This window comes from Scatophagus argus, chromosome 17 (genome assembly GCF_020382885.2).
Source record: "Scatophagus argus isolate fScaArg1 chromosome 17, fScaArg1.pri, whole genome shotgun sequence".
In the NCBI taxonomy this organism is placed as follows: Eukaryota; Metazoa; Chordata; class Actinopteri; family Scatophagidae; genus Scatophagus; species Scatophagus argus.
In genome coordinates, this window is record NC_058509.1 from 5,798,616 (window position 1) to 5,865,928 (window position 67,313).

The following is a 67,313-nucleotide window of genomic DNA, read 5'->3' on the forward strand; positions in this document are numbered from 1 at the left end:
ACTAACTCCAAAAACAGCACAGTAAAGTCTCGAATTGTGGCACGGTGATCTGGAAAGAGATGCTCATTGATTCTGAAAAAAAAGTCACTTTAACTGAAATATAGTTACATCCATATTTAGAGTACTGCTGTGGGTGGAGGGTTCAGAATAGACAGATGGGTGCAGAGAAAGAGGAAGCTGAGAAGAGAGGAAGGACAAATGGAGGTAGTGAGAAGAGGTACTGCTCTCACAATCAGTCAGCTTTTACCTTCTTTAAAAAAAAGAGATGCTGTCAAGTCACTTAACTTTGATGTAATGATCCTCCAGATTTATGGTACAGCCACCCCTTGCATTTATTTTCAGTTTGGTCAGTTTGGCATTGTGGACGGACCCGTGAACTTGAGCCACTGTTGCCATGAAGACGAAGCCAGCGGGACGCATGAATCAGAGCAGCAGTAGTGAATTCAAAACACCTTGTTGAATTCACAGTGCTGATGTTGAATTCATCCCGAATGGGCAAAGGGCATCCAAAGGTGACCAATTGTGCAGCTGGTTGTACTGGTATCATTATTCTCATCACTGTAATCTTTAGCTTCAGTGGCACAGTATTTTAAAAAAGGACATTGTGGTCTGGTGATCCCCTTTACCTACCGCTTTCTTTCAGAGAACCAGAGCTTTTCTAACATACTTGTTAATCTCTTGCATCGCCAAGTCAACCAGGAGAAATTCACACCACGGAAAAATGTATCTTTGTCTGTGGAGAAAATTAATGAGTCTCTTACTTCCTGTACCTGTCGAGCCTGAAACCACTGCTGCTGTGACAGCTACAGTATCCCTGCCCAGCTCTAAACCACTGTTACTGTCACAGTATCATCCAGTGTACTTTTAAACATTTTCCAGCCTTTTCTGCTCTTCGTCCATCATCCCTCTTGCTGTGTCTGTCTCTATGTTGTCTCTACATCGTTACCCCGTAACTCACCTCACATCTGTCCCTCCTCCCCTCCCTTCACTCTCTCACCGTCTTTAATCTGGGATTTTAATTTTCAGCCCCTGAAATCATCTGGGGGGCTCGGGCAGTCAGCCAGGAGAGTGAGCAGTGTTTAAATCTGTCTATTCTCTTCCTGAAGAAGCCGTCTACTGGATCTGCCCTGTAGGCTGATGGAAAGAGACAGAGGAAGAGCAATAAACAGTGCAGAGGGGGTGTGCGGGGGAATGATAAATGACAGTGAGTCAGGAAATGGATTTGAATACAGCCAGTATTATTCATAAAGTACTTGTATATTGTTTAGATCTTGAATATTCATATACCTGCAGCTAAATGTGCTGCTGGGGGGGGGGCTTTTAACAGGCACTGAACCTACGTAGGAGATGAAGCACTAGAGATGCCCTGGAATACACAAAGCATTACTGCATTCTCATGCAAGCATTACAGATAAACCACCACTTAGTTAAGGATGCATTAACAGCTATTTTTACTTAAAACATACTGGGACTAAAGAGAAACCTTTCCAATATGAATAAGCGTAGGGTTACAACCCAGACGGCAAAATAGAAAGGGCTAATAACTTTCCAGTCACAACTGTGCCTTTCCCAGAGGACTTTATAATACAGCGAGAGGGTTTCAGGCAGCCACGGAAAACCTAAACCGATCTATAAATTAGCTTGCAGGTCCTGTGGTCGGCTGAGTCGGGGGGCTGACGGCATTGATGTGTGCCCGTAAGTCTCAGGTCTGACAGGGTCTCTGCCGGTCCTCATGTCGTTTTTTTCACCACGTCGCTCTCTCATTTCCTTGTACTTTTTGTCATATTCCATTTAATATTGTAGCTCTTGGCTCTCTGCTATTATTGTGGTCCATGTTCGGCTCCTGCTGATATTTATCACTTGTGGTCTCTCTCTCTGTCTCTCTGTCTCTCTCTCTTCATCGCCTTGATGAATGAGTAGTACACCGTAACCCGATCCCGTCTCCTCCTTGCATACCTGAATAATAACATATATAAGGAGGAAATGTAGGGAGGTTAGTGGGGCTGTGACCCGTTGTCTGTCCGGGGTCATGACCTCTGGGTGACTTCAACTTAAGATCCAAACATAACTCGTGGTGGCGCCTTGGGAAAAAAAAAGAAAAAAAACAAACCCAGCGACATTACTGGATTTGCTGTGGCTCACCTTCAAACAGCGAGGCAGAGTGTCTGTAGTAGGTGGTATTTTTAACCATAACTCCCCAAAATAACTTACAAATCACTGCGAGGCGGAAGTTGGGCCAGACTACAAAAGCTGTTTGCGGCAAAATCATGAAACTTTTATGAGACAAAAAAAATGTTTCACTCTTTGAAGAAAGTAGCCTTAATGACTCATTTTATCGTTTATATTGTCAGTATACACTAGAAGAATTTGTATCACCGTGCGACTGATCTACCATCACATTAAATCATGTTTTAATACTGAAGCTTTTAACTAATTTACCCTCAAATAACCCCAACTTTAAAGACTGACTAATGACTCACTAATGTCCATTAGTTCTTCCTGTGCTGTGATGAATGACATCCCGGGCTACTTGGCTCCAGCCAGTTTGAACTCTGACCCTCTGGGACTTCATGGCTGACATCGTGTCAGTGACAGCTGTTGATATATACATTTATTACCTATCAAGTGCAACGATTGGTTCGACTTGATCATGACAGAGTGCAGAGAGAGTGTCATTTATTTGGATTCTCTGTGCTTTTGATCTGTTACTCAGCCTCCGCCTCATAATTCAAAACAGTATATGACAGGGATAGCTTTATGTATGTATGTGTAAGTGTGAAATGTTTAAAATGACCTGCTGTAAGGACGGATGCTCTCCTCCTCCCAGTAGCAAAGGCGGAAGTATCAAGACATAGCAGACAGACGTCGGAAAGGATGTGACTTCGACACTAGAGCCGCTATGTCCAGCAGCATCAACAGTCAGTCCTGCTTTCTTTTAAAAACGAAGGCAATCTTTCTTAACTCTTATCTTATCTTAAAGCAATATGACCTTGTTAGCAAATGGCCTATTCACACAGCCAGCCATCATTTGTAGTCATATTTCTGGCCAAATGGTAAACACAAGTCCAATATCACTCTTTCGTTAACCCAAATTTGATCTTTTTAGGAAAATAACAACGTATGTATGTCTGGGAAAAATTAGTCGTTCATTTTGTGTCTCGGCTGTTTGGTGCTGAGCAGGTCAGGGTTTTTAAGAGCTGCCAGCTGTGGCTAAAAATTATGCAACATGAGCTGCGCGAGTTAACCAAAACAGTAAAGCTGCGGTCCGCAAAACCAAGACAATGAGCTGGAAGATGCTAAAACATTCCTTAACGGAAAGAGGAACACCAGGGTCAGGCTCCAATTCTCCACTTTCACATACTTATTCATGCTATTGTTAGTATAAAGATATAGATTAGTGCAGCTTTAACTACTGCAAGAGATAATAAAACATTCAATTTGGAAAGGCACTGAAAGATGACCAGTTATGGTTGATGAAATCCAAGGGCTACTGTCAAAGGGAGAAGTAGAACAACGTCCTTGACTAAAAGAGTTTTCTTAAACTTATGTGTACACTCTCAGGTCTTGTCCTCTTTTTCATCACACAGTGAAAAAAACACCATCTACATTTTCCAGTTCAGAGTTGACAGTAAGATATAACACAAGTATCTTTTCATCTGTCCCTCGAACCACACAGCTCTGACTCCACATCCCATATCTTTCCATGAGCATTTTTACTGGAAGACTCACTGAGGTAATTGTCCACAACTGTCAAATGCAATTGATTCAATTTACAAGGACTTGAAGCACGTAATAAAAACAGTGAAAACTAACATCGGTACCAACTTTTGCTCAACGTTTATTCTTTCTTACCCAGCTATTTAACAATCATGACGGTTTTATTACCGTCCCTGCACTGTAATAGGCCTCTCATTGTTAAGAAGCCATGTGGCCTCGGGGTAGAGAAGATGGTGGGCTGGTTTAAAGATGGATCTAGTGGATGTGCACTGTTAATATAATCCTCTAATATGCGTCTGTGAAAATGTCACCATGGCCTGCAGCTGCACTGTGTGTTCTCAGTTTGTACCTACAGGTGGGAACTGACATCAGTAATTCAAAACCATATATTTTTCAAGGTATATATATTCATTTTGCCAGCCAAGGGCTGCAGTCTACAAGTAAAAAATTTAAAAGCGTCATCAAAAAAATAAGAGGTATGTGATTTATTAGCAAACGTGTCAAAGATTTTTATTTGCTTCTTTACCCTCTGCTGAAACACAACGGCTCTATCCATAAGTAACATTCTCATACAGCACTGTGCTTCGAGCAATTTGCTATCCTTCAAAGCACTCAGCAGAGAAAAACTGGGGTACATGCTAACTAAATGTGTTGTTGCCCTTGACAAACAGTGAGACATTTGGAGTAGCCTTAGAGAAAAAAGTATGATGACTCTTAATCGATCTGTGCTTCTTTCTGCTAACATGTGCAGCGAAGCAAATTCTCAGAATAGATCAGGTGACTCGTCCTGAATAAAATGCACTCACCAGTGTGTCCCAGCTGCAGCTTTGACCTGTCTTTGACCTGTCTCAGGGTTTCCACTGCCAAAAGTCAGTTAACTTAGATTTACGTTTTCTATTTCATTGTGCCTCCGATGTCTATGCTTTCTATATTGCTGAGTCTTATTTCTACAACATGAAACCCAACAGACAATAAAGAGTCCAAAACGTAAAACTGCATAGCATGGGCTCTTTGGCAGAAATACCACATGCAGCCAAGTGTGCAGTCAATGCCTCACGCAATGTCAAATGTTGGGATGTGCTGCTACTGTCCCATGAGACGCTGGGCAGTCAGCTCAGTACAGACCAACAGGTCAGAGTACATTTTGTATGTGTGTGTATGTGTGTGTGTGTGTGTGTGTGTGTGTGTGTGAGTGTGTGGGTGGATTCAAGTGTGCGTGTGTGTGTAGCTTGCATGAAAAATTAAAATAAAAAAAAAAAACATACAGAAGAAAAGTGAAAGGCATGGGGTAGAGTCTAAAGCAGAAAAGTTTATAATAGAATAAACCCGGTGACGGAGTTAAAATTCACCATAAAGGTAATGACAACATCAGTTTCATGATGCATACATAGGAAGTGATTGCTCACGTTTTCCTGTTTTATTTATCTAATTTTATTTTACTGAATCTTGTGCTAAGGCTGTTTCTCCACATTTGTTCAGAAATGTAACTGTAGCGACTTGTGTTACAACAGCAACAGCATCACACTACTAACAACTGACAGCTGATTTGCATTGCCGATATATGTTAAAATGAGCTCACTTATTTGTTTCTGCAGTCATCTTTAACTGTAACCGTAATGTGCAAAGATGGACAGTTAAACGTGGTGGTCCGACCCATCTGATGTTCCCTGTGTGCTTATTTTATGTGCTGTGTTGCTTTGCTACCATCTGTTGATTAACCAGAAGGCAGGATATTTCCCAAAATGTCTACTCCTTTAATGTCCAAGTCATACACGGTTGCTAATGAAGTATTATCCATTATCATCATAGTTCATGATGCTAAAAGCTTTAACATCGACCAATTAGATCACCTGAGTAACTGAGCTGAGAAAAAATCACAACGTGCATAAAAAGTAAATGACTGAAACGACATGAAGTGCTGGTTTGTTTTGTTTAACATCAAAACATGTTTCAATTTAAAGCAATCACAGAGTGTAGCACCAACAGGAATGTTAATGACATCTCATTTTAAATACACAGACAGCTTTGCAGCTATCGCAGCTTCCACTGTTCTGGGAAGGCTCTCCACAATATTTTGTTTCTGTGGGAATTTTTGCCCATTCATGCAGTAGAGCATTTGTGAGGTCAGACACTGATGTTGGACCAAAAGGTCTGGCTCACAATCTCTGTTCCAGTTCATCCCAAAGGTGTTGGATGGGGTTGAGGTCAGGACTCTGTGCAGACCAGTCAAGTTCTTCCACACCAAACTCATCCAACCATGTCTTTATGGAGCTTTGCTTTGTGCACTGGGGCACAGTCATGCTGGAATAGAAAAGGGCCTTCAACAAACTGTTGCCACAAAGTTGGAAGCATAGCATTGTCCAAAATGTCTTGGTATGCTGAAGCATCAAGATTTCCCTTCACTGGAAGTAAAGGGGCCGAGCCCAACACCTGAGAAACAACTACATACCACAGCTGAATTCAATAATAAAGAGATGTGCCCCAATACTTTTGTCTATATAGTGTGTGAGGCTTAAGTGTGAGCTTGTGAGAGTCAAGTACAATTTGTGGGTGGTTATTCCCAGTGTGATCATTGTTATTTCAGGGGCTGTCCTGATGTCAAACCGAATCACTGAGTCCTCTTTGATCTGGGTTCTCTGAAGCAGCCCATATGGCTTAGCATTCAGAGGGTATATTTACCTTTCCAAGTGAGGTGAAAAATGTCCTCATTAATAATGGTAGATTTGTTTTGTCTCTGCGCCGTCTGTCTGGCATTGCTGAAAAACAGAGCAGTGCATCCACCCAGAATAGGCCGTAACAGGCCAGTGGTAGCACATTTAGCAGCACTGCTAATCTGAATATCAGACACAAACATTCAGCTTGCATAAGTAGCAGCATGAAAGCTGCTTATATTTTGAGAGAGACGACATTTGCAGGATTAAAATGGAAAAGGTGCGTTTGTGCGTGAGCAGTCATGTACATACATGCTCACATACATGCATATTTGAATACATATCAGTATCCTTGTGCGGCTGAGGGTTTGAGGGGGGGGGGTCAAATTTCACCAGATGGAACTTTGCAGTCTAATAACGTTTCGGTGAGTGAGGTAAATCACACAGAGGGGTGACTGCTGTCAGGAAGGTGACACTTCGAACGGCACCAAGGGTCATGAAGGAGAGTGAAGAGGCCTGCCTGTAATGCTCTTTTTTGTTTTTTTTGTGGACTCAAAAATCATTGCTCTGTAACGTATGCTCTGTAATCCCCTCTGAAGCAGCACAGAACCTCCTGTCTAATCTCTCAGACCCATGACTCATCGACTTACTGCCTCACTACAAGACAGCATTTTATTATCAGGGTTTTTTTTTTTCCTTATCCATGTGTTCCAATGGGAAGCTTAATGCTTCTTATTTTGATTAAAGTGTATTTGTATTAGTGAAGCACTGAGAGAAAAGCAGATACTGAATCTATGAATTTCAATAGGGAGAGCCCCCACCTGATCTGCGTGTTGCAGCAACATGCCACATTGTGCGGGCTTAAGGCAGCAGGAGGGGTCGGCTTATGAGTTCACCACATGGAGGTATTGTCCTCAAGCCATACAACCGACTTTTGTGTTTTCATTACGCTCACATGAGGTGGTCATCGCAGGGTGTGTGCGTTTGTCCAGTGTGACTGTAGCACTGCTGTCATTTTAAAAGTGCTTTAAAGTGTGCTTTATATGATGAGTCTGTTTCATAACCCTTGATACCTCTAATTCCATTTGTGTATTGCAACACTGACTTTATTTTTCCCCACATAATTTCAATATATAACCACACACACAGCGTAATTGTGCTTTTCAAATATTCACTGCCTTTAGATTTGAAACAATTCTCCAAATTAAAAAGGAAAGTGCATGGTTTTGTAACTTACAGCCAGAACAACATATCTAAACACCACAATGGTCAATCTTTGGTTATATTTTGACACGGAAAGGGAGGTTATGGAACGTTCAGTATTCTACCTATTATAGTAGTCTATTTCTTCTATATTTTCTTTCTCTGTTTTAGCCGAAACAAGCTGTAACAACCACACTGACATCACCTTTTAAGTTCACATGATGAACTTGTTAGCCAACAGTTGCTTGTGTTGTATTTCTGGTCACCTGGCAAATCCAGCACTGAGTCTTCTTTTGGCTCTGGTTTTTGGTCTCCAACAACAACTGAGGAAAGCTTTTGGCAGTTTAGCAAACAGTCTACAGTGTTCACCATCTAATCAGTGTGTCTGCCTGCTGTTTTCCCTCTGAGCAGGTATTCTAAAGCGAGATATTTGGACTTTCGAACTGAAAGCAGCTGCCTGCTGTGGCCAAAAACCAAAGCTATGAGAGCCTTGAAGTGAATCAAAACAGTAAAGCTGCAGACCAAACAGTTAAACAGTGAGCTGAAAGATTCAATGAGCTAAGGGTCCATCACTATGAACGCCCCGTTTAGTTATGTGATCCACTTATGACAACATTTATTGATCACAGCTGCTTTAAAGCCCACAGGTGACAGTAAGATAATGTCTTATTGTGCACACTGTGCATGGGCTGCCAGTTTGGCTGAGGATTAAACTATTGTTCCAGTCAGTACTTTATCTCTGTGTGAGTGCACGTGTGTGAGCATGTGTGTGTTGTCACAGTACAGTGGCCCTGAAAAGGAGGATGTCTGTTATAGTGGACCTGTCATAAAAAAAGCAGAACTCCAGACACAAAATGTCTGCTTCATGCAGCCCTGTACGGCCCAGTGCACAGTGTATTGCAGGTGTATGTGTGGCAACCTGTCTGGGTCTGTACTGCCACTTTGAGTGTGTGTTTGTGTGTGGGTGCCTGAAATGAAACTTTTGCATCCCCTGGGTACCCACTGGGTTCCTTTTTCTGTAGCCTCAGACCCCATGGGAGCTCAGAGGCTTTAGAGTTTAACTTGACTGTTTCCTACACACACACACACACAGTCTATTATTGCTGTATAGATCTGCTGTAGGCCACTTCCTCTACTCGACACCACAAAAAATGGGGATCCCAGGGGGCTTGAGTCAGCCTCCCTATTTATTCATTCTGTCTGACACTGATAAAATGACCAGAGATGGCAGAACTATCCAGATCCAGTACTTATGTAAAAGTGCCAATACAGAATTAGCAAAAACTCCATTAAAAATCCCAATGAAGGCAGCGGATATAACGGTTTTTACTGAAAATTAACTAAGGAAACATAATACACTGCTTCTTGCATGACAGCAGACTCAAAAAGTTGGAACCTACCACTTTAATCTTTAACAACATGTTCTTACTGTACAAGCTTGATTGGCTGCCTGCGTTATCTCCTTCAAGTTTCTGAATGTTGAGAATGAAGGTAATGTTGAGGAAGTGGATGGAAAAGAGCGTTTCAGCGACACACATTTAATAAACCCACATCCACTGCAAACCTTCTGCTATTCTTATCGCAGTGAAGGAATAAACCTCAACATGCCAGTTACACAGTAGTAGTGTCAAGTTCGCTAATGAGACAAGGTGAAATTGGATGCTACATGGATGCAGTTCCCGTTATATAAGATCGACTGTAGCTGACCTTCACTCTGTATCACAGTGAGCAGTTACTGTCTGAAATAAATTCAAGTACAAAACAGCCGGATCATGTATGACACGTCCATCTGATGCTGCCGTGGCACTTTGCTTTCACCCGGTCACAGTGAACTGCCCACTCAGTGTTCAGTACAACAGTGATCTCTGATCTCATTTTACAAATAAAAGAGTTACAAGCCAGTGAGATATGCAGATTTTCAATATTTAGGAAAATGAGACCTGAATCAAAAGCCAGCGTCAGCAGATACTTTGATCTGAAGTATCAGATTGTGCGCATCAATAATGCAAGCTGGAAGACAAAGGAAGCTCTGAGTTTAACTGTGCAGGAAGTGGAAGGCACCTCAGACGCACCGGGAAACTCCAGAGAAGCAGAGGGATGTTTACTAAACATCTGGAGCTGAGGACTGATGGTGGCAGCAAGATTTAAAAGGTGATATAGAGATGCTCAACAACGTTGGTCAACTTCGATGCTGGGAAACAAAGAATCTGCTGGGCCCATTTCTGGCTGGAAGTTCACCCGATATTGGCCAAAAAGCAAGAATCAAAACAAGGCATGTGTTCTAGTTTACAGCGGATGACCAGTCTCAGCGTTTTTTTTATGTATCATATAACTGCGCACATTTTACATGAGCAACCACACAGAGTTGGTTTCGTATCTATAAAATTATAATGACAGAAATTCAAACGCTCGCACGACGGAGAGTTGAGACGCGGTCGTCTCGCATTTTCCACGCTGAGCTGACAGGGTGTGTTTATTAGTTTTAGCAGCTTTTTTCTTCTGTTTGATCAAAAGCCACTGGTGAGAACAGATGGAAAGGAAGAGGAGGGAAGGAGGCAACAAGAGGGGAGAGAGAGAAATAATGCAGTAATATTTTGAGAGCCACAGTGATTTAATACATGGTGAAAAGGTGCAATAAATCAGCATAAACAGAGTGCAATTTGTTGGGATTCGCACAGGTAAACAGTGAGAGGCTCAGCTGCTGCTGGTCCAAGCAGGGCTTCATACTGAGGACTGAGCTCAGACTGGCAGGTGCACTGAAGACGCAGACAGAGAGCTAAATAATGGTGAAAAGTGTTTCTCTCTCTCTTTTTTTTTTTTGAGGGCGCAGCTAAATTCATAACAGGAATCTTATTATGTTATCAGCGTTGTATAACGTCCACGTCGGCACTGCTGTGACAGGTGGGTAATCTCACAAAAAGTGTTTTGACAGTCCATCAAGCCACAAACACCGGCTGGAGTCTGATCCTTTCAGCTTCATTTTCAATGCCTTTCTGTTTTGATTTTAATCTGTAATATGAAAGCACCTCACCACCACCACTACCAACAACAACAAACAAAAATATACAAGCACCCCACAAACACACACTCACATAATACCCTCATATCCCCGCTGTTCCACGCTTCACTGCCATCCTCCTCTCCCTCTCACCAAGAGTCCCTGTTTCCACAGATTTTATTGCGATCCTCACCTGGCAGGGCCACATCATGATGTGGTTTCATGATCTGTCCATCTCCTTGAGAAGTAATCACCTCAGCTCCATCGCAAGAGATGGATACGGGGACACTAACAAGAAAAATCCACAGTGGCTTCATTATTCTACAGACCAACAGGAGCATTTCACCTCCACTCCTTTGGCTGTGGGTCAGGAGGTTGTGTCGCTTGTCCACTAATCAGAAGGCCGGTGGTGAGAACACGGCAGCCTCTGCCATCACCACACCAATGTGTGTGTGTGTGTGAGTGAATCGGCAAGCGCCCTTCAGAAACTGGCAGACCAGAACAGTGGTTCCTAAACTTCCTCATATCAAGAACACCTGGGTTATGCCACGAACCCCCATTTGATAAGATTTTGTCCCAGACTTTTGCTCAGAATTTTGCTTTGAGATGCTCTATGGCATAAAGTTTATGAAACACATGACCAAAACAGCAATGTGCTCTGTCATTGTGTTGCTTATGGAGGGAATCCTTTGTTCTGGACCTCCCTGGGTCCCCTTTCAAGGACCGCTGGGATACCCCGGACCCCACTTAGAAAAGCTTGATATAAATGCAAGTTCATATACTGCTTTGGGTTTTTTTGAGATTTTACTCTACTTGGACAAATGTGCATCTTTGAATATTAAGTCTTTAAAAAACAATCCTGGATTCTTAATGTTACTGGATCAGACTTAGACAGACTTTATTGTCATTCAGTACACAACAGCGTACACAGAACAAAATCATAGTTTCTCTTCAGTTACTAACATTGCCTGTGACTTAAAAGCACAACCAACATCTCTTTATAACAACTGCAGTAACAACATAAGTTCAGACGGTATGAATGGGCAGCTTAAATGATATTAATCTGATAAAGGTTATTCTCATTTTAAGGGATTGATGATGAGATAATAATGATTAGAACAATAATATTAAAACTTAAACCCATGGCAATACATAATAATCGTGTGGACTTAAAAATGTATATACTGTACTGAAATGTTTTGTACAGATTAATTAGAAAATATATAAACTCAGGTTACTAAGGCAACATTTTCCTCATATCACAATATCTGAAAAGTTAAATCTACATTATTGACTTCTTTACAGCCTCTCAGTCAATGGAAGGCTTCATTTAACATCTCAGAATAACAGGAAAATCCATGAAATGTAGCCAAAAAAAGATTACGTTATGTGTTACATGTGCTCGAAGCCTCGTTCTCTCTCTCTCTCTCTCTCACTCTCTCTCACACACACACACACACACTACCACCCGCTCACTTTAAGCATGTTCTCTATAAGACCTTAAATAGCCCCCTCTTTCACTGGTCTACCACTTAGGATACAATGTGCACAAGGTCCAGTAAGCAAGCTGAATGATGGCATGTTTGCCTGCATATCTCCTTTTCTCTGCCATAGTTTGAAGTGGCTCTCCTTCTGGGCCACGTTTGCATCTTCTCTGCTGTGGCCAATGTAGATTAATCATTAATCAGTTGTCCCTCTGTCCCGGCCCATCTGTGTGGGCTCATCCTCAACTGAAAAGACCCCCACCATCCCTCCATTCCTCTGCTCTTTGTTGGGACTTCTGTGCAGGGTTTTTTTTTTTTTTTTAATTTTGTTGTTTGTTTGTTTCATGCCACAAACAATGTTTTTTAATCCTCTCTGGGCTTCGAAACAAGGGCAGTAAATGTTGCAAAAATAAATAAATAAATAAATTTTGTTATACACCAGAGACAGGATGCAGGACACAGACCTGTTTCACTGTAATCTAGTCTGAAAACATTTGACATTTGCATAAGTGTTTACCTCAGAATGTCATTAATGAAAACTCTTAAGCTGGGATTTACTGCAACAAACTATAATAATCCAATTATCCCAGTCAGCAATGCGTGCATATCTATTTTTTCCACACTTACCATATTTTATTTCAACTCTTGTAAGCTTCTGTTTTAAAATCTGTCCAAAAGTAAGTTGACATTGAATTAATTTAAATCACAATGAGAACCTTGCAGAAATTAGTGTTGTTGATTTTTACAGCTTATATCAACAGCTTATAGCACTTGTGGCGCAGGGGAAGCTGTAATCATGATCTAATCAGCACTTAATTACAGTCTGTCGTCAACTACAGTGTCATTTTCTGGTTTTAGTCATTAACCATGTGGCGTTAAGCAAGTTGGCCCTTCGAGGCCTTGCAGATCAGGGGAAAGTGGAGGACTGTGTCCCCACAGCTGCTTTTCTCATTCTCATTTCTCCAAGACTGTTGACTTCATTTCCTGCAGGCCTCGCCACAGGACACTTTTGTCTGCTTTTTCACTCCTCCAGTTTTCTGTTCCTTCTCTTTCCCTCACTAAGTTCTCTCTGGATGTTTGTTTCTCTCTGTATGCCTCGTGCTGGGTCTATTTTCCTGACATTTACTCACTGTTGTTTCTGCCTTTATTTCTCAACTCCCCTCGCTGGGATGACCTGACGGTGACCCACCTGATCTTCCCAGAACTCCTCCTGCCTGCCAGAATAAAACACCTACAGTCGCATGCAGATTTATTAAAAATTTAAACTGAAAGGTGACAGTAATGTTTCATGAGATACCATGGCCATAACCAAGCATGGAATATGACTTTTTGACTGAAATATGAACCACATGCTTTTGAGCAAACAGGAGCCAGCTGACAAACATGTGTGTTTGAGTGTTTCAAGTTCTGAGTTAACCTGTTTTAGTTTCATCCGGTCACTAGTGCCATATTTAAACTTTTATTTGCTCCTATTGGTGCGACTGCACTGTAAGTAGCTGCAAAAGTACAGTAGTAAAGTTATAAAATATTAAACCTGTGAGCTTGCAGAAGTGCTTGTGTGTGTGTGTGGCCCCTGCTTTACTTTTAAATGACTTTTTGAAAAGTAAGCGGTTCATCAGCAGGTCAACCTCAAAGAGACACAGGTTGATTTATGGTGTCTGGAGGAGGAAGGTGGAAGGGGTGAGGAGTGGTGGGGGGCAGGGGTGGGGGTGGGTGGAGCATCTAACACCCCATCAAGAATGGGTTGTTTTGGCAGCCGGCATGTTTGGTGCCCCTGCCGTGACAAACTGTGTTGACGCCACATATATATATAAAAAAAAAAAAATAGGCCAAAATGCTTTCAGGAACATGGAACTGTGAAACAACATGAAAACAAAGATTTTACAGAGGCTGTACACCCCCAAACACTTAAGCACCTTACGCATTAGGATGACAGCCACTACTGACCGGTCAGGTTCTGACTGGTCCCCCTGCTGTGCTCCTGATTTCCCTTCCATTTGCTCATTTCTTTTTCTCTGCATCTGGCCTACTCTCACACTCAGATATGTCATATTGGAGTCTATTAGTTGTGACATTCGGTACAGAAAGCGTAATCTTGTCTGTGAAGAGATCCTACTGCTGCACGGGAACTGCCGAGCAGTGAGTGAGCGGGCGAGTTAGTTAAGGCGACATTGGAGACGTCACGGGAGCTTCTGTAGACAGAAGTCCCTTTTAGAGAAGATAAGGATGAGCTGTGTTGTGTTGCAGCTCTTGTGTTACCTGTCATTCAGTTAAACTTCAATGCACGCGCAAAAGGGAACCCATCCACTAATTTTACACACCTGAGTCAGTCGCACGGCAGCTCTTCATACACAATATAAACAAAAGTATTGGGACACTTCACCATCACACCAACAGGGACTTCAATGACCTCACATTCTAAGGGCCTAAAGGGCCTTCCCCAAAGTGTTGCCACAAAGTTGGAAGCATAGCATTGTCCAAAATGTCTTGGTATGCTGAAGCATTAAGATTCCCCTTCCAAAGTCCAAACCCTGAGAAACAGCCCCATACCAACACATTTGTCTCTATAGTTTAAGTTCAAAGTTAGCAGAGATTTCTTGCCAAGAGTTAACTGAGAAGATTACCACTGTCATGTCTATGTGATAAATATGGAGCCAGCAGTCACTTTGACGAGCTTAGCACAAAGACAGAAATAAAGGGAAAACCCAGCTCTGCATGTCCAATGGCAACAAAATCTAGTCTGCAAGCACCTTCAAAGCTCACAAGGCCTTGCACCACAAAGTTCTTAAGTAGATTAAGGTTGTTACTGAATATCTGTGCTCAGTAACTGCCAACTAACACTGTTACTTAGCTAACAACAAAACTTTTGTTGGCTCACTTGGATGTGACTGTTAATAGTGAGGAGAACAAAAGTCAGGCCCATGGAAGATGGTTGACAAATCCGACACATGACGAAATTCTGTTTTATTATGTTGTAAAGATTTTAAATATATATTTTTTTATTAGTATAAATTTTGATTTCATCTCATAAAGTTAAAAAAAAAAAGAAAACAAAGCTCCTCATGGTTTTGGACTATTTCACCGAGATAAACACAGCTGCTCTGCCAAATGAGTAAGCAGTTTTAGCAGCTTTTGCATATTTTCCCAAATTCAAATCCTGTTGACTTGCTTTTGGTCCAAATAATTTCCCTAAAAACACAATGAATATATCAGAGTATATTTAGTGCATAAATATTTAGATTAATTTTGGTTTTCACCCATGCTCCTGTTTACCCCGTATTTTTGTTTTCCTCTCTGGATGCATCAGCTCAGTGCTTTTCCTATGGGTCTCATGTTTGATGTGGAGTAAAAGGCTCCAGGAGTTTATGAATGAATATTTTAAAAGGGATTCAGCGAGGCAGCGGGGCACAAAATGGCTCCTCTGTCCTCTCTACAAGCCAGTCAGTCATCCTGCCGCAAGCCCAACTCTGGTATCTCATAAAAGCAAAGCCGCATCACTCTGCTGGGAAGGGGAGTTGAGTACAGGAAAAGTCCTGTGTGTGTGTGTGTGTGTGTGTGTGTGTGTGTGTGTGTGTGTGTGTGTGTGTGTGTGAGAGAGAGAGAGAGAGAGAGAGAGAGAGAGAGAGAGAGAGAGAGAGAGAGAGAGAGAGAGAGAGAGAGAGAGAGAGAGAGAGAGAGAGAGAGAGAGAGAGAGGCTTGAGGGAGAGAGTTGACAGACATGTGAGATGGAAAACAGAGGTGCAGGTTGTGAGAAAAAGGGTGAAGGAAAATGTGTGGGCTAGAGTTTCTAAAATGGGAACTGCTGTATGAACCTGTAGGCTGCCACAGTCTATGTGTTGATCAGTGCAGAGCCAGAATCAGACGGCTGCTGGAGATGTTATTGTGTCCTGACACCACTTGGAAAAAAACAACAACAAACATATGAAATTCCCAAGTTGGGAAAATAAGAATAGAAAGCCAAATATTGAATATTGTCAAGTCTTCTAATGTAAAAGGGCATTCAGTATTTGAAGTGTCAAAGACTCAACATGTAAAACATGGTGATAAATAGCAATTTCATATGCTCTGTATCCAAAATGGTGTTGAAAGTCATTTTTATGACCACTTCTCCTCTCAATTCCCAAATAAGTTTTGTTATTGATGTTTTATAAGAGATTGTTTGTAAGATCCCTAATAGGGAAATGCATCTCGCTGGGGTCTAATTAGCAGTTTCCATCCAAATACAGCTCAAACTGTAACTACTTTTTTCTAGGATATCAGGAAAAGGAAAAGTGGATTCATGTGTGTTTGTGTCCAAAAGTCACATGTAAATATAAGAAGCTGATTCATTAAGATAAACAGCTGGCAGCTAAGCTAATTCTGCAGTATGGGGCTATTAAATAATCGCAGAAGAGGAGGGCCAGTCACACATCAAACAGTGGAACAGCATGTAAACACAATGGAAATACTGAATTTATGCTTTTTTCCATGCATTAATTTGAGGAAGGCTACTCCTCATCATCCCACACACATCTGATTTTTATTTTTTTTTAATCTCTTCAGTGGATGTTTGAGTCACATGTACGTCATGAACTATTTGCTAAGTCTGAGTCTGTCTCCGTCATTATTTTGCTTTCATCAATACACACTGTATTGATGCACCTCAGCCAAGATTTTTTTGTTGTTTTTTAGTGTTTCCACACTTTACAAAACCTTTACATCACTGAATAACAGTGTTTATTATTTTGTCAGTATAGCCAACATAACATATAAATCACTTATTGGTCATTTCTATATATTGTTACCTTCATCAACGACTCATTTTGAGAGTTTGCGGCAAAATGTCGGGTCTCCATTTTACTGCTTTACATATTTGTTCTTAATAACTGGTTAATTCTGTCTGTGAGACCACAAAAACCAGGTAAAGCAAAACACAAGGTTTAAAATACGACACAAACCGTTTTTCCTGCATGAATAAGAGTGCTACATGCAAAATGCCTTTTCACTGAGGACTCCTGCTCAGCACTCAGCAATAAGCACTTATTGTTAGCCAATCCTGTGAATGCTTGCAGTCAGCATGAGGCTGGTATCAGTGTAAGCTCAAAAACTACATCTACATGCAATGTGATCTCTGCTCTAGTCTCTGATTTTTGGCCACGGTGCTGAAATTCCTCTTTGTCTGGTTCTAGCCAGTTATTTCTTCTGTTGGTATAGAGGAGGAGAGCAGGAGGTCATGATGGGGTTTTGTAATTCAAGTTGCATAAGAGTTTGTCCATGTTGTTATCTTTTCCCATGTCTTGGAGGGCCATAGCGATCACATCAGCAGTGGTTGTGGGATTGTCTGAGGGGGGACAACTAGTTTGAGTGCAGGAGTGAACGGCCATGATTTGGATCTTCAGATGCATCCGTTTCATCATTTTGTTCATAACGTTATTTTCAGCAAGTCTTGTGTGGATTGTTTTGACACTTGAGGTATTTTGATGTTAGTGTGGATCAGCAAGAACAAATGCTTATGCGCTGCCTTCCACTGCTGCCTCAGAGATTATCTTGGGGAAATCCCATCCCTCAGGTCATTTTTTCCTAAATGTTCTGAGATTGATTTGAGTGTTGGAATGCTAACAGTTCTGAAAGCATTACCTCACACATCTCAGGAGAGGCCTAGGGCTGTCGAGAGGGCAGGTGTGATAAACACACATAATACAGTCATGTTTTTTGTTAAATGAGCCTCACTGGCTCCACTGGCTTCATGATTTGGGAGTGATATAATTCTTTTTTCTCACTGAGACATACACAATATAATATATATATATATATATGTTTGTTAACCAAAACTATTTCACTTAGGGTCTCTGGTTTGTTTAGTTCAGACTGAAAAATGTCTGTAGTAGGCCAGCACTTTGCAGTGGCTTTTAACACCTCACGCAGCTGCTGTCTCATTGAGGACGCACACAGACGTACGTACGCAAACACACCATTTATCATTTATTATTTACCAAAACAACAAAAAAAACCTTCATTTCAGCACTCAGTAGTAAGGTGAGGTCAGCAGTGCAGGTTAAATCAAGAGAGTATATAAATATCTTTCATCTGAGTAGCTTGTCAATACCCTGTCGCAACATTTTGAGGGAAAATCAATTAACATGACATTCAGCATGGACAGGGGTTGGCAAAAAGGACAAGATCAATATTACAGCTGGCTCTGAGCAAACGTGTAATGAATAAATGCTACTACACAAGCTGTGTCACATGTGCTGTAAATAAATAAATAAACAAACAAACTGCATCTACAAAGGACTTAGAATCAAAGGTTTTAACATGCTTACAAATCCACAAGTCCCAGTTTTTACAGCTTCAAAAGGAATAAAACTAATCCAAGGGTTTATGACAAAAAAAAGAGTAATATCTGACATCTATTGAGATGCTCGTGAACTCTCAGCCCTCAACTGCTCATGTGGAGCTGCTCAGTAGGGGCCTGCACTCGACCTGCTGCTGTTTGCTGTGAGTGTGAAGTGAAGTGAACATAATGAAAAGAGCAAACCTGAAGAATGCTATGTGCGCGGGTCAATTTTTTTTGCTATACAGTCCAAAATCAAATTTGCACCAAAGGGCTTCAGAGTGTGCACACCATATGACCACACTCCTTAGACCCTCGACTCGGATAAAGAAAAACTTCCCCCTAAAAAGGAAAAAAATCAAGACATGGAACGATGTGTGAGTTCTTCAGGTATGGAATATTTCTGGCTGCCATCTGCTCCAACCGTACATGTGGAAAGAGTAATATATCTTTGTTTAAACAGGTAGAATACTCCACTTTTAATATTTATTCTACTCATATGATTCTTGTCAGATGTGCTTTAATACCAGATGCCTCATATTTCCGCTACTTCACATTAATGGTGATATATCAACGTGATCTACCTCAGAATGAAAACCAGCAGCTTTCTGACTGAATTCCTACTGGAAGGTCTGTAAGAAAGAAATGGCTGCATTGAAATGTTAAATCTTGACTTTATAAACTTCCAGCAGGTCCAAAAGTGTCACCCTATCTATTCACTGGGGCTTTTTTTGTATGAAATACATAGATATATCATTTACAGCTGAACTCATTTTCAACTCAAGAACAAATTTGAAACTTATTTGGTTTAGCACAAGAGTCAGTTTTTGAGAGAATGAGATAAGGTCACTTTTGCAGTGCAGAGCATTTTCTCCTGGTTTTCAGAGCACTTGAGGTAGACTGTGTTTTTTCTCCTAGTCTTTCTAAAAAAGCCTTGTAAAGACCCACTGATTTCCCTTAAATGTTTGTTGATTAAGAAAACAGGAAAGCAGGCATGCCCTGGGTTCATTAGTTACCCGGTGAGCAAGGCTTTAGGTACGCATTACCCGGGGGACAACTCTCATTCCAAACCCACACACACACACAAGTCAGTACTGCAAACATATGCTCACACACATGCTGCACATAATAAGGGAGCAGCAAAACATACACACAGATGCCTGCTTGCATCCATGCAGTTAAGAATGTGCACAAACTATGCGTGAATTCACAAGCTTAAAGAGCTTCAGAGCATTCCCAAACACACAGGCATACACACAGAGGTGTGATCTGCCAGACGAGCCCATGAAATGCTGCTATGTGAGAAAACACCTCACCAAGCAAACAGAGACTCACAAGGCAACCTCTTGTTCTGAGGCCAGAACCCGGAGCAGCACTCCTCACATCTCTGTGAGAGGAGAGGAAGGAGGCGAGGGAGGAGAGAAGAGAGCAACTGATCAAATGAGACCAGACTGGAGATGATAAGAGGCATGAAAAACATGTTGAGGGAGCAAGAAATGCGGCAAGTGCGAGAAAAGGGGGAAATAACACGAGTGGACGATTGACGATAATGGTTCTTAGAGATAGAGCATGAAGGGTGGGAGGAAAGATGAAAACCTAAAAGTCAACTTGAAAAATACTGAGCAGTAGAGTAAAAGAAAAGGTGAAGCAGGATGAAAACTCTTTTTAGCCTATGGAAATGCACATTAACAAATATATTCATTATATTCAGTTTCTGCCCCTAAATCCTCCACTCTGGACCTTTAAGCAAAATGCAACTGTGCTAATGTAAGCTGCAATCCTTAGCATGTCTGGCTAACTTTCTTACAATGTAAAGACGTAACCAACCATGCTTAATTAGTTCCAAGGCCAAGCATTATATAATTAACAAACATTTCTTACATTAATATGGGTAGTTTTGATTCATAAACAGCTGTTAACAACTACCACATCCACCGTGTGGTTTTCACTGCTATATGGAAGTCCGTCCTGGATGCTATCAGAGTTTAGGATAACAATACCAGCTTTGTCTTTCATTTTAATGGAGTTGGAGAAGTTTACTCCACACCAACCCCCAGTCTGTTAGCCGAGACTGCATTTGCAAAAAACAAAAACAGAAAACAGCACTTAGTCCTCATCCTGTAAGACTTCTTTTAAAAGTGAAAGCAAACAGCTCTGTTTGAAAATACAAAGAAATATGTAACATAAACTAACAGCTTATTTTCTACTTCTGCTTACAGATGCTGGCCCAGGAGCAACAACACCATCGCTCCATGTTTACTCAAGTGTATTAAACATGCATCATCAATTTACAGCTCATTTTACAGAGCTGTGGTTTTACACTGCATTAGTTTAAAAATTACCTTTTTTTTTAAGTTAGTCAGAGATGGTGTTTTCTAATTCACTGATGGCAACGTTGGCTTAATTAGTTAACTAGTTCGGATATACAGTTGCAGGCTAGAAATGCCAGCTTCTGTCGACATCCGTCAGGGACTCCGCGTTTAAGCAATCAGTGAGAGTTAAATTTTCCACCATGATCATTTAAAAGAGCTCATGCTCTGTCCAAGAATGGAAAGCTGGGCTTAAGCAATGGCTTGGCATCGGAGAGGTGAGGCAGAAAAAAACTGCATAAAGCCGCACAAAAATTACACTGAAAAAAATACACTGGAACTGTTCTGGACAGTTTCCAATTGACATTTTGATTTTTTTGAGGTGACTATGCAACAGGGCCCCAAAACTTGCTATTCTTCCCGCAGAGACAACAATGAGCCACTATATGTGGAATCCAACATCCAGCAGAAGATTTTTCTCCCCCCTCTTTTCTCTCTCAAAACGCTTCTATTTTCCCTCAAGCAGAAGAAGACTGTTTTGAGAAATATGAGCTTGTTATGCTTTATGATCTGCAATCTGGTATCTTATTGACACGTTGCCTCCTCTCTACCACAAGAGAACCCTCCAATAACATACTTCAACATCCCATGCAGCCTCACACATAAACTGCAAGAGACTGGTCGAGGAAGCAGATGTAATTTCAGGACTGCATGGCTCTCTTCACGTTTTGAAGAGGCTACTTTAGGTCGGTTTTCAGCTCAGCTCATTCTGGATGACTGGTAGTCTCCTCTGTGGAAGTGAATCTCACTCTAACATTCATCTACAAAGGTGACCTGCTGACATTGTGAGATTGCTCTGATGCCAGGGATAATTTTAACACAAACAGTCTCTTGGACAAAGCCAATCTTTCTGTGTTCTTGCAGCCAAAAAAAAACACCCAGTTATGTTATAGTTGTGACATTAATTCTCTATTTGCTTATGTTTGTGAAGGATCTTTGTTTGTGCAGTTCTTCCTCTTAAGCTGCTAAATTGCTTTTCCTTCTAAACTATAATAATTGTGATGGACATATTTTCCAGTCTGGAAAACTTTCCTCTGATTGGATGACTTGTTTTGCCCGGTCTCTGCTCTGTTCCACTGCCACATACATTTTTGGGTTTCTGTGATGCCTAGAACCCGGCTTACAGGACTGGTTGTTTATGTTGGCTGTGGGAGACTTGCCAGCTAAAGGTCCTGGAGCCCAGCTGAAATGAAATGCTACACTGAATATTTCCCCGCAAAATCAAAACAAAACCAACGTCAATGGCGGTCATTAAACATTGAGAAATCCCACCTCTGCGTTGCTATGCATTGTGTTTGCCTCATTGGCAACCACAACTGGCAAACATATTGAGACATGTTTGTAACGTGTGTGTTGTTGACGGTGCACATTAAACAGCCAGTGTTGTCACGTTCACAAATGGCATCCAGTTTTTAGAGGTTCTCATGCTCCTTATCTATCTGCTCTCTCGCTCTCCAGGCATCTGTTAACCATCAGCGAAAAACCATGTCAAAAGCTAGAAGCTTTGATGAATGAATAGGAATCAAAGTATAAAACAGCAAAAAAAAAAAAAAAAAAAAAAAAGGGGACTTACTCACCATCTTGACAGTGTTTGTAGAATGCATGACTTTTTCGTTATTAAAAAGAAAACTTAAACACAAGGAAGTAATTTGTCTTACTGTGAACAAATGCCACGTTGTATTCAGCGTGTGTTATTTTGAGTATGTGCGGATGAGTTTGTGTGACAACGTGTAACCAAGGCCAACCACTGAGGAATTAAACTGGAAAGAGCGCAAGGACCAGTCCCCATATGACCTTCTGTGCAAATTTTATGTCAAAAATGTAGTTTCTTCTAATAGTCTTTGTATAAATGTACATTCAGCTGTTTTGTCTACATATAAGACTACACAGAATATTCACATATATATAAAGAACTACTTGTGGGGCCACCACAAGGTCCCTGCGCTCTGCTTGGTAAACCTTAATTGAAGTATCCTACAGTTTTATGCCACCGAGACTTAAAGTCCTTACTTACCACTTAAGATGCACACGTGTAGGTCTACAATTTGGGAGCCGGATCCTGACATTCAAGCTTCTGAGAGACACCCTGCTCTCATTGAGATCCAAAAAGACAGATTATCTCTGGCATTCCACATCTGGAAGCAGTTGAGGGCTGAGGAGCTGCGTCTTCTGAGAAATATACAAATATGTAGGACAAAGTGCACGTGAGTAGAGGGGATGTGGATCCTTGCTGTATGTCACTGTATCTAACTGTGTCCTGATGGGCTCTGAGGTCTGGGTTATAAATATTTATTGGAATTATGGCTTTAGCTTTTTCGGAACCATTCACATACACAGCATGGTATATCCGCTGTCATGTGTGCATGTACACTCATTACAGTAGTGTGGCCGTTGTATCATTTTACTCTCTGGCTTTTAAAAGGAAAAAGTTTAGTGTTTAAGACAATTAAATGAGCAGATGGACACCACTCTAATGTCTGTGTGTCAGAGAAGAAGCTGGTGTGTTAACTCATGGATTAAACTTAATAGAAGAAACATAAATTAGCGAGCTTCAAAAAGTGCTGGTGGGCACAGTTTGTTTTGTTCATAGAGAGTCAGACTAGCTGTTTCAGTCTTTATGCTAAACATCTCCTGCTTGTAGCTTCACATTTAGTGAACAAAAGTGAGAGTGAGATAAACGAAGGTTTCAAAATCAAATCTGTTTTTATTCATTTTCCTAAATCACGTTTTAATGTGTGTGCATGTGTGTAAATATTAATCAAACTCATGCTGATTTATTCATTTCAAGGTCCATTTTAACATTTTCACAAATGAACTCTGCAAATCGAATAAGCGCGCTTCCCAAAATGTCAGACTAATTCCTTTAACAACAGCATGCCACAGCATCACCTGATACCCTGACCTCCTTGACCACATGCACTTGAGCTGAACCATCAGCTGTAGGGGTTCCTAATGACCGAGCTAACACAACACCACCTCCAGGGGCTCAAAACAGCCTCATGACCTTTTGTTGGACTTTTTAAACATTAGAAAAATTGGGGTTCTTTTTTTAAATATTATTTTATTCCTCCATAAATGACATTACATGCTCGGCAGCAGGGGACATTCTAAAAGAATATCCATTTCTATATGCCATATTGGTTTTATATACTGTACGTAATTATCTATTTGAAGTATGCTTGGTACGTGTCTGAAGTCATTTGCTCTCACTTGTTCCACAGTCTTGTGGGAGCCCAGTCCTCTGACAGGAAAAAAAAAAGTTATTTAAGGAATGCTACGAAAATTGCAGGTGTTTATAAAATAGTCAGTGTGTGAAGTCAGGCGAAGGCACAAAATGTTCTGACAGGAGCCTCTGTGGTTATTAGACATAATGGACCAGCATATTCACAAAAGCACACCTGTGTGAATACACACACAATCACGATGATAATATTCTAACATTTGTTGATTCATTAAGACCCTTCCATGAATGTGAATTCATCCCACGTGCTAATGCTCTGTGGAGTGTGATGTGGGGCATGTGAAAGCATTTCTTTTTTCCTCCATGTGAGATGATTCATGTGAGCACACAGCATGGTAATCACCAGTTAGTTGCTGTGCATCAATCAATTAAGAGAAGCTGTCAAAGCCCCATAATGGTTTTAATACGCTGCTTCTTCCACTGGCTCACTGAGTCGGCTGGGTAATTGCTACATAATTACTCAGAGTCATCTTAGGTAGGTCTCTACCTAGTTAAGTCAGTGCCTGAATATAAATGCATGGAAAGTTAGTTTCAGATGGCTTGTTTAAAACCAAAGCACTTCTCGGTGGAGCTGCCCCTGCAATACATAATGACACTGAATTGGTAAAGTGATGATTAGTATTACACCTGCAGGAGTAAGAGACTAAATCAGAGAAGTGCTTTATATGTAACTGACAGATTGGATCTTAATGTAATGGGCACAGACAGTGCTGAAATTATTCAGATCCTTCACTTAAGCACATTTAAGGCACAGATCCTTTTTTTCCAGTTCTAATCTGGTTCTGATACCTTGATTTGGACACCTGCCAATACAAATACAGATACCAAAACTGTTATCCTCAATTATTGTTATTATTATTTTGGTGGTGGTGTGTAAGGTTACAACTGAACTGAACAGTTCTGTGTGTGTGGAACCACATCCAGCCTTATGCTTCCCTTTCAGGGTCTGTATTATTAGAACAGTGATCCAGTATCCGAATCAGGTCGGAGCTGAAAAAAGCTGATAGGTGCATCGCCACATAATGCTTTATATCTGTAATTAGAAATCACGGTCATCAGATAAATGTGACAGAACTATATAAATATAATAAGAGAAATATAAAGTGGCATTACAGGTATAGTACGGAACATTTAGAGGTACAAATACATAATATGAATAAATAGACAATAATAATACAATTCTAAGTATTCTAAGTATCATAGTAATAATAGAATAATGGGGCTGGTCTTCTTCCAGGGAGTCCACAATGTTTCACCGCCATGTTTCTACAGCAGGCCAGAATGGATAAACCAAACACTGGCCTTGTCACGTTTTTAGTGGCCACCGTACAGGAGGGGGCCAGATGAGGGGTGTTTGTTTGGTCACAATCTGCTAGATGCCACTAAGTCCGACTCACACAGATTCAGATCCATTACTTAAAGGAACAACTCACCTAAAAGGACACCGGTGAATCCCAGCAAGCCATTTAAAACACTGGATTCACACAGTAATGCAAACAAACTAACCAACCCACAATGTAAAATTGCTGTTTTTGTCAAAGGAGTCTGGTGGCTTTGAAGAGAGCACAGATGTCCCTGACAACACTGGCTGAGCAATGAAAGCCAATAAATGTTCAGTCATTCAAAGCAATAAAAGGACCTGCTGTGATGACAGATTACATAATCATCTTAAGCTTTGCCTCACTTTACCTCACCTAGTCTTCATCTAAAAACACTTCATTCTGGAAGTACTTCAGTGGAACCATTTCAAACACCCCACAAACTGTTTGATCCTAATAAGTCAACAAATACAGTTCTGGTTGACTAAACCTAAAAGCCAACCCTAATTTACCTCACATCATCAACACAGTAACGCTGCGTGCTGAAATATTCAGAGCGAGTGAGTCACAGCCTTCACAAATCTAATAAGATGAAGGCTTTTGCGTGGAGCAATACAGTGACATTCAATTCAGCTGTATTTGCCTTTCAAATGAGCCTATTGATGGTTGGAAAGTCACAACAGTCGCAATCCAGCTGTGCCAGTTGGAAGCAACAATAGCGTGACTTCCGCTGTGGAGCAAAAAGCAACAAGCAGGGCTGAACCTTTGTCCCTTTCATACAGGTCTGCTTCTTCCACCTGCTTTACTTTTTATCATCTTTCTTTTTCCTTGTTGTCAACAGATATGATTCATCAAGAGGGCAATGATAAATAAATATCAACCCTAGATGTCTTGTTTCCAAGCATGTTCAGCCCCAATAAGCTCCTTTTGACGCTGCTGGTTAATGCTGTCTGGCCTTGTTTGTTGCGGACAGTGGTGCCCACATGCAGGGCCCCTGGTCTCCCAGCTAATTAAAGTCATTCTTCAGTAATATTTCTAAATCAACTGTTTCCTCTTGCCCATTTGAGACCTAATTGGAAGCATGTGCACTCAACCCAAAGGGCTCCTTTTAACCCCTGACACTTTGAGAATGTGTCTACCGCAGTCACTGATTTCCCTATGCCGTTTTTCTTTCTTGCAGCCAGAGAGAATGTGTGACTGTGAAACTTTGCATTAGATGGCATAGAAATGGTAATGATGCTTTTTGGCGTAGGTTATCTTCAGCATTATCAGTGAGCGTTTATGTCAGTCTATGGGGTCTCTACGATAACACACAACTGTCAGGCTCCATGACCGACCCCGTGCTTCATGCTAAGAGGGTTCAGCTTGGGTCAGGTTATCTGACGAAAGGTGTGACATTTCACCTGCAGAAGCAGCAGAAAGAATAGTGTTTTTTTGTACCCGAAATGGCTCCTTACATGGACGCCTGACAAAAAACATTGACACAACAAATACGTCTGTCTGCAGACAGATCCGCCTGAAACACAAAGTGATTTTTTTTCTCTGTGATTTCACACCTATTTCATCATCATCATCATCATCGCACCTCGTACAAATTCTCTCATTCAGACACTTTGATTTGAGGCTTTTTGTTTACAACATCTATATTACACACATTATTAAAACATGTCAGGAAGATTAAAGCATCCAAAGATGAAACTATCTCATAGAGAGAGTGTGTATGTGTATTTACAAATGTCTGCACAATAATATCAAATACACAGTAGACCTGTAAATGCTCAGTAAGAACACTGCATGCTATGTGATTAGTTTTGAAGGAAAATTATTCTCCAGATTATTTTATATTTACTGGCTATTCAAGCTCCTTTGTCTCCAGCCTGCCTGACTACTGCGTGAAACAAAGCAGGCTGTCACTTCAAGTCCACTACCAACAGAGACAATGTGGTTAGGAGTGGTTTTGCAAACTTCAGAGACTTGAGAATACAATCTCTTCATTTACAGTCCTCGAGCCGAATCAAATGTTTCACCTCTGTCTGCTGCAGTAAACAATAGCTTTGGTGTTTATCTACAAAGACTGGTTGCCTGTGAACTTGCTTTAATCATTAATGTCGCTCCATTTCAGTGGATCTGCAGGTTGTTACGAGATTTAGCACACAAGCGTGTTCCGTTTTCTTTCCACCTCACAAAAAAGAACAATAAAGTTGGAAACCCAAAATAAACGGGCATAAAACTCAATTTGGAGGCAAGATAATTTCAAAGACAAATTGTTGTAATATTTTCCAGGGTGTTTATCGGGTGAATGGAGTGATGGTCGTGACTCACTGAGGCGCCCGAGCTTGTAGCTTTCACGCGGAAAACAAAACGTATTGGAAACAATAGGAGGGGAGAGGCTGGGAGGGAGATTGATTTCTATGCCACCATTTCTGACCCATTAAGCTTTACCTATCCTTTTTACTTCTGGTCCGCCTCCCCTCACACACCTGCTTCCTTACGGGACATTAGTCATGCTCAGAGCGGAGATAAGACACACTGTCTCTCAGCCTCCATTGGTCCATGCATCTATCTTGTGCTTAAAGCTGCTCCGTGAACGGCTAACTACTGTACCTGCGCAAATGACTGTTTATAGGCAGACGGTCATTATTGCTTTTGCTCACTGGAGTGTCCTCACACAGTAAAGTGAAGGTAATGCAATGACAGAGAGAGAAAGACGGAGATTATTATAGAAACCGCAAGCAAACACTCCCTCCTGCCTCTACGCAGGAACATTCAATTTACAGCAACAGAAGATGTTACACAAGGGGCTCAGCTTTATCAATCAACACTATTGTACTATTGTGGTGCAGTCATAACCACAAAGCACAAGCCTTTACAGAGCACTGAACCTTTTCCCCTGAGTATATAACAGGCATCCATGTGCTACACCAATACAAACAAATGAAACTTAACAAGCAATTACAGAACTGACCTGCACTCTCTATCAGTTTAGTGAAGCCGAACGATTCGTCTGAGTCTGATACAGGGGCTGATGCAACTTTGTTTTGAGGCCACAGTCTGTAGCTCCAGGGGTTCAAAATTTTAATCTATGGAAAACCTTCCCAAACTTGACTTGCATAGATTTTGTTCTGGCCAAAACATTAGACACAAGGACAATCACACCAGCTAAGAAATATGGTCATTATTTAATTATTCATGCATTTGTTTATTTTATTGGATCAACCTTTCCCAGAGCATCCACATGATCGTGGATGTGTTGTCATGAGTTTTGAGTCTTAGTTATATGGTAATTTGGCATGACTCACTCATGCAACTGTCTGTGTAATTGTGATTTTCAGCAGTCACTACTTGAATTGTTGGCAGTGCATCAGTTGCAGATGCAAAGTTACATCATGTAGAAGCAGGGAAATTAATAATATCTGCAAAAGTCAATTAGCTGGATATTTCCTTAATGGCGGAACAGTCTACACCCTCAAATTTCCACTCCCATTTCCAGAGCCACAGTACTGCATTTCAAAGCACTTCCATCATTTTGAGTGCTGGGTGGGTTAGCCAATTGCCATCATGCTGAGCGAGCAAGCGAGAGAGAGAGAGAGATCTGCTGGTGTCAAAGGTCTTGCAAAGGCGTTTGGCCACAGTGGCCTCTGCTGGGCGGTTAGGGTAGAGCACACAGGGGTAGGGATCAATTATTTAAGTGTGGAGGAACACAGCTGTGAAATTTATTCTAGAAAGGAGTGATTGTCGCTAATTAGCTTAATCCTGTATTAAACTATGCGCTCTCACTCATGCTTACCTTACGATAATGAATCACACTCAGACAACCGCTGTGGTGGATTATAACCGACGTGGTGGGATCCCGACTGCTCACCAGGAGAAGACGTGGGACGCATCTGTCCTGCCTTTGCACAGCTGCTGGAGAAAGACGACAGCAATGTTTGGCTTTCTAAATGAAATGGAATGAAGCCGTGTTTGCAAGATCAAATCACAAAGTCAGTCCTGAATGGAGCTCATCAAACCATACTTGAAATGTTTGGGAATCTGGTATACTTATACTCATACAGCATTATATCAAAGAGAAAAAAATCTAATTATTATCTGACATTAGCATTTCTGTGATAACAAACTAAATGAGGCCGAGAGCAACACGAGAGTGCTCAGAGTGTAACTCACTAACACTACAAGAAAGGAAAAACAAGCACGCAGTAATTTCTATTAAAAAAACACTGTTTGAAGGCGAGCTTTATGACAAGATGGAAACACTTAATATTAATACATTTCAACCACAGGCAGACAGAACAAATGAAGCTGGTGTTAAAAGCAAAACTCTCAAGACAACAAACGCCATTGTCTGCGAGCAGAACATGCAGCATACACATACGGTAAGCGATGTTTTCCCATAAACTGCTCTTAAAGACCCCACTAAGGCTATTTTCAGCCTCTTTAAGAGATATAAATCAAGTAATTGCAAACAGAGTCGTATGATGTAATTTTAGCCTTAAGCCCCGAGAATAGAAGAGAAGAAGAGATCAGCCATTAAAGTGGAATAAAATAATACCATTTAATTCATCACCATTCAGTGGCCTAATGCCTTCCTAACTCAAGAGTGTGTGGCGCCGTTTCATGTTTAAAGAAGCGCATTTTCACGCGGTAACTGAAAGACTTTTAAGTTACAAAGAGTCTGGGTCCATAACTAGGGCTGCGGGATTAAGCCTGACTCTGACAGAATAAAATACAGAGAGGAGAGGGGAGGGGAAATTCACAGTGAAGACATGAAAGCATTTCTTGGATCTTAAATGATAACTTTAATCTCGATGCCAAATTTTCCACAACAATCTACAGAGAGGCGGGTCTTATGTGTCATCATTACAGTTTTGGCAGATTGTATTACTGTATTCAGACACAAAAAAAAAAAATACTTGTGTGCAAGACTGACAGTTAAATCAAGATGCCAGCACGAAGCTGCTTTTGGAACGTCATCTTGTTACAGTCGCACATTAGATGGGATTAGAGGGGAAGCTTTAGCTCGGGGGACAACTAAATCTGGAACGAAATGAGGGGAAAAAAAACATTTATCGTCCTTTAAAATGTGCTTTTCTGTGGTTTAAATCGAATTCTGTTACTCCAAGACATCTTGATTGTGCTGTTGCTTCTGTCCCCCAATGGAATTTCCTGTCGAGTAAAAGTATAAGCTTTGAGTAAACGGGAAAACAATTCCCATGAGGGCAGAGAAAGGTTCGAGAGCAGCCAAAACCGCCCTCTGACCAAAAAACCAACATCACCGTCCATCACTGCCACGTCATGACATCATCCCGGTTCCTATCTGCCGATGTCCCTATGGGTCTGGACTACTAATTCACTGGCTCAAGTATTGATGCTCTCAAAAGGGCTGGGCGACTTAATCCAATACTGAGAGACAAGAAAATAATAGCACTTGGCTTTAGCGAGGTCCTGATTCTCTCCATCTCTGCAACTTGTCAATGTGAATATTCTCCCTCTGAGGAGTACTGTGTTACAACCTGACATTACAGGGCTCGGATTGCCCCCAAAATTAGATAGAGTTAGTTTGCTTTGGCTGCACTCACCGCTCTACGAAAACCTGGACACTGTATAAACTGCAGGAATGTCTTTAATGACAGACACATGGCAGTGAAAAGTGCCCCCCAAGCAAGAGATAATCACTGTCATCTAATGCTGGAGCAAATCAGTGGGGGCTATTAACACTAAAAGCAGTTAAGACCTACACCAGCATTGTGGTCAGCAAGAAGAATTTAGACTACATGTGTTTAAAAACTTCACGATATGCAGCTGGTTTTATTGTCTTCACTGAGAACAAACATAAATTACAGCAACTTAATACTTGGATAATGGCTTTTGGATATTTGTAATATCTTGGATTTATTTTCCAGCTGATACTTGAAGACTTTTTCCCCTCCTCTTGGACTTGGTTTGCAAACTGCAATCGTGCTGTCTCCCTATGGAAGTGTAAATGTTCACACCTTTAACGAGTGGTTATTCTAGTCTATACTGTGTGGCTCTCGCCAGGTGCAGCAGTTTGACGTCAAGAACACAGCATGCTGGGCCACTTGTTCCACTCCTTCTTTCTCTCTGTGTTTACTGGTGGATCACAAACCAACTTTAAGGGTGCATACCACCAGTATCTAGGATGTGTTCATGCTGCAATTACCAAGTCAATTAAAGCAGTTTGCCTTCAAATTAGTGGCTCTCTTTATCGACTGTAACTTCACCATCGGCCAGTAACAGATAATACAAAATTAACGGGCCATTAAGTTATCGGTATGATACATATCAACCATCCCAGTTACTGACAATAGACACTTTGTTGGTTTGGCCATCATTTACTATCACACAGGTTTCAAACATGTCTCTAAGTTAGTCAAACTTATAAGGAAGAGAAGGGAAAGGTAAAATTTTGAGGTGAAACAGACTGATTAGTTGATTAATCCAACAGTCAGTGAACAAAAACATTAACTAGCAGATATTTTACTAGTCAAACTGTTGGTGATTCCTTGAATAAAAAAAAACATTTGATGGCATCAGCTTCTCATCTGTAAGAATTTGCTGCTTTTTTTCTTGTTGTTTCAATCATCTCAGGCTCACGAAAATGTGTTGCATAATTTTCATGACTTTCTGGCCTTTAATGGACCAAATCATGAAATCTTGAAAGGGGGGGGGCAGATTAATTAATAATGAAACTAACTATTGCAGCCGTGGTAAACGTTTTTCTCCACATGTCGAGTGTAAACAGCCATCACAGACTGAGCTAGCTCGTTACTAGCTAGCTTACTAGATGCGTTTCACCTCCACATTAAGTGGCTTTGATATTTTGCGACAGCCTAATGAAGTATTGGCCTAATCTGACTGCTCATAATACTCTTACTCTGTCACACTCGGTGATATTTTAAATTGTCCCAGCAGGAAAAGCACAGGTGGACTTAATGACTTTAACAACGGCTCAGTTCTGTGAAGCTACATGAAGTACCACATTAGAGCTAAAAAATTAATACGACACAACCACAATTAACGCTTTGAATTACACCCGTGCTTTTCCTGAAGATATTTATGTATGTGTGACCATGATTTTATTAAGCTTGGGACAAGTAGGCCTAATTCAGGGTTGTGGAATCGTTACTGAGCCGTGTTTAACTTAAATAATTAAGTTAACTGTAAAACACTGCTATGATGATGCGCTGCATTAGAAGACCCGTGTTATCACCATTCTGTACTTTTCATTTTATACTGAATACTTTTTTTTTACCTGTCACTTTCCATGACTTTGTTTTGGCTGAATTGTTCCGCGCCATTTCACAAAATTTGTTCAAACTGTTCATCTCCCACCGATTTCCCTTCGCTTCCAACTTCTTTAGTCGAACCCATCTTTATTGATCCTTGTGGGCTCCCTTACTGACGGAGCGTTCCGTTTCAGGAAGTAGCTACACTCACAACAGTGGCTTGTAGGCGTTGTTACCCTGTGTTCCTGCCAATTTATGCCAATTTAGTAAAACTGCTTGTTAAATTGGGGCGTAATACCGGATGCTTTCAATTTCAACGCGATCTGACTTTACTACCCACGAGAGTTAGCAGTTCGATCGCTCATTTGAACCACTTTGCTAACGTTTGTAACAGGCTATCAAGTTAGCCAGGACATCTAAATTTATAGTTCAGCTGGATGAAAATTCACGGCAACACTGAGCCAAAGGCGACTTTAAATGTGCTTTCAGACACGTTTGTGAAAGGGGAATAGTATTCATATATAGAGGTGGGTGAATTAGCTAACCTAAGGTCGAGTTGCTTGTTTACTGTATGTAATTTTCTGTATTACTCCCTCAAGAGGTACCCAAGATGAATATGAAAGATCGTGAAATGTTTAAGAGGACATAATATTACACAAGTTAAAAAGAAATGGACACAAACCTACATTTGTTTTCCTTTTTCTGAAATCATTTTTGTTTGCTCAAGCATTGCAAGAAAGCCATCATCAGATATATTAAAGCCATTCAGCTAAAGCGATGGAAAGATGAATTTTTTTAAACATGCACCCATCTGTAAAGACACCTCTCCCTCCCATGCAGTTTAATCCAAAGGTCTGAACAACTGTCATAAGGTAGTAAGTGATCTTGAACACTTACACAGGAACAAAAAGATAGCAGGGATAAGCTTAACTAATTTCAAAATCCTGAAAGCACAAAAAGTTTCCATATCCAAATTTATCAAACCACCCTGTAAATCAACTCCTAAATATAGCATGAGCAAATTCTTAAGTGTTGTATTAGCATCGGTGTGACTCCAATATATGTGTCAGCACAAGAGGCGTAATATTTTTCTTTTCTTCATTTTACCCATACAGGACGATGCCACGCTTGCAGTCCGGTGTTTGGAAGCATTTCACTCCGGCTATCAAAGATGGGAAGGAAACTTTCATGTGCAACTACTGTTCAAAGACGTACACTAAGAATGCCACCAAGATGCAGATGCATTTGGACAAGTGCAAGGAGTACTCTGTGGTTTCGCAGCAATCACCGGGCCCAGATGGGAGTTCCTCTGCCTCCATTCCTGTACCTTCCTTCTCGTTCTTACCATCTACCACTCCTGGGGGACAGTTACTTATTGATTCAGTTGATCAGCGCAGCCAGGCGTGTGCTGACGAGTGCCTGGCAAGAGCCATGTATGCCACCTCCTCACCCCTCACTCTCACAGACAATATTTACTGGAAACGATTTTTCAACATCCTCCGGCCTGCTTACTGTCCACCTGCCAGAGAGGCCTTGTCCTCTCATCTCTTGGACTGCGAGTATGACAGAGTACAAAGCCAGGTTCACGAGGCCATAGGGAAAGCAGACTGTGTCACCATCTTGTGCAGTGGGTGGTCTACCATTAAAGAAACCGGAACAATCATTTATACTGTTGCAACTCCTGTACCACTGTTTTACAAATGCACAAAGACAAAGGAGCAAGCACACACAAGCACATTTATTGCTGAGGAACTGAAAGATGTTATCAATGAAGTGGGGCCAGAGAAAGTCTTTGGCGTTATCACTGATGATGCACTGGAAATCATGGGAGCTTGGGCTCAGGTAGAGGAAGCCTTCCCACACGTATCGGCTTTCGGTTGTACAGCGTGTGGTGTCCAGCGGCTCTTTGATGATGTTGCTGCACAGCCATCTTTGACGGCTTTGTGCAGGAGCGCTGAGCAGGTGGTGAGGTATGTTAGAGGGCGAAAAATATTAGCAGATACCTTTAAACGCTGGCAGACTACAAAGATAAGAAATCACAGTGCTAATGGGACAGCATTGGTGCTGCCTGTCAGTTCTGACTGGACTGGTGTGGTCAATATGTTCAACAGCCTCCTGGAGGGTCAGAACTCTCTGCAGGACATGGCCGTCTCATCCGCACTGGACATTGATGCATCCATCAGGGCCACAATACAGGATGCAGCATTTTGGAAAGGGTTAAGCAGCAGTCGAAGCCTGCTCTACTTGATCGGGAATTACATTGATTACATAAAAAGAGAAGATACTCCTCTCTCTGGTGTTGTCGACTTGTTCAGTCAGTTAAGATGCCACATTGGAGCTTCGCTGTCCGGGTCTGTGCTGCACAGCGCTGAACAGAAAGCTGTCATGGTGTCGTTAGACCGGTGTCAGGATTTTTGTGTGAGGCCCATCCATGCAGCGGCGTACATGCTGGACCCAAAGCACGTGGGGCAGCAGACACTGTCTGGGGAGCAGATAAACAGCGCTTACTATGTGATATCCAACCTGTCCCACCATCTAAATCTTGATGAAGGTAAAGTGCTGGGCAGCTATGCCAGATTCTCAGCAAAGCAAGGACTTTGGAAAGGGGCTGGGATATGGAGCTCATGTCATCACGTCTCCGCATCCACCTGGTGGAAAGGGCTGTGCTCCTCCGAGCCGCTGTCCGCTGTGGCCTCTGCTATACTCCAGATTCCACCAACAACAACTGCTTGCGAGAGTGTCCGGTCACGCTTGTGCAATACGAAGGTAGAAGGTTCTGTTTCAGCTGACAGAGTGCACAAACTGGTAGCAGTACAGGTGAATATCAACCTTTTAGAGCCGGCTGATAGCGAGTGTGCTCCACTGGAGAGTGAGGAAGACAGGAAAGTTTCATTTCAGTCTGAGACTCAGTAGTAAGACAAGATGAGATACCTGAAGCTGCCTAGAACAGACCACATGGAAAAATGGAAAACACAGCTCATTAGATGATCTAAAATTCCCCTGAAATGTATGGTGTCTGATTTCACATTCCTCTTTTCGCTCCCAAGTACTGTGGAGAAAAAAAATGCAACACATAAGTAGGGACTACATCCGATACCTTTGTGTGTTTTAATAGAAAGTATTCTCGTGTAGTAGGTGTTTTATTTACAGTTTCAAACAGTATGTATTAACTGTATAATCACAACCTGAAATATTAGCAGGCTAACAGAAAGTCTTGTCATTGCTGTTACAGTGTTTCCATGATGTAAATAAAAACATTATATTTATTGAAGTTACACCTTTTGTCTGTGCTGACTTTATACTTGTGTGTCAGTAAAATTTCTTCAGTAAGATTTCTTCTTAGCAGTATTTTCCTACAGAATTAAGGGAGTAGTTTGACATTTTTGATGCTTCTTCGTTTTCTTGCCAAGAATTAGATGAGGACATTAGTACGACAATATAAGACTCTAGCCAACAGCAAGTCAGTTCAGCTGAAAGCGACAGTATTTCTTAGCCAGAAGTAGTATTAGTCCTGCATGTAGTCCCCACAAAAGGACATCTTGAGTTTTTGCACTTTAGTTTATTTTATGGATTAAACAGATGACAAATAATGTGTTCATTAGGGAGCTTAGGGGTGCAGGTAGGGAGATTTTCGTCCCCATCTGACATATCCAGGATAGCTGTTTCCCCATGTCCATTCTTTTGCTAAGCCGACCAGCTGCTGCTGAGCTGTAACCTTATAGGTACAGGACAGATATGAGAGTTGTATTGACCTTGTTATCTAACTCACAGCAAGAGAGCAAAAAAAGTGTAGTTCCCAATAAGGTCAGACTGTTGCTATCAGGGCCATCTAATTCCCATTTATCAGCCCTGGGACTCAATGGGATACAATTGTAAACTGTTAAAGAAATTGAAATTGAATTTAAGATTTATGCACTATTTTTTTTAGATTTAATGAAACATGAAATCCACTCTTAGCTTGTGAGAAAGTTGAAAGCATCACCATGAACTTCACTGAGGCACATTTTTCTCGCTCTGATTTTTCACACATTCATTCACTGTTCTCTCCTTCTCTCTGTCAGCCTCTCTGCTGTGTTTTGCTGGTGGTTTGGCACGGGGGCGGCAGGGTTCTGAGGATAGATCTGGGCATTGTAAATACTACCATTATTAATCTTGAAAGGCATGAGCCTGCACGGCTCTGGGGTGTCTCCGCCTCAAAGGCAGCAGATCTGTCGTAAATCTCAGAGACTCAGTTCTCCACTGCGTCACTCAGTAAATCTACTAATACATACGTCTTCCCTCTTGCTCTCTCTCATTGGCTTCACTCTACTACCTGTTGTCTGTTCTAACTGGGTTTTTTTTTAGACTAGGACAACTGATGTGTGGGTACATAATTAGAGTGATGGTATGTCTCATTTTTACAGATGAAGAGGGCTGTTCACGTGTGCTGTTATGACAGATGGCATTGCGTTGGTTGGTTTCAAAGTTGCCCTTTGTGCGAGTTAGTCACATGAAATTACTGTGATGATTTTTCACTCAGGTTGAAGTCTCATCCTTGTTTTATCATTTGTTGCAGGCCCAGATTATCAGTGTCTTCTGTCAAGCTCAGGGGATGTTTCTACAGGTTTCTAACAATGTCTCACGGTTTAATGCAGTTCAGAATAACTAATTAGCTAAACAGCTAATTCAGTATTTTGTAAACTACCTAAACTACTACTACTAAAGTCATCACCAGACCAGATGAAGTGTTTTTTTCTGAAGTCAAAAAATACCATGGAAAGACCAAAATAGACAGTGTGTTAGTCTGTCTATCAATATTTTCTGATTTCCCTGCCTAGTGGTAATATCATCCAATACAGTCTTTCATCTCATTACATTCATACATGTCTGAGGGTCACATGCAGTTTGGAAAGTACTTGACAGGCTGATTAGATATCAGTGAAAATCTAGAGTATTCTTAACAATATCATCTGCCTATGTGGTAGTAAAAGTTGGATCAATACTCTATACCTCTCAATACCTCTCACACTGCGGATTAACCATTGTAGACCTCACAAAGTATTTATTAAAAGTGATAAAAAGAAGAAATTAAAACTGTTCCAGCATGGGCACAGTTCACTACTGAGGAAACACAAGCTCTCAACAGTGGCTGGACCCGCACACACAAACACTCATGAGAATCTCTGATGGTGGTCTGCAGCAACAGCCAACAATGGAAAACATTCTTCTTTCCTTGGGGAATTGAGATTGGGATACTGATTAAGCTGTCTGGATTCCCTATTAATGTCTTCACAGCACATTACCCGCCAATTCTCTGGACACTGTGACGGCAGATTTAGATGTCTCTCTAAACTCTGGACATGCTCAACTGCTGAGGGGCACTATGCAATTTGTTTGCAGTTCTGGACTGTAAAGCAGAGTGCTATGCATTATGATCCTATAATTTAAGGTCACAAATTATGGAGTATAATTTCGTAATCGAATCAGGTCCACAAAGTATGGTCGTCTTAACAGCTGGTGCCAATCGAACTGCAACTCCCCTGTCAAGGACTGATATTATTATCTGGGCCTGGAACAATGGCTGGCTTTAGCAGTCACTGTGTGTATGAGACAGGGAGAGCAAGTGAGGAACCAGTGAGCTGCTTTCATTGCAAACAAAAGCCAGCTTGTCTGGGGATCACTGAGAGGAGAAAGTTATATTTTTACACTAGTATCAGTGGCTGAAGGACCTGAATATAAAACCCTGAGAGGAAAGGTTCAGTATGAGATTTCATCAACAAGTCTCAACTGCTCAGCCTCCATGCAGCACATGCTGTAGCCGCTACACTGTAAAATGTGCATAGTGTGTGGAAGGTTTGACTCTAATTGCAATCAGCCAATTTTAGTTCACAGGGTCAAGGTCAATGATAGGATTATTAACATAACAAGCATACTTTCTCATCTGTAAGGAAATCCATACAAAAACGGGTAACATACAGCCTCCACACAGGCAGGACCACGGAGGAGATTTAAAGCCAGGACCATCCTTCTGTGGGCAACCAATCCTGGCCAGTCAGCCACACAACTGCCCGGCTGAAGTATCCCACAGAATGTTTCAGATTCTGAAATGAAAACATTTTTTGACCTTGATATAATTTTTAATTTGCTTCCTGTCCACACATCTGACTCTGTGGTGGGTACAGCCAGGCTACAAATTGCTTCCTCCTACGCTTCATCCTTCTCATCGAGCCCAGAGTGGCTGACCAACTGCGTCAGTGAGCCGAGGCTTTATTTAGAGATGACCATTGTGTCAGACTGTTTGCCATGTACTGTTGCTAACGCTCAACCTACTGTAATAACAGACGGGCAATAATTTGTGGTTAGAGCCTCCCATCATTTTCTCATTCCTCACTCAGGCCAATACCAGCCCACCCATCAACCCACTCCCCTCCAACCCCTTTCTGAAAAACAAAAACAACAGATGGGCTGTGCCAAGGAGACTGTGACTGCTTCTGGCCATTACCACAGTAAGGAGCCAGAGGGGTGGTGGGAGGGTTGAGCTGCTTGGGTTGCAGTATGTAAAGTAACCTGGTGGCAAGGAGAGTCTGGCTGTTCTCTGTTGCATGTCTTGTTCTTGCTGCTCTCAGCACCTCATAATGCTTTTATAATTACATTCCAACCCAGCTGAATCATGATTAGTTGATCACAGCATTTTTTTTTTCTGGAGCACCAGAATGTTGGCTTATAACGCAAACATCAGATTGGCTAGTGGTGAGGATATCAGAATACTCCATTACAAGTCCTGTGTTCAAAACCCTACTTCAATAAAAACACAGAAGTTTATTTGAGAGATGTAAAGTATCAAAAGTAAAACTACTTGTTTCTGAAGTTGATTTTCCCCTGTACTGGACATGTTATTGTCTGTTACATCATTAATACACATGCATCAGTGTCTAAGCAGCATTTTACTGTTGTAGTTGAGATGTAGCAAGTTTTAACTACTTAATACACAGTTTGGGTGTTGAGTCCAGTTGTTCCCAACCTTGAGGGTCAGGCCTAATCCTGGGAGAGGATAGTGTGTATTTGAGAGGTTTTGAGAGAAAGAGGAAAGATGAAAAACACAATTTTGCTACACGTATTTGTATTTATTTTTGGGAATGTTGTCCAGTGTTATTGTTTTTGGCTTTTTTTTCCTTTCTGTTATGCAAACCTAAACCTTTTGGAGCCTCAAACAGTAATTTAAATTAAGCAATCTGAGACAGATTAGAGAGTAAATCTCTCTTTGGTTGGTCTGTTGAGATCCAAAGACATCCAAAACACGAAAAAACAGCCCCAACTATACATTTTTGCCAGGGGGCCACAAACCAAAAAGAATGTGTGAAGATATCTGAAAACAAACCAGTAACTTCAGCTGTCAGATAAATGAAAATGCCAGCATGTACAATACTTGCATAAATGTACTTGTATGCCACTGAGGCTAACCCCTGACCAGTTACAGGAAATTCAAAGGTAATAGGCAACCCACAGAAGAGGTTGATTACTGTGATTATAGTGCTGAAGTACTTATATCGATTATAGATGGTCATGATTATATCATGGTGAAACATATAAACTGTTGGCCTGAGAAAACACTCCACCAGAGTCTGCTGTAGGTATAATACATAATTTTGTGTTTCAACCACTTGTATCAAGAAACATCTGAATAAGTTAAAATGTGTTGTTGTGTGAGATTGGCTTGTTGCTATGAGCTGGTATGTGATGTTGGTTTGTATGTTGTTGTGCCTCACAAGGACAGAGCACTTGGTAGATCTGGCATCAAACACACCCTCATTTTATTCCAGCAAACACTGGCTTTTGCTGAAAGCCGAGGGACTCATCTAGGATAAGAAATGGCATGATATTGCCCAAACAGTAATGGCTCTGTTGGGGATGAAGCCATTTGCACTACATAGGAGGTCTATCTATTTCATCTTTCGAAAGTCATTTTGTCTGGGAGTAATAGCGAGACGTTCTTATCAGAAAAGGTTGTAAAAAATGGCTAAGACTGGTGAACATGAAACAAAGCCTGTTCAAGACAGAGGGATCTTAGATTCAGCTGTTCAAACATTCCCAGTGCTTTCCTACCATTGGGAGACCAAAAATAACATTCTTGTCGCATTGGAAATACCTATTTAACTAAGTGGAAGAAAAGGGCCGTGTGACACATCATTATAGGTGTGGTAGAGATCTGTGTGGAATGCAAGGCCTTGAATGTGCTTTGCTACTGTCATCAGTCATCTCTGGGGGTGTTTTCATCCCCAGTCTCTCTATCTCATGCTTACACTCCACCTCCCTGCCTTCTACCCATCCCATTTATCCTCATTCTCCATCTCATGTGCTCGCTCAACAACATCCGAGGATTCAGAAAAGAAATCAAAGCAAAGATATGAAGGAAAGCTAGTGACTCCCACAGCTCTCCTCCTCTCGTACCTCCCAGAAAGACTGAAGGTCCGACTCTTTTGAATCAAACTGCTCTTTTGTTTCTATCCAGGAGATGAAGTGAGAGAACTGAGCTACTCTTGGAACTCTTGCTGCTCTCCTCAAGCGGCAGAAACCTTGGTGGTGCCAAGTACACAGCTCTAACTGTTACCAGATGTACAATTATAACCACTTACAGCCATCGAGGCCTTTTTGGTGGGCAAAGAAAAGAGGGAGATAAACTGCTTGGCAAAATAATGAACGCTCTGCAGAAATATTTATCTGTTTCAGCTTTAAACTGTTTTTTTAATATGGGTATTTTATTGTTTCTGAGATGCAGATTGTGTGCTCTGAGCCACATAAACCACTACAGAAGTGAGTATGTTTTATGAGCTAATTATAGCCCAAACACTCACACTTGAATAAGAGAGGGTGTATTGATTTTCATCCAGCTCATTATTAAGACCAGTTGAATGAGCCAGATTCTCTCTGCTCCAACAGTGGGGGAAAAAAAAGTCTAAATAGATTACTAACCCATTTTATATGTCTTTTTTGAGGACATAATGTTCATTCAGGCTGACATATAGTTTCCTTAGCTGTAGCAGAAGGTACACAGCCTCATCTTTCTTGTCAAAATGATTTTACTTGTGAAGACTGTGGAGTTCATGGGAAGTTTGGAAAGAGATGGGAGATAGATGGCAAGCATATGTTTCACATGTTTGGGAAGCCCCCTTTTCCTTCATGTTATCCGTTTCTAGAATGTTTTCTATAACCCCCATTGAGCTTCAGATCACTTGGAGATGGAACATCTGAGGTGCTGATTGGTTGACAGTTAGCTAAGCCCCAGCCTCATTAGTTACTGTTCCTGCACCTGTAAAGACTTATGTTTTAGCACGACATGTCTGATCACCTGGAATTCTTTGGATTTTTTTTTGAAAGAGTGGGTTAGAGGTAGACAAAAGTAGATCATTTTCAGCTAGCGACCTTTGATTTTGGTAAGTTCATAGTTGTCACATTTATGAGCTGTGGCTAGTTAATAAAGTTAAGATTAGCTGCATGAGTTAGGAGTGCGTCTTTGATTGGCTTTTTTGCAGATAGTACCCGATCAGTGTAGGCAGGATTCTTATCTGATTACGACATCATCTTGAATGGACACAAACTGAACTAAAACTTTTTAAATTGGTGATGTGTGATTGTTTGTCAAAGCACAAAGTCAAACTTTGTCTCAGAAAATGCTGAAGGCAGCGAGAAGCCTGCTGGAACCAACATTTACAGTTTAGGAGATCCTACATCAGAGAGCTGATGACCGAAAAAGTGCCAGGTACTATCCTATTTTGCTGATGGAAAGAGCAGTCCTGTCGAGTCAAGCTGAGTTGATCAGAGCCAAGCTACCATACAGCAGAAATGGGACATCGTGGTCAAATGGTCTTTTTATTGTAAGAGAAAACATGGGACTGATTCAAAGTAACTTAACCCCACTTGGCCCTTTAGCTTCCATATTTGATTATAATCTTAAGTGAGGATCTTACTACAGCCCCATGTACACCACTTCAGTATGTCGAGAAAGCTTGTCGAGCCTACTGCTGTGCCTTGTTACACTCGCCAAGCTGCTAAGCCACTGGAGAATTGCTGTTGGGGGCAGCCTGTCCTGCCCTGAATGAGATAATGCAAGGTAATAGTGCCTCTGTACTTTTCCCTGTCACCTTATATGTTATTACAGACAAACAGTGAGGTCCACAGTGTATCATCCACTGATCTTTCTACCTGTGGCAACAATGGTTAGAGTGAGTCAGCGTTATCATAGGGAAAAGACAAAAACACACACAAATCATCCAAAGAGGTTTATCTTTTTGAAATAATGGGTCTTTCACAGCACTCCATGCAGCAGGGCATAATAAAGTTTTATGAGAGTGCTGTGGTTACTTTACCAAATGTCTGGGTACCCAATATCTTTTTTCAGATTATTTGGCACCAAGCTGGAGTTAACAAAACGGATTCTGGCATGTCTATATTTCTAATGGTACTTACAGCATTTTCCAGCATTTAGACTTGTCAGAGGTCTGACTATATAACAATACACTGCCTGTAACACGGAAACATGGAAAGTAATCCAACTTTATGCTCACAACTGCAATGTGGCAACACATTTTCTATGGAATGAATGCTCTTTCTGTTGGCCTGCAGAGTAAAATACATACAAGCAAGCACCCCTGCCACAGAAAGTAAGGCTATGCAAGCAAATAAAAAGCTGACTCGGCCAGACTGTGCTCACAGGTGTGTGATGGTGTATATAAAAGGTGGACAGCATGTTATTACAGGTGTGTAACCACATGTTGACGTTCCTGCCCTCCTCTGCTGACAGGGTGTTATATGGTTCAGTCTCCTCTGACCCTGAAGGCTGGGTGAGAACACTGTAACCAGTCACTGTATCCTAAGCACCGCAGAGCATGACAGTATGATTTTAGCCTCTGTTTTGTGGTCGGGGATGTAATGGCTGAAACACGGGCTCACATAAGTTGGTGCACGATTCTAAATCACTACACTGAGGGGTTTGCTAAATATGAATGAAGGCTGAGTCTCTTAAGGCCATTGAACAGGAAGAATATTCTATGCTGAACATTTTACAATTTATTGATCTTTTCATCCGAGAGCAAAAGAAAGGAAATGCAAAGCTCCGTCATTAGAAGCAGCCAACTCGCTGCGCTCTTCTTGTCTCACAATGCTGTTTTAAAGCAGTGACTGAGGTCAAGGGTTCCAGTCGTTGTATGTAGTGTAAAAATAGAATATGCAGGCAGTGTAATACACTCAAAAAATACAGTACAAGTTTTTTAAATGAGTTCTGTCTTCATATATTATCAAACAATTATTATATACTTGTTACCATGAAATATTGAAGGAAATATTCCACCAATGGCTGACAAAACATTGAGGCAATCAGTTTGTTAGCACACTGGAGTCTGTATCTAATATCTAATTGCACTTGTTTTTTCAGATTTCACAGCTAATTTATGTCAAATAACAAGTAATTAGGAACCCAAGTTTATGTAAAATGAAAACCTGACACTAGTCCCAATGATGTTAAGAATCAGAAAAGGAATAAATGAACTGAAAATTTTTATTTAAAAAAAGTGTAAAATAATGAGGGAGAAAAGGAGAAAATGAAAACAGCAAAATAGACAATATGAAATAATTTGTATTTAAATTTGGTATCATTTAAGAGGCCACTGTGACACAAAGTCTTGACAAGGAGCTGTTGCTCATTTACATAACTGGATGTTAACGTGAGACAAAGTGCAACAGATTCAACTTGAATAGAGCAGTTAAGCTCGAACAATAAATAGCATCGGCGTGTCAAATGTGAACGCTGTAACAGTTATGCACCATGAAACTCTCAGTCAACTGTTGTCACTAAATAATAATCTGTCATTTTGCAGCCAGAATAAATACAACCAAAGAACATTTAGATTATTTTGATCTTAAAGTGCATGAGATATTGATGCTTTATTCTGACACATAGCCACGTGTTTTAAGAGAGGAACGTGTGAATTCAGGCATGTTGATGTTGCATCCATTTGCAGTTAAACAGGAGAGGAAAGCTTAAGCAGAAGCAATTTCCTAATTCAACATTACAACACATCTTGCATAGGGAGAACATGTGAAATACACACAGATCTCCTGCTATGAGAGTCGCGGAGCTGTGGAGGCAGCTGATGACAACCCAGCCACCTTTTATTCTCCCTGTAAATTGAGTTTATCTGATTTCTCACTGACAATATTGTAACTTTCTAGCAGGGATTGACTTTCTATTGATTCTGCACCTCCTCTGACATGCTGGTGATAATAAGAATTTCGGGAAATCTATACAGTGACACGTGAGGCAGGAATGATCAGGTATGAGCCGCTTTCTCATTTGGAATTCATGGGAAATGTTAACTCACACTGTCAGCACTCTCTTAATCCCTCTTTTTGACAGGTCAGTAAATATTCGATTTAATACCATACTTCCAACTTCCTGTGGGATTAAATTATCAGTCTTTTGGTAGATCGCAAGGTGAAACTGTGCAAGATTCAGTAATATTCAGTATGACTAATGACTAGCGGTGGGATGTAACAAAAAATGCCAGTTTCTCAAATGAAAAGAGTTGCTGCTTTTTCTTTTAATTGTATTCACAATTAATTATCGGAGTATTTAGACAGTGTGGTATGAGACCCAGACAGAATTAGTCTGTCTTCATGTTTTATGCATAAAAAGTCTCCTTGAGTTTGTCAGCCAGGAAAGGATGTTATTTCAGTGACAAGTTTCTCAAAATCCCGCAGCCTTGCAGTTTGTTCTGTGGTACGTCATGTTCCCCTCTTCAGCGTGTGTGGCTTTTCATTTTAAGAAAGAGCACATTCAGACGCTGCCCTACAGGTGTGCCGTCAAGAGTAAATACTTTGTCAGTTTACGAGAACATGCTTTATAGAACTGGAAGGGGGACAATAAAAACCATTGCAGGCCTGGACTGGAAATAAACAGCACATACCACCGTGATAAACACACGTAATGTACCAAAATCATGGTATACTTAGACTGGTCTGCTTTCTTTCTTGCTGTCAGTTTTCCTCTCTCTTTCTTGTCTCTCAGCTGTGTAGACAGTAAGTGGGATGTTTTTCTTCCAGCCCCGAGGTTACCTTGGCAACCCAGAAGAAAGAAACGTGCTCAGAAGCTGTGCAAACCGAGGCGTAGGCCGAGTCATGTCTTTTGCAAGCTGCAGGGTCCACCCCTGAGCCAGCCAGCCAGCCACATGTCAGGAGACATGGGCACCAGCCAATACTTCCTGTCAGTAAGGGCTTTTTAAACAGAATCCTGCCACCGCTCAGGTCCTCAGAGACACTGTCAGTGGGCGCAGCTACAGAGAAAGTTAATGTGAAGCATCAAATCTCAGGAGGACCCAGCTGGCTTCTCTCACTATGACAAATCCTTCGCGCCCCCTGGCTCTCTGGTTTAACAGCTCTGATATTATTTGACTTTCATTCAGAGCCAGGAATAACCAAAAAATACAGTAAAATAATGTATCAAGCAGCGATAGACTTGACCAAGAAATTTAATGATCTAAACTAACTACTAGCGAATGCTGGAGTGAGTTATCCTGCTACGCCAGGACATGCGCAAAAATCATGATGCCAGACATAAAAGAAGAACAGAAATAATGGTCTGGTCAGGGCTTTTGACTCAAATAATAACACAACGGCCGTCATTTTTCAGTCAACTCAGAAAGCTGCTCCCAGCAAGGCTCAAGAGGCGAACGATGGCCACGAGGCTCACCTTACAGCTGATGTTGCTAGCCAAGTAGCTAATGTCAGTGAAGGAGCCGCCACCTGTGAAAAATGAAGATATTGATAGAGCTGGCACATCCCTGGATGTTTATCACATCACCCAGGGCAACTGTGTGGCCCAATTAGAAAAGGACCCACCACTTTTCCAGCAGCTTGATTTCTTGAAGCTACTGTTGGCATTTTTTAGACTGACTGTTCCACGGCCTCCTCGGTGGCAGCTGTTACTCTTGGCTTGGGTTTTTCTGCAAAAATGGACCAAAACATTGGGAATTAATTTAATTTCACCTCACACCTTTCAACATAAACACTCAGTTTTTTATTAATCATTTCAAAAGATTATCTCTTAGAATAAAGATGGGAAACAGTGCCTGGAGAAGCTGTGTTGTCCAGCTGCATAGGTAACATTTATGGGAAGTAAGATGCAACACTCTCACTGATGCCCTCTCTCTCTGTTAAAAAAGACTTTGCAAACACACAGATGTTCAGATATTCAAGATGCTACTCCATTATATGAATGGAGGGGGAGAAAAAAGTTTATTATTACAGTCATTTCTGGAAAACACTCAAGGTCTACACCACAGAGGAAAAAGCTATATAAAGCTTTGTCTACATGGGCAATAGTTCATAGTAGGATCAATTCAAGCAGTAATTAGTTTTGTTCTTTTGATGGGATTTGCTGCTTTGGCAATGAGAAAAAATATATCACCATCCTTATCCTGTAAGTACAATTTACCACCAGTGAGCCTTGTCTAGCATGAAGAGAGCCGATCGATTTTCTGTCTAATGAGAAGCCTCACAGGTTCGATCCCTCCTTTTTGGGCCCTTTATTGAAGTGGGCAAAAGCTTTTTTCTTTTGTTGTCATACAGCACCTGAGTCAACCAAAAGGCTGTAAACCCCTAAACAGTGAAATCCTTAATCACATCATTTCAATGCAGACTTCCTTTTTGGGTTCATTTTTGTAGGGATAACAGCCGATCAGCTGCTCAGTCTGAAATCTTCACCAGCTTTAATTTATAATTCCTTGATCCTTCTCTGTCCCAGAAATCAACATTCCACCCTGATTGGCTGCCTTTCTTCAGCACTCCCTAACGACGCATATTCACCAGGGCGATGGCTGATGATGCCGTTCTCCACCTGTCGCACTCGATAATGATGATTGCGTCTCTGTTTTTTCCTCTCTTTTCTCCTCTTTTTAAAAACGCCACTAAGGCTTTCTTCCTCCACGACCCTAATTTCATTTCATCGCCCTCAGAGCTATTTAAGAAGACGTTTGAGACCGACATTTCTTCTAAGATGTCACTTAACTCCATCTCGCCCTCCGCTGCCTCGCCACACTATTTCCCCCACCCAAATGGGATGCCAGCACTCATGCATTTTTAACAGGAGCAGAAGGATGTGCTTGTCGGAGGTTCTGCCTCTGTGTGTGTGTGTGTGTACTGTGTATTTATGTGCATGTGAGTGCTGCACATGCTTATATGCAAAGGAGAAAAACTGATGAAAAGAGGCCAAGGAGTGGTATCGACTCAGCTGAATGCGTTATTTTGGACTTGCTCAAGTGCTCTGCATGGTAATATTACTGCTATATGAGTATGAATGTGTGTTTAACTGTGGCATGGGCCACGTGTGACATTCATGCATCACATCCTCCATTATGTCAAATCATCCCGACCTCCACTCCATGAATAAATATACTTGTTTACTCTGTGTCCTTGTGAGGTCATTTTGCCTTATGTCATCATCTCCTGAACTGTCACGCAGAGCAAATCGCTATATGCTGGAAACGGAAAGAAAAGGATGAGCTGGAGCCAAATCAGGGTCAAATGTTTCATTAGTTTGAAAAAAAAAAAAACTTGAAAGTTGAAATGTCGATTTCGAACTTTGAAAAACACATGGGGGGCGTGGCATCAACTTTGAGCGGCGTGCAATGATGAGTGACAGCATAACAAAGAAGGCTGAGGAGCTTCCTCCATCACGTTGCCTTCAGGTAGCATCGGTACTGTGAGAAGTGTGACGCCACATACTGAGAGAGATCTGGTGCCGAGATTTGGTTCCCTTTACATTATCACCACTGATGAGACTTAAGCCTGTCCACATGAAGCTGCATGTGTTATCAAATGAAAATACATGGAATGATGAATATAGGAAAATGACTTCAAGAATATAAATCTTTACATGTTAAGACGACTTTCTGAGAGTCTTTTATCACTTTGTGGTTTTCATTTGTATCTGCTGGACTAAAGTTAAAATGGAATGGCAATCACTTCAGTTGGTCCCTCTCAAGGTTAGTTTCTGCTGATTGCACGGCATGAATAAAAGCAGTAAAATGTGTCTGAGACCCATCGTTTTTCTCTTGGCACTGTATCTAATATCTAAAAGGAGTGACAGTGGGATGACCCTGTAACCACAGCATACTGAGCACTTCAGTCTTACAAAACAGAAACCTTTACAGAAAGACATTTACAGAAAGACATCTTCTCTTGAATTAGGATTGGCAGCATTTTCACATAAATGCTCCTTTTTTTAATTTTATAATTATTATTAATTTTAAGTTTATTATTTTTCTCTTACTGATCCTTCTTATCAAATGTATCTCCAGTGAGACACTCACTTTTCACAGGAGCCTTTTGCAAAGGAGCCTCTGGACTTTATCGCTGGAAAGTACTTTTGAAGAAAACTATATAAGTACTGTTGTTTTGAGATAACTTGGTGGAGGGTAGGTGTTTGTGCTGCACTTTGGCCACATTTAGCAGCTCTGTTTGTTAACTGTCAGCCATTTTAGGCCCTGGCTTCAAACACACACTCCAAGCCTGAAGCTTGAAGAGTTTCCCGTCTTCCAGACACACCAGACACGCCGAGTGTTGTCGCTCTCTATTTTAACACGACCTTTGCCACGTTGTTGTCTTTCAACTTCCTCAACTTTTTCATTCAGCTTCTGGTTTTTCATTGTTCTTTCTTTTCCCTCCTCTCTTCTTATGCTTTCTCTGTCTTTGTTCTTTATTCATCCTCTGTTGTACTTGGTTCTACTGTTTGCTGTCTACTTCTTTGTATTCTTGTGAATTCTTTCTTTCCGTTTCTTTCTTTTACTTTTCTCCTTACTCTTTAATCTCATTTCGTTGTCGTTCTTCCTTGTTTGTTCATTCATTTTTTTTGGCTGCTTCTGTCTTTCTTTTGAATCATTCTTTCTGTCTTTCTTTTGCTTTTCTCATTCTTTTTTTGTTTTCCTTCCTTCTTTCTTCATTCTTTCTTCTTGTTGGTTCCATTGTTGTCTTCTTTACTTCTTTACTTTTCTCCTTAGTATTCTTCTTTTCTTCTTTCTTTACAACTACAACTGCAAGCGGGGGTGGGGGGGTGACGATGAGGTCCCTGGCCCGCTCTGCACTAAAAAACATCTGAAACCTGAAAAAATAAGATTTGAAACAGTAAAAAAAAGGTGAATCTGAAAACACAAAATTTTTAACAGAAAAAATAAGAAAAAAAGATTGAAATATATATGAAAGTGAAAACTGAAAATAGAAAATTTCTTCAAAAGAATTTCAGAAAAGTTATATTTAAACTAAGAAACTTTGACAGTATACCTACATCTTCGTACACTTCCTTTAAGTTTGCAGGAGAAGAACTTTGTGTAACAGCAGCAGGACGCGGCGGTTATGAGAAATTTAAGGACAGGAGTTCAGATTTTCACAGCTGAATGTAAAAATTGTTTAATCTGACATTCGTAATTTCTGAACCCTGAATGGACCTTTTTAGATAAAACATGAAAGGAAACTAAGACAGCCATTACTGTGTGCACAAAACAAACCACTCGCCTTTAAACTTTTACACATTTCTACGTAGCCTCTCTGTGGTGTTAAAAACAAAAATATTGATGTGGAAGCAGGTGGACTTTGTGTGAATTGTGAAAATGTGCTCTTACAATTTGAAAAATATGAATCGGTGTCGAATTTATTCACTTCTTAAAGCAGCTAATCAGAAATTACATTGTGTATCATTTATCAATAGCAAACAGGATTTTAATGCTGTTTTACTTTACCTTACCTTTCCCTTCCCTTTCCCATATTGGAAGTACAAACTGGCTTGTCAGATCAGCATCTGAGACTTCCTTTTTGATTGAGATTTTTCATCTGCTTTTTCCTTTTATTTTTCATCTGTTTAAGGACAGACAGTTCCCACAATCGCACCTACTTTCCACAGTGTTCTGCCTTTTCACTCACCTTTGAGAGAGGCTATTTCAGGTATTAATACCTTCGTTTGTAAAAATAGCTGGAAGACAAGCTGTTCAACCTATTTGTTAAGGCTTTAATCAGAGTTGAGAAATATAAAAGGAAGACTGAAGAACTGAACACATGGTTTAGAAATCCATGCGCGTTTTTAAAACTCTGCACACTCAGTTTTATAATGACTGAGGTATTTTTTTTTCAGTTACACAACTTCATAAAATATATACGGGAGTAACCAACAGATCAAGTGAACTTCAGCCCCTGCATGTTGTAATCTACAGGTGATTTCTCTAATGGAGAAGAGTAAACTTTAGCTGGCTGGTGGTCCACTGGGTTCACTGGGATCACGTCCATTAGATCAAAGCCATTTATCCTGACAGACAATTTATTAGAAAGCAGAAAGCAATCAGACTGTGTATCTGTAATTAACAGTCATCTCTCTGATTGCCTCCACACCATTAAATACCACACCAATATGTGGGCCTTGTATCCCCATTATACACTGCTTAATTAAAAATGCAAATTAGGATCCCTAATTACACATTGACTGACATGGAAATGGACAAAGCACTGTGTGTGTTTGTGTGTGCGCACATGCGTATGTGTTATAGGAAGGTGAGTAATGGTTTGAATGGTGAGTTCTGCAGTTTTATGAAAATGAAATTGCAATGAAGGACAATTAATGAAAGTTTGTTAATGTCAGGGAAACTTTAAAGGGTGAAATTAATCCTGATGCTGAGGCTTTCAGTGGCTGGCAGTGACATATCAAGTCCTTACAATTCTGTGGAAGCAGTCCATCCGCTCTAATATGCCTGGAGGGAAATTGCCCTGAACGGCTCTAATAAGTCAGTCAAAATGCCCTGAAGTGCACCCTTCAGCAGGAAGTTACATATTGGACGTGATTTTTACAAATGCTATAACCCTTGTGTGTTGCTAGATTGTCTTATAAATGTCTGCTTGGGTTATTAAAAGCATTTAAAGAGCAGCGTTGGACTTGAACATGTTACTGAGACTACATGTATGCTATGCCGTCTTTTTTCTAACACTCTTTTCATGTAAATATCAACTCTTTGGCCAATTTTCTGTTACCAAACAACAAAACTGCACAGCTGGAAAGGAGCAGGACAGGCAGCCTGACAAAACCATTACTCCATGCTTGTGATGTTGTCTGACAAAAAACAACCTAAATACAAGTGACAGCCTGTTCAGCTTCCAGCTGTCTCTGATCACTTGTACTGTGTTGTAATAAGGTCAAATTCACAGTATAGTGCGTCTCATTTCCGTCTTTTTCTGTTCTGTCAGTAAAGCGACAAGCACGACATACTGTAGTTATCTAATCATGGCCCATAAATTCCACCTGCCAAGCAGCAGTGTTAGCTTCTAGCAAAAGAGGACTCGTGTGACTCCCTTTAACTCCCCTTTCATATTTATATTTTGAGTGTTCCTGGGTGGCTTGCTAACATTAGCCAGTGGTATGCTGCTAACGTTAAGCTAGCTCAGTCAGTGGTCAGTAAATGAGTCTTTCTTAAGGTTGCTGTAGAGGATCATTATTTAGAAAGTTGTTTTAAGTTTTGCCATGCACATTAACAGGCAAAAATTTAAATTTAAGACCTACAATAATAAAGTTAAAAAAAAAGAAGAAAACTAGTCCCTGTAGAGTGTTGAACATGTGATGTGAAATTGTATTTGACACATGGCGAAATAGAAGAGGTACACCTACAGATATGGTGATATGCTGGAATTCTAAGCAAGCAATCTTGCCAGTACTTATTTATATGGAAATGATTTGGGAGGAAGTTGGTCCTTTTGCACTTTTATTAAATGCAGTGAGAGATGTCAACGCTGCTGTTTTGACCTCATCATTGTTTACTCAGGTTAAATATGACCTTATATAAAGGATAAAGACAATGGGGAAAATAGAGATATGTGTGACACATCATGATTATCTGGGGAGAGCAGAGGAGAATTAGGATGAGGAGTTTTTTTTATTTTTGCATAAAACAGAAAAATGTCAAAAGAGGACATGGGAGTTCATACTGGGGTGAAAATTGATCTGGAGATGGACAAGTGGAACCCTCAGCTCACCCTGCAGGCAAATTTTACCATCTTTCCTTGAAATGAGACATGACAGGTTAAATACTGGGAAAATAAGTGATGCAAAAACAAGTGGTGAAAAGGAGCATTCTGTGTGTTCCCGTACTGGTAGGAAAATGACTTGACTCTTTTTTTTTTTTCGAAAAAGGGAAAAAGAAAACGAAAGTACTCCCTTTGCTCCATGGGTAGTCACATGTGTGCCGGTCGCTCTGCAGATCTCGTATTGTCAGAGCTCTTCTCAGTTGGACGACCTCCAGCTCACACATGCCTCTGGGCTGCAGAGCTCGGCTGTGTCTGCGTAGGCCCGGTTTCCTCTTTCTCATGGAAACAACAGGGTTCCAGTCTACCATGGGGATTTCCTCGAACTGCAAACACCTACTATTTAACCTACACTCAGCTCAAGATGGATTTGGTTTTCTGAGAAAATCAAACCCTTTCACAGGTATTCATGGAATTTAATTCTCTTAGCTACGCTTAGCTTAGCTTCTCTGTCTCTTTATTGTTTGGAAGATTTTGCCAGTGTGCATGCTGTCTGTTATCGTGGCTATTCTCTGTCGTTTCATTACAGGTTTTCAGATCCACTCTTGTCACTCTGTCAAATGTGTTAGCCTGAGTTTGACTTTCCATTCAGCTGCTATCTAAAAGCCAAGTGAGAGAAAATGCTCATCTTTGAATTTCAAATATTCATTTATTAAGCCCAGATTTGTCTCCCATGGCCGTATGGAAATTTCTCATCCGAGTGTTAAAGTAGGAAGGGTTCCTGTCACCTCAGTATGCATCATGATATGTCAGTAATGAAGATGGAGCCTTTGATGTGCTGTATAAGAGGCAAACAGCAGAAATATCAACTTTAGGGGCTCTAACAATCAAAGAAATGTGCCTCAACAACCCCCTGGCAATGAAAATAACTGACCAGATTGCTATAAGGAAATAAAGGCAGCAGAGGTGCAGCTTTCAGTAAGTTAAATATTGAACAACTACCGAATATCCTCCTGCTAATCAAAAACTTAGGAGAATCTTATGTCTGCTGAACTAGTTTGACCTCATCAAGTATTTGTTGTTTAAGGGAACACATCATATGGATTTTTAAAAAACTATTTAAACTATTCACTGTGCACTGTTGAACTGAACTCAAGTAAGTTAAAGTTAAAGTCAATACAAATTTACTTCTGCTGTCTTTGGAAATAATCTGTATTGTACTGAACCAGCTCAGAAACCACATTGCCCTGCATACTGCACAAAATTGACTGGGAGGCAAAAAACTGCGAAGAAGCATCTTCATGAGTTCTGCTAGGTATTCATTAGCACTGGTCATCATATAATAGCAATAGGGTGGAAGAAACTTGGCTGCTCTAGTGGGATATAATTTAGCAGCAGAGGTTTTTTTTAATGGAGGTGAAACTACCTCTCAGTTACCTTGAAGAAACCCACCTTCGCTGCTCCCCATCAAACCTGTTGGCCAGAAGACTTTGATCTCAGCCAGTCAACAACTCAGGATAGTAGAAGTGCTGTGCCTGTGCCTGTCTCTGATGGTGGGGAAACCTCAGTCCTCTCTCATGTGGCTGTCTGCCCTTCTGCCCAGCCTGTCTGTTTTCAAACCCACCAGACACAAGCCTGAGCGAGGCACAAGAGGCGCTCAGTGCCTGAGAGCCCATACTCGGCACAGGCACCCCATCAAAGCTCTGGGAACGCCGCGCTCCGAGCTAAGTCAACTTGGCCGTATCTGAGCACAAATATTTGAGAAGTGCTCGAAGGCCCGGGTGCCACTGGCAGAGCATCACAGGATCCCACGTCCAAAACAAAAACGTGGGGGTCTGGATGTTGGGAATGTGCACAACGCATGTTTATACACAAGTCTCTTCAGCCTCCCTCCTCCCTAATCCAAACTCATCAGGCGAACTTGATAAGGTTTAATGCTGAGGAAGATTTTAGACAGTCTCTATATACTTAGCTGCTCTGTTCACTGAAGTTAGGTTCCAGTTTTTGAATGAAAGGATAACTTGCAAAAAGAACCTAACTTTACTATATAAACTTTGTAAGGTCATAGCAATGCGCAATTTCTGCTTTTCAAACTTGCAGTAAGTTTGGCGTGAGGCCCAAAGGTTTTGCATTGTTTATGTTAAACTGACTCCTGCAGGTTTAAATGTATTGTGTAACTGAGATTTAATTATTGATTTTGGATAGACACCTTGCAAAACATAGATTTGTATCACTTGCATGGGTTGTGTATTAATAATCAAAGTAATGTTTATTATTTCTTAAACCAACTACTTAAATAGGATAAGAAAGCTGAAAGAATACAGTTTGTTTCTCAATACTCCTTGTGTTCTAGCATTCCTTGAATATCATCCTGCTACAAATAAAATTGTCTTGTCTTGTCTTGTCATTCAAATGTGCAGTATTTTTTAGGTATCATGTTAGTCCTATTGCAGTGAACTTCTGACGTAAAATCATGAGCCTAAAGGAAATAAAATTAAGGAATTGGAGTTATCTGCAGTTTAGCAACTACCTTGAAAACATTTTTCTCAGATTCACCACCTGTAGTTTCTGTTTTCTGCCTTCATATAGCAGCATGAAATCATGTAGCAGAGTAACCAAAACTACTCCGATTCTGTTATGGAAAGGCTTGGACTAGGAGACCAATTTTGAATTTCTTTCCCACTCACTCCTGTCTTTTAGAAAAATAAATTACACACACATATGTACTGTAAATCTGTAGAAATATTGAACTGTTTTTAATCGTTGCTCTGCCATTTCTCCAAGCTCCAGCAACAATGCAGAAAACATATATCAAGTTCAGAGCTGTCACCTCACTGGGCCTGCGGTGAGCGCTTTATGTCTCATACTGAAATATTAGGCCCAAAGGGCGAGCGTATGGTGGAGCAAGTTCACGTTAACTTTCACTCACCTATTCAGATATCACTTTTCAGGTTTGGCATTTATAAAACCCATGACAGAAGAGGCCAAGGCCTCTATACAGGGGAGTTTCAAGGGTGTAACATGAGACTATTGTGTTCCTTCTCCTCCAAAATAATAAAATAGCCTGTTTTATTCACAGCCACACTGCTGGAGGTTGGGTGTAGATTTATCCCCTCACCCGTTGTGAAACATCCATCCATCCATTTTCTATACCGCTTATCCGTCAGGGTCGCGGGGGAGCTGGAGCCTATCCCAGCTGACTACGGGCGAGAGGCGGGGTACACCCTGGACTGGTCGCCAGTCAATCGCAGGGCCAACACACAAAGACAGACAACCACACACTCTCACACTCACACCTAGGGGCAATTTAGAGTAGCCAATTAACCTAATGTGCATGTTTTTGGTATTGTGGGAGGAAGCCGGAGAACCCGGAGAAAACCCACGCAGACACAGGGAGAACATGCAAACTCCACATAGAAGGGCCCAGACCGGGATTCGAACCAGGAACCCTCTTGCTATGAGGCGACAGTGCTAACCACTGCACCACCGTGCCGCCCCCGTTGTGAAACAGAAACAGGTAAATAAAATGCAACTGTCCGCCCAAGAGCATATTCATCCACTCACCTTCCGCCCTTGGGAACATCAACCACACACACAAAGAAGCTTTTTATATGCAGATGCTTTTTTGCTATCACTCTGCATTTTAATATGATGCACATTTTCCTCCTCCAAAACTGAATGCAAATTCAAAACCATCTGATGGATGCCATATTTTACGCGACAGGGATAAAGCAGCCCATATGGTGTTAACATCTTGAGTTCACTGCTGTTTGTGTCCTTATCTGAGCATGTGTTGTTATGTAGTATGTGAGTACAGATGAGGAGGACTATTGTGCTTTTATGTTAAATGCTTTACTGCCATCTAGTGGTTGGAAAGAATAATTGACAGAATCAACTCACTTATACACAAAATAGTACGGTCACAAGTAAAAAATAACCCCTTTGAACCCTCACTGTTTGTTCCTACTCATACCGTTTGGTTTGTGTCCAATAATGCACCAAAGGATATTTTGGGGCTTAGTTTGCCTCTTGTGGAAGGTCAGACAGGACACAGGCAGCCTAAACATCGCTCGCCTCACATGAGTCTGGGACATGAACAAACCAGAGACCATACTCTCTGCCTCAGGGGACAGTTTGGCATTTGGAGTAAAACCTAGAAAATAAATCATTATTGGACTTAACAGTGACAACCTAATCCTCTGCAGCCACTGTGACCCCAAAGTCAGGCAGACTTTCTCTTTAAGAAGAAGAAAAAGAATCAACTTTAGTGACAGTAAATATATTTTTACATACACAATTTGTCTTCTGCATTTAACCCATCCTTAGTTGAACACACACATGCAACACCCGGCAAATTACATGCAGTGAAACACACACAGGAGCAGTGGGCAGCATCAGATTTAATAGTCTGTTAGTCCCAACCTCGGATTAAATTCGTCTCTCCATTCAAAATACAGTGAACTCAACACATGATGAAACGCAGTGTTCTGTGATAAATCAGGAAGACTGCATCAAACTCAGGAAAACCTCCTATTTAAAACCATTTACTGGGCAGTTTCTTTGTTCATACATGATTTTATCTGATAACGAAATTAAAAATGAAATGTTAAGAGACAGTAATTAATTCAGCATGTAGATGTCATGTAAATGTTACCGGTTAGATTTGACATGCAGGCCTGAATTATTATAGAGTGATATGTTCTTGGCTCTGTCCTCCAACACACTCACTATATGGGCTGCAGTGTGAGTTGGAAGGATATTTGTGAAGCAGCTGTAAATCCTTCAGTCACAGAGTTGCTTCCTCTAATAGACAACACATGGAGGTGAGCTGTACAGCCCTGCAGAGATGCTGACTATGCCCATACACTGTACAGACTAATACAAGTTCACACACACGCATGTGTAGTCCAAATGTAATATGAGGTTTGTGTATGTGCAGGCATTGGGCACAGCAAAGAAACGATGTTGAGGTGTGAATCCCTCACGAATGCAGCAGAATGCATTTCCCATAACAGAGACAGATGACCACATACTATTTTCTATACTGACACGCATACACATTTTCTGGGCACACGCACACACATATACACACAGTAGCCCCGCGTTTACAACACAGTCTGTAGCCCCCTGGGCTGCTGAGTGATGAGCCCACTTCTAGACCGTGTGTCTGGGACTTAACTCCCTAAGCTATGAGAGAGTTCATAGCTGTGTGTGTGTCCAGCCAACCATTACACTCCCTTCACGTTATTTTGTGGTTTTAGCAGTTTTTACTGGAAGTAGCAAGCTGAAAAATTGATTATGTAGACAGTATACTTGTGTTAGTTTGACGTGATTCATGGAGAGGAGAGGGATGTGTTTGCTGAAAAAACAAACTGACCTCTGGACTATTTTACAGTGATTTTTACTTTTGGCGTCCAACAGGTGGCAGTCATGCTTTATTCCAGCCATCTCTGGGCCGACAGCAAGTTGTCATGATGTGAATTAAAGCACTCACACAAATAAAACACATTTCCGACATTATCATTACCATTTTAGTAACTAATTTTAGTTTTGCATTATATTTGTAACTGGTATTTCACCATACAGGAAGCAGTTTTTCATTATACCTCTCGGTACTGGACCACAAATTTATTTACGGTTTCACACTCACTCTGACAACACCCAGAGCTGAGGTTTTCCTTTACATGTAACTGTAAAAGGCCAAATAAAGCAGATGTGTCTTCCAAGTACTGCTCATTACCGGAATAAAGAATCTCTTCAACAAATAACCGATGTTAAATATTCCCAAGTGTCAGCACATATCTTGTAATCTCAGCATAAATCAGCAAATCACAGCGCTGAATGTTGCATTTAAACTGACTCTATTCCCAGCGCAACAATTTACAATTCACCTCTATTATCGCTTTATCTCATGATAGATATGGAATTCCCAAACAGATGAGACAGCGAGAGGGAGGCGGAAAAGATAAGACATGCAGATGGATGATTTATTGGCTTGACTACTTTTACAGGCTCTTGTAATGTTGGTGGGCCAGCTGAAGAATGACGATTGTGACCCAATTCCTGCTGTAACTAGAAAGAATCAAACATTCCAGCTTTTCCTGTTGCTGATCTCTCCAAGGATTTTTCCTCCTGCTATCAGCTGCACTTTCTTTGTCTTTTTGTGTAGATTGTGTAGGCCTAATAAATACCTTCCAACCTCCTCTCTCTTGTCCCAGTCCTACCCCAGAGGCAGTGGTTATCAGAGGCCTTCATGACCCGCCTGCCCTGAGGGTTTGTCGGATCGTAGCTGGGATACACAGACCCCTTTGATCCCTGACACAGAGCACTCAGACGTTGTTAACTTCAGATTAGATTCCCTCTTATTTGCATAATGCCTCCTTTAGTCTTTAGCAGAAGACTCAGGGGAAAGGAGCAGTCATGCGCAGTAGCTGAAAGATCTTTTAAACTGCAAAAAGGCCAATCCTGGTATCACAGAAACACAGCTCATGCTGTACGTAATTAGTTTAAAGTTTGCTGGCATTACTGTTAGCCCTTTAACAACGAATGACATAGCAACCTGGTTATTTTAATGCTATTTCCTTGCAAAGACTTAGCCTTGAATACGCTTTGATATCTCCAAGGATACAAACTGTAACATTTACAGGAATGAAAATGTGAATCAGAATAACTGGCCGAGTATGTGTACACTTACGAGGAATTTGATTCTTTTAAACTAACAGACTCCAGGCTTTAGTTTCACTAGTGTAGAGATGAAAGAGTGGTGTCAGTACTCTCATCTAACTCATGAGCAGACTTTGTTATTGAGTATCGTCTTTTTCTTGTTGAAACCTGACATATTTGAATGTCTCCTGTTATAATGTTTGGTGGAAATAATTCCCTTGTGGTCACACCAAGCGTAAAGTGAATCAGCAGTCTCCATGAAAACACAAATGATATTTTCCTGAGATTTTTTCCCATCTTCCAGGACACTGAAATCTCCCAGGACACAAAGACCAAATTTTTCTCAGGAACACTCAGTTCATGACAGGGAGGCAAGGAATAAGTGTAATAATTGTCAAACCCATCATTTAACCACACCACAATCACCACAATAACAAACAAAAGAGGGGGAAAAAAAATAAAGTAAAGCTAACTTTGGTCAAAATAGCCCCACAACTAATTTTAAAACTCCTTCACCCAGATGAGTTTATCTTAAGGATTAAGTTATGGAGTCCAGCTCAGTCCAGGTGGCACTGTGCTCAAGTATCTCCCAAGTAAACCGGGGTTCAGACTTAAAGCAGTCTTCTGTCTGCCCTGTGACCCTGTGCACTGCTATCAGTTGTCTGGTCCGTTTCCTAAACCATCCCATCTCTGTCTCCCTCTCTCACACACACACATGCAGAGAAAGAGCCACATGCTTGGAAACTTGTGAATTTGAGGTCCTGGAGACAACAGACAGAGTTTCCTCTGATATTCACTCTGATTCTGGTGCCTGCGTCCATCTCAAATGTACCAGCTAACCACACCCAAACACACACACAATGCAGTGGAAATGAAGTGTGATAGTCTGGCCCTGCAACCATTACATTATTTGAAATCGAGAGTCCGCTGTCTCATATGTTTCTCTAATTCTCTAATCAGTAAGCTCTGGAGGGAGGGAACAGTGTTTCTAATCAGACTTGGGTCTACAGTCAAACCACCAATTAGGTCTGACCCACTGTTGCTGACCTACTTCAGCAGTTGAAGTACTGTCCTCGCTAAGCTGTTTTCACAAAAATCTGCCTCCCGTTGAAAAGCATTGCTTTTTGTAAAGGGAAAGGAGTGAACAAACATGTTGTTTCCAGATTCCTTATACATACATGGAGGGGTAAAGGAGCTGGTAACCCCCCCTCCAAATATCAGTATGAATGTGTATAAAATGGGCATAATGCAGCCTTTAATAATGTATGTAACAAATTAATTATCTCATTTGTTTGGCCAAGGGGCTGGCAGGTTTATTTTTTAACCTTTGAACAGTCAGACTAGCTGTTTCCCTGTTTGCAGTCTTAACGCTAAGCTAAGCTATTGGCAGCTAACTCACTGCAAGAAAGCAAATAAGAACATAAACAAATGTAGAGCGATTCCTTTAAATAGTCAAAGAAATAATGCTTTATTATTGTCAAGGTGACAGTCTTTTCCCCCCTATGCTTTAGAAAGCTGTCACTAAGCAAATATCTGTTAAAACTAAGTTTAAAAGTCTGCATTTTTAGTATCTTTACCCTTAAAAAATATAAAGAATATGTATTTCCCATTTCTTCATAATGGATATATCAGCTATGTGTATATTTAACACGTACACTCGATCTCCAGAGTTGAGGTTGTCGTGGTTCAGTGGTACTTTTGGATGCCTTGTTTTACAGCTGCTATGTTTCCATGGCTGATGACAGATATGGAGTCAGTGATTGAATGAGCATGAAACCCCGAGTTTCACCCCTCGCTCTCTCTCTCCCTCTCAAACACACAGACACACAACCAAATTGTCAAGGTTAATTTATAACACAAGTGTTAAATATCAGCAATATGCCAGTGTTTCTGTTAGTTCACACCCACTGGAGTTGACTTAACATGGTTTGCTAGTTTTGAACTGCTGCCTCAGACCCTCACCAGCACTGCAAATGGACAAACAACCCCCCCCCGATCAGCACTTGGAAGAATTGTCACTCAAAATCAACACTTACAAAGAGTTGAAAATGTGCTGTCCACAGGCCGTCTTACACATACTTACACTACACATCACAAATCATCATCAGCCGATTATGAGCTGTTGAAATTATTCAGAAATGGACGTTCAGTATTCAAAGCAGGGGCGCTGAACTGAGAGCAGGAAGAGGGACTGAATATACAGGGCCCTCGTGATGAGGAGCAACGTGAGCACCATTTTGGGGCCCAAACACATCCACCATTTTGTCAGATCTTTGAACAAATACTGACAGGCATATCTTGTTGCGTTGCTAGCTGTTGGTACTCTTAAGGCTGTTTTGATGGTATTTGTGTGAGATCATTTGCTTGTTCACTCATTCATGACTCCTATAACTGACACTACAACCTACTGAGCAAAGAAACTCACCATTATTTTTCATAACTGCTGTCAAGGAATTGCACTACTGCTAAACAAGCTAGCTATCACAGTTGACTGTAGCTAATGTGCTGCTAATATTCTCAGTAGCTGTTAAAGTGGTGGTTGGTAAATACTGAATGTTATTTGGACTCTATGGATGTGAATAGATGAATTACTATGTCGTACGTCTGATAGGGATTTAACATTGATATTTACCTTTGAGCCAAAACTTTATTCTGATCTTTGAATTTGTTGTCCAGTGTTGTTTTCACCTTCAGGACTGCTTCTATGTCTGTTGTCCTCGACCTTTATTGGAGGCACGTTTAGCTTGCTGCATAGCTATGAAGCGACATGCAAGTCTCCTCATCATTTATGTCACCAGACGTAAATATTTCTGTTAAGAATAAAGCCCTATGCCGATTTAATTTCGGCGTCAAAATTTAACTGCATACTGAGGTCTTCTGTAAGTACTACGTGCCTATTGCTCAAAGGCTTGAATGCACATGCAGAGGTGCAAACGGGGGTGAAATTGTGGTTGCTTTGGTTTGACTGCCAATATGGAAAAAAGCAGACTAGAAAGTTTTATGTCTTGATGTCTTGAGCTGATTTTTCAAGCTGAATTTCCAAGGCAGAATAGGACAGTGAATTATAAATATTGAATATCATGTGTACTAAAGAGGTTCTTAAAGTGATACGCTACACAAACTTTTAATAATGGAAAACTTTACTTACAGTCGTATCACTGCAAGCCATCTGATGTTAAACCAAACCAACACTAATGAAAATGCAATTTGTAACTTTCCTCAGTGGTAAGGGTGTGAGTCACAATGACAATATTTGAAAACATGATGCCAGAATTTAAAAGTGGCCTTCAAAGGGGATGACAAATCACCTACAAGATCTAAGATAGCACAGTTTTCCTGGAAAGGTCTGGAACTCATTTCTGTCCGTTTTCAGATAAGGACATGAGTAGCACTTTTTCTTGATGCTCTGCAGAACACAGGTTTGAGGCAGTCACACAAAGGGCCCATTCAACTACCAGGGCAGAAATATCCTTTCAACGCAGATGCCATCTCTCCAGCTATGTATGGGACACTCAAAAGAGACGTGGCAATAATTAGCTTGGAAACTTTTTGGCAGCTCACAGCCAGACATCGCTCAGGTATGTGTGGTGAAGAGAAGAAGGAATAAAACACGGCACTGAAATGAAATGAAGCAGCTCTCTGGACTAAACCACTAAATTGAGGTCAGATTTATTAAGGGCCACTCGAGGGAGCGCATTGGTTTTCAGATTAATCACATTTACTCACGGTTACATGCGCAGACACACACCATGCTGGCAGAGACGAGGAACTGTTCCGCAATTAGAGTGCAAATCTTTTGCTAAACCTCTTTTCATCGATCACGCTGACACTGAGTGAGCTTATTGGCGTGTGTTCAGATTTTCCTGTCACATTAGAGATGTCATGTAGACAGTTGTGTGCATCCCGATGCCAAATCAAATACATCATTGCATAGGTGGAGTGTGGCACCGTGCAGTGGGCTCATATCAAGGCTTGTGCAACAAATTGACCATAATACCAAGCAGCTGTGAAAACGATTGTATAATTACTGATAAACATGGACATCTCTGGATCCCCCAAAGCAACACACACACACACACACACACACACACGGAAGGGTGATCTGTTAACACAAAGTAACTTCCTAGATAAATTAGTCATTGAAGTCTATTATATGGGAAATAAAAAGGAAGCCCGCCTTAATGAAACATGATGGCCAATGTGTGTTCTTTATTGATTTTATTTTTAATGTAACCACTGAGAATTTAGTTCTTGCGTCCCGCAGGTGCAATTTAAACGGATGAGGATGTTGCGGAGAGGTCGGAGAAGTCTCAGATTTACGCGAGGCATAAAACTGCGACTATATCAATATTTTAAAATCAATTAATCTCATAGTGTAAGGATCAGAGTGGATAGGGCCCTGGCATCCGGTTGTTCCCGACCTGTCGGAATGGGTTCCATGTGCTGCACAGATCCGCTACAGCGCACAGCTGTCAGTGGTTGGTAAAAATAGAGAGTGTAGGAGAATGAAAAGATAGTCACGCTGCTCTGTCCCGACACCTTTCAGCCGATATGGGACACAGTTAATAGAGTTGTTCTTCCATACACTTGGCAGTGTGTGGCTGTAATCTCCCACCACCTCAGTGACACCAGGCCTCATGGTGGAATGGAGGGGAGGCTTTGCAGTGGAACAGCTCTAATCCCTTTCCACTTATTTTGATTGTGAGCACAAATAAACGCATGGACACGCACAGCAAAATAGAAAGTAATAGAATACAGAGGGACCAGTGACAAGTAAGGTAGAGGATTACAACTTGAAATTTAGTAATCTTCTTACAGTTGCTGATCCCAGTATAGCAACACCTTCTTTCTTGTATTACTTGGAGTTTAACAGAGGGTTGATTTCGGTTTGATCTCCCTGCGTTGAGTGGACAGATGACTTGCTAGCTTGGTGCAGCGGCAGGAGGTGAAGAGTTGGCAGCCATCACCGAATCAGAAGAAACATGCCTCCTGGCTACTCCAGAGTTGTCTTATTTGTATGTTGTGTCTTCCTAGCTGATTTGTTGACATTACTTACCGGTAAGGCCACATTCAGGAGATCACGCAGATTCGCCGTGTGAATGAGGCTTCATGTGGTTACCGTGGACTGGCAGCTTGTAAAACGATTCTTTGTATGTGTGTTGAATACAGAAGGTGTAACACGGGTGTGGAAGTTGAGAGGTCGTTTAAAGATATGTTTGAGAGAGTTTGACTGAGTGACCCCAGTAAAGTAATTGTTTTAAGTAAAGTAATGTCATTATCAGTAAGAAGTGTATTTGCATTTTCAAGTACTTTGCCCACTACTACAAGAAGTAATTTGATGAAAGTCTTGAACTTATATTTTATGATATTACAAAAAAAATTCAGTGTTCCCCTTTTTTTGCATATAGTTACTAGTCACATCCAGATTAAATTTTTTACATGCAAAGCCTTTTGTATGTAAAGCAGTACATTAAGCACTTAAAATTAGCTCTACCTCAACAGGCTATTGTATTACATCACTTACTTACTTCAGAAAATTTCTTCTGAATACTCTAACATCTGAGATGTTTATTTTGCCCTTGACATAACGTTTGTTCACTCTTTAATCACGCAGTTTGCCCACAGCGCCATTGAGGCTGCACATTATCACCACAGCAAAGACCAAATACCTTGGCAGCAGTGCCAGCGTTGGATCACAGCGCTTAGTTTCCAGGCAGAAGCTGGATTGCATCTGGCCCTTTATCCAACTCCGAGGTGACAGCGAGGCTATGGTGATATCACAAGAGGGTGCTAGTCACCGTGCACCACATCAGAAAAACAGTGCTTGCATTTTCAGGGAATTTAGGTACAACTACACACACAGACACTCAAACACATGGTAGAGCAAGATTATGGAAATGAGTCTGAACAACTGCCGAATACCGCGTTAGAGTGTGTTTAGGGTGGTACTCTGTGATTGTAATGATTCTAACATGTTGTATTGGTTGACCACGATTGATGATATTTGCTTTATTGTTTTCATGAGTCACTAAGCTTCATATAAAATATCCAGTAAAGCTTGCTAGTCAGAAGTTAGCTATTTTCTCAATTTTCTCTTTCTCAGTTTTGGTATCATTAAGTTGTATTTGAGAGACCTTTCATTAAATCAACATTACTGGTATGTAACTTCTTTCCTTTAAAATAACAGCTTCACAGTCATTTTGATGGTCGTCCAACTGACTTGCTGAAAGCCTCTGTCATGCATCTGTCAGCACAGACCACCAGCTACTCTCAATAAAAATGTAAATGCACCACTCTGGTTCGTGCTTCCATTTTTGACTTGTCGAATTAAAATATGTAACACTTTTTCACACACACACACACACACACACACACACACACACACACACACACACACACAAATGACTCATTTCTCTTGGATAATAAGCACAAATTTGTTAAAGTCTGTGTTAGTAAGCACTTCTCCTTTGCCAAAGTGATCTACCCATATGACAGATGGTGTATATCAACGTGTTGATTAAACAACATGATTACTGCACAGGTGAGCCTTGAAATGGTCACAGGTAAAGGCTGCTCTGCCTCAACTCTCTGTTACACAGTTCCTGATGGACAGGTAGCTTTACTTGTTGCTAAAGTAGCTGCTAAATGTCGCTAACTGTGGTTGTCATTAGCCGTGCAGCTAGCCGACTCTGTCCAGGCTGGACTGGGAGCTGAAGCACTGGAGAGTGTTGGTTTTTACATGCCTAAAACAGGAGCTTTGGACCACTGGGAAGAGAATGTTTTCAAGTCTGGAGTGTGGTGTGCTGATGGGCACCACAGTGGGCACCAGTGGGCTCGGCAGCCACTATGGTGGACTGAGAAAGATAGGAAGAGAAAACGAGTGAATGACTAAGCAAGAGGCAAGAGTGCCTGTATGTTGTCTGGTCAAAATGAGGTGTGGTCAGGTGTGTCATTGGAATATTGCCATCTTGAGGTAGCAGAAATGATTGTGACACTGAGCAACAAAACCCTGGTGAATGGCATGCTCTTTACCTTACTCTGATTGGTTAAATTTATGTTATGCCCAAAAACACACCTATGATTTATTAAGAGGCTAAACAAAACCGCTTTGTGGCTTGTGTCTGATGTTTTTACACACAGAGAATGTTAGCACTGGAACAAACTAGGTTTTACGTCTTTATTTTTAGATATATTTCCCCTCTCTCATAAGACGCCATTGGGGGCCAAATCTTGGACTTTCGTGTCAAGTTCCAGAGCCTGGGAGCTCATCCTCATGTCGCCAGCCTCCTGCTGCAGTGCCAAATGTGCGTGCCTGTGTGTGTGTATGTGTTTCAGTGGAGTGTGTTAGGACAGATATCAAAAATAACACATTAATACAATCCCCTTCCAACTCCATCCTCCAAATTTTTTGGTTTGAGACAGCTGACAACTAGTGCACAATATTTTCCTCATCTTTTTCTTCATATCTTTGTAATCTTGGGGGGTTAGAGAAACAATCACAACTTCATGAAAAATCTTGTTTTCATTTGCATTGGCAGTTAAAAACCAACAGGCCTTGCAAGCGTACAAACCTTACTGTGTGCTTTTGTTTGTTTGCTTCTTTTGAGGCTGAGTGGTAGTTTTAATTTTTGGCTGTCATTATGAAACTAACTTCAAGCTGCCCTTGTTGAGAGGACAAAACAAGGCTACAGCTCATATGCATGCTCTCAGTGGCTGGCAGACAATAAATCAACAAAAGTAATTTTATAAGCTGAACTAAACTGCAGATATTAAACTACCTTGTGATTGCTGAAAAGCATCCAGTAGAGACAGGCACCTGCCCAATATACATATTCTGCTCTTCTGTTTTTTTCCTCTGCTGGAGTTATTTATAGGACGGTGACCTTTGGCTACACTTTATTACAGACTGTTATTACCAGCACTGTTTGCCCTTCAACTTCTTCACAAAGAGGATTTAAGGTAAAACTACTGGGGCTTGAAGGTGAAGAACTGAGGGAATAGAGCTGATCGATCCAGTTACTTGATTTTGAGAAACTGTCACAGTACATTTGTATCTACCTATATTTTGACTGCACTCTTTAAGATTTTT

General features: G+C 41.1%; 1 protein-coding gene and 1 long non-coding RNA gene across 4 annotated transcripts; one reads left to right on the forward strand and one right to left on the reverse strand.

Annotated features, from left to right (window-relative positions):
• Positions 1–615: 615 nt before the first annotated feature.
• Positions 616–32,699, reverse strand: LOC124074416. 2 transcript variants are annotated; one of them, XR_006845846.1, is made up of 4 exons: positions 32,566–32,699; positions 29,083–29,201; positions 22,750–22,904; positions 616–1,956 (listed from the first exon to the last, which is right to left on the reverse strand). It is a non-coding gene; the product is annotated as an uncharacterized LOC124074416 (long non-coding RNA). The 2 variants fall into 2 exon arrangements; XR_006845847.1 differs by lacking the exon at positions 616–1,956 and adding an exon at positions 17,909–18,708.
• LOC124074410 lies at positions 31,764–35,812 on the forward strand. 2 transcript variants are annotated; one of them, XM_046417317.1, is made up of 2 exons: positions 31,764–31,857; positions 33,655–35,812. In XM_046417317.1, exons 1-2 carry the CDS (start codon positions 31,838–31,840, stop codon positions 35,450–35,452), a joined length of 1,818 nt encoding a protein of 605 aa, XP_046273273.1. In that variant the 5' UTR covers positions 31,764–31,837; the 3' UTR covers positions 35,453–35,812. The 2 variants fall into 2 exon arrangements, with proteins under 2 accessions (XP_046273273.1, XP_046273274.1); XM_046417318.1 differs by lacking the exon at positions 31,764–31,857 and adding an exon at positions 32,929–33,066.
• Positions 35,813–67,313: the final 31,501 nt, after the last annotated feature.

Excerpts from the sequence above, each read along its gene's own strand:
- LOC124074410 (XM_046417317.1), top strand. The coding sequence starts at position 31,838 with ATGGCATCAGCTTCTCATCT. Across the intron at positions 31,858-33,654 it reads ATGGCATCAGCTTCTCATCT|GACGATGCCACGCTTGCAGT; the intron begins GTAAGAATTTGC and ends TTACCCATACAG.